The sequence below is a fragment of the Mauremys mutica genome, chromosome 1, assembly GCF_020497125.1.
Source record: "Mauremys mutica isolate MM-2020 ecotype Southern chromosome 1, ASM2049712v1, whole genome shotgun sequence".
NCBI lineage: Eukaryota > Metazoa > Chordata > Testudines > Geoemydidae > Mauremys > Mauremys mutica.
In genome coordinates, this window is record NC_059072.1 from 145,855,690 (window position 1) to 145,921,661 (window position 65,972).

General features: G+C 43.9%; 1 protein-coding gene across 1 annotated transcript; it reads right to left on the bottom strand.

Annotated features, from left to right (window-relative positions):
* Positions 1-26,079: 26,079 nt before the first annotated feature.
* Positions 26,080-38,794, bottom strand: LOC123348123 (natural killer cells antigen CD94-like). Its single transcript, XM_044985517.1, has 8 exons — positions 38,690-38,794; positions 32,877-32,972; positions 31,834-31,929; positions 31,315-31,407; positions 29,266-29,433; positions 28,132-28,283; positions 27,057-27,160; positions 26,080-26,439 (listed from the first exon to the last, which is right to left on the bottom strand). The coding sequence occupies exons 2-8, from the start codon at positions 32,968-32,970 to the stop codon at positions 26,322-26,324; spliced, it is 825 nt and encodes a 274-aa protein (XP_044841452.1). The 5' UTR covers positions 32,971-32,972; positions 38,690-38,794; the 3' UTR covers positions 26,080-26,321.
* Between the last annotated feature and the right edge of the window lie 27,178 nt (positions 38,795-65,972).

Genomic DNA, 65,972 nt, shown 5'->3' on the forward strand with positions numbered 1-65,972 from the left:
TCCCCAGTTCAGTAACTTTCAAAACAAATACTCAACTGAAGTCCAAGCACATACCCTCCTTGCTTTAGTTCTTGGATGGGACCTTTCATGTTTACTCTCCAAAGCCATAGATGTCAACAGAAGGATTCCCACTGATTTCAGTGGTCTTTGGTTTGGGGCCCAAACAGGATTCACCACCATCAACATCAGAATTCTTGGTTTCAGCATCTTCCACCCCACAATCAGCTTCCTATTTGGCAGTCAAGCATGGAAAGTGAGAAGATGGAGGCAACCTTTAGCTTGGCTGAATGGGTAGATTCTGGGATATATTGCCTATTAGTGACATTGCATCATCAGGAATCCAGCCTTCTCCGTATATAGCCCTTAGAATGGGAAAGACACAAGAAGAACTTTGGATGAAGCCTTTCACTGATGACATTTTTGGGTCTCTAGTGGTATGGATTGTGGTCTCTGCTACATCTCTCAGCTCTGAGAATGTGCAAGAAAATGCAAAACAGATGTTCACATCTGGAAAAGGGGCAGTGATAGGTGATGATGATGATGATTTAATAAGTGCTGACAGTGACAGAGCCCTGTACAAGACACAGACATAGACATAAAAATATACCTTGCCCTGAGGTGCTCACAAGCTAAACTCAAATGAGACATAGAACACACAGGAAGGCCCAGAGGAAGTCTTTATCTTGGAGATTTGGAGACTGTATCTGTGGGGGAAAACAGTGAACCAAATTCAGCCCTAATTTATACTGGTGCAAGTGAGTAGTATTTCCACCCATGTCAGTGATATTTAGCTCAGTCCTCCACAGAAGGTGTCATATGAGAGCTGACTAGCTCATTACACAATACACACTTCATAGTCATAGCTGCAAGAAAAGTAGCAGACACAAAAGCAATGGAACATGAAATTTTAGGCTCTTCTCACAATATTTTTCTGTTTTGCAAAATATCGAAACGTTTGTTTACTGGAAAAGAACCCTGAAAATGGCAGCTTGAACCTTGAAGTTAGTAGCTGTTTCCGTTGCAAGTAGCTTTAACAATGAAACGGAAGCTGCTAATCTCAACCCAATGCCTTGCAGAAAACCATCTGCTTTAAAAAACAGCAACCACAGCTTAGCTCAGCTACCTCGAGGTGTGAACTTCAACATTTAACTGCACTGTTTTAAGGCTAAAGATACTAAGAAATGAAATCTTCAAAATGAACATTTCAGTCATGTCCAGACACCTTTAAAACAACTAAATCTGTATTAAATCAAACCCAACAGGCAAAATCCATCCTTAGTGGAGGAGTCAAGAGAGGATTAGACCTATATATGGCTAATTCTGTCAACTCCCACCACTGAGAACAGCCTAGCTTCATCCAGTTTGGAACCCCCCACTTCAGGTAGTTGAAGGCTGCTATCAAATCCCCCTTACTCTTCTCTTCCGCAAACTAAGCCCAGTTCCCTCAGCCTCTTCTCATAAGTTATGTGCCCCAGCCCCCTGATCATTTTCATTGCCCTCCACTGGACTCTCTCCAATTTGTCCACATCCTTTCGGTAGTGGGGGGCCCAAAAGTGGACGCAATACTCCAGATGTGCCCTCACAAGTACTGAATAGAAGGAAATAATCACTTCCCTCGATCTGCTCGCAATGCTCCTACTAATGCAGCCCAATATGCAATTAGCCTTCTTGACAAGAAGGGCACACTGTTGACTCATATCCAGCTTCATGTCTACTGTAATCCCCAGATCCTTTTCTGCAGAACTGCCACTTAGCCAGTCAGTCTCCAGCCTGTAGCAGTGCATGGGATTCTTCCATCCTAAGAGCAGGACTCTGCACTTGTCCTTGTTAAACCTCATCAGATTTTTTTTGCCCAATCCTCCAATTTGTCTAGCTCACTGTGGACCCTATCCCTACCCTCCATCTTATCTACCTCTCCCCCCAGCTTAGTGTCATCCATGAATTTGCTGAGGATGCAATCCATCCCATCATCTAGATCATTAATAAAGATGTTGAACAAAACCGGCCCCAGGGCTGACCCCTGGGGTACTCCACTTGATACTGGCTGTCACCTAGACATCAAGCCATTGATCACTACCAGTTGAGCCCAATGATCTAGCCAGCTTTCTATCCACCTTATAATTCATTCATCCAATCCATACTTCTTTAACTTGCTGGCAAGAATACTGTGGGTGACCGTATCAAAAGCATTGCTAAAATCAAGGTATATCATGGGCTTTCCCCATATCCACAGAGCCAGTTATCTCATTATAGAAGGCAATCAGGTTGGTCAGCCATGACTTGCTCTTGATGAATCCATGTTGACTGTTCCTGTTCACCTTCCTCTCCTCCCAATGCTTCAAAATGGACTCCTTGAGGACCTGCTCCATAATTTTCTGGGTACAGAGGTGAGGCTGACCAGTCTGTAGTTCCCCAGATTCTCCTTCTTCCCTTTTTTAAAGATGGGCACTATATTTGCCTTTTTCCAGTTGTCCGGGACCTCCCCCAATTACCACAAGCTTTCAAAGATAATGGCCAATGGCTCTGCAATCACATTAGCCATCAGTCCCCGCTGCAGCCATGGCAGCTGACAGCTCCAGTCCCTGCTGCTGCAGCAGGGGCCAAAGCTGAAGAAGTGACGGATGTTCGTTAAAGAATAGGTGCATTACCACCCTTTGATGCAATGATGATTGATGATAAAAAGAGCTGGCTATGTGTCTCTCCATCACTGTATCTGGAGGAACACAGCAGATTCATTCCCAACTAAGTTCCTATGCCAATATTGTTATATATGGTTTATGTGTGAAGCCATAACTATTTACAACTCATATGACTAATAAGATAATATATTTTGGTGGGTCTTTCTTGCCCCATAATTGCTGTGACAGTTATCCCTTATAAGTGTCCCAGGTTTTTATATGCTTAGTTCTGAGACTATCTGGAGTTCTATGGACATAGAGGCACTCAGAATGATTAAATACAGTCTAACACATAGAATTCCTGAATAGGGTTACTTATTGGTCAAGAAACAGTGTTATGAGCTATAGAATTGAACATAACTCTTTGTTAATATCCTAAAGATTCTAAAGAATAGTTAATATATAAATGAATCAAACATATAGACAGTAAAGGACTAAAAGGGTCAATATTAACTAACAGGTACTACAGATCATAGAATCATAGAATCTCAGGGTTGGAAGGGACCTCAGGAGGTCATCTAGTCCAACCCCCTGCTCAAAGCACGACCAAACCCAACTAAATCATCCCAGCCAGGGCTTTGTCAAGCCTGACCTTAAAAACCTCTAAGGAAGGAGATTCCACCACCTCCCTAGATAACCCATTCCAGTTCTTCACCACGCTACTAGTGAAAAAGTTTTTCCTAATGTCCAACCTAAACCTCCCCCTCTGCAACTTGAGACCATTACTCCTTGTTCTGTCATCTTCTACCACTGAGAACAGTCTAGATCCATCCTCTTTGGAACCCCCTTTCAGGTAGTTGAAAGCAGCTATCAAATCCTCCCTCATTCTTCTCTTCTGCAGGCTAAACAATCTCAGTTCCCTCAGCCTCTCCTCATAAGTCATGTGCTCCAGCCCCCTAATCATTTTTGTTGCCCTCCGCTGGACTCTCTCCAATTTATCTACATCCTTCTTGTAGTGTGGGGCCCAAAACTGGACACAGTACTCCAAATGAGGCCTCACCATTGCTGAATAGAGGGGAATGATCACATCCCTCGATCTGCTGGAAATGCCCCTACTTATACAACCCAAAATGCCATTAGCCTTCTTGGCAACAAGGGCACACTGTTGACTCATATTCAGCTTTTCGTCCACTGTAACCCCTAGGTCCTTTTCTGCAGAACTGCTGCCCAGCCATTCGGTCCCCAGTCTGTAGCAGTGCATGGGATTCTTCCGTCCTAAGTGCAGGACTCTGCACTTGTCCTTGTTGAACCTCATCAGATTTCTTTTGGCCCAATCCTCTAATTTGTCTAGGTCCCTCTGTATCCTAGCCCTACCCTCCAGCGTATCAACCACTCCTCCCAGTTTAGTGTCATCTGCAAACTTGCTAAGGGTGCAGTCCACACCATCCTCCAGATCGTTAATGAAGATATTGAACAAAACCGGCCCCAGCACCGACTCTTGGGGCACTCCACTTGATACCGGCTGGATATTAGGTTTCTAGCCATCAGAAGAGTGAAATTCTAGAACAGCCTCCCAGTAGAAGCAATAGGAGCAAACAACTTGACAGAACAAGAAGCAATGGTCTCAAGTTGCAGTGTGGGAGGTCTAGGTTGGATATTAGGAAACACTGTTTCAGTAGGAGGGTGGTGAAGCACTGGAATGGGTTACCTAGGGAGGTGGTAGAATCTCCATCCTTAGAGGTTTTTAAGGCCTGGCTTGACAAAGCCTTGGCTGGGATGATTTAGTTGGTGTTGGTCCTGCTTTGAGCAGGGAATAGAACTAGATCACCTCCTGAGGTCTCTTCCAACCCTATGATTCTATGAACTTAACTGGTTTAAAATAGAGCTTGATTTATTTATGAACAGAATTATATGAATGTGGGGAAAGGGTGTTGTCTGTGGCAGGAGGCAACTGGATTTGATAACCCAAGAGGTCCCTTCCAGTCCTATGTTTATAATCATTTCACAGGGTTTCTTTCTATTAGAGCTGATAGACTATTTATTGATTTGTTAAAGGCTGCTACAGTGGCAAAAGTTTAAGAAAATATTCAGTCAAACACAGATTTAGAAACATAATAGTACAATTGGTTTTAAAAGTCCATTTCTGTTCCTGGTGATGTTATTAAAGATTGCCTCAGTGCTGGCAGTTACTGCCTCAGCTGTCACCAGCTGACAAGGGCTGCCACTCCTTCTGCTTACATCACATTTTGAAAACAGGGGCAGGGTGATACTTAGTAAAAAGGCCAGGAAATATTCTGGTGGTGGGAGGAGAAAGGGGAAATGAGAATGGAAGTGCTCACATTTCTGGCAACTACCTTCATCCTCAATAGAGTTAGTATTGCCTGTGGACACCATGCAAGTTACACTAGTTCAATTATAATCATTCATGACTAACACACATGCTAGAACTGAATTGCATAAAGCTGTTCAAAACAGTTCTTTTCTGAGCTACAAATAGGCCAAAAACTGCTTCTTCTGTTTTTTTGACCAAGTTGGACGTGGGTCTTCAATAGGGCTTAGAGGCTGGGGTTTTCGAAGAGCTGAGGGCTTGTCTAGACACAGAAGTCACACCAGAATAAGATTTGTCAGTACATTGCTACCAAAAAAATATTTTGGAGTGCATTCCTGCTGTGCAGCATCTGTGTTTGTGCCCACACAGAAGCATGTTAATATCCCTAAAACCCAGGTGTACTGTGGGTTTGTATCCCAGTGTCCTTTAAAACACTTGAACATTCACTGTATTATAGCAATTTTTTCAGTGAATTGTTGGATACCCACAATGCCTTCTGGAATACCTGCTGGTGTGGTAGAAATTGTGGATGCATGGAGTCAACTGCCCAAAATTCCTTCTGACCTATCCATGGTTCACCTCTTTTGTGCCTTTTCTGAACTGCACACTTTAAACATATTGGAGGCGAAAAGGAATGCTGCACTCCTGTCAACCAGGACGGAACATATAATCCTGTCCTACTGGACAGGACACAACAGGCAGGTAAACTCAACTGAGCACTTAAAGGCAGAGGGTGCGCTCCTGTTCCTTGAGCAACTGCATACAGTCAAGAAGTGGGTAGCTATCTCAATAGGGAAATTTGCAACCCTATTCTGATTACCCACTAACTGGTAGCAATTTGGCACTGGGGAGTTGGGCACTTTTAGACTCCTTTGACAATCCCACCCTGTATAAATAGAAGGCTTGCTGCCACTTTGACCATGAAGATAGGAGTTGAGTGATATCTTTGTGCATATTCAGTGAATTGGGTACTAGGGCCACAGATTTTTTAAAATAAAACCTGTATCTGAAAAGATCTTTTTTTCTATTTATCACCAAAATCAACTTGAAATATTAAGAGTTGGTTGTCTAATTCTAAGTAAAGTTGTGTGAAAATTTTGAGAATTCATTGTTATTTAACAATTCACAAAAGTTTCCAGTATACTTCCAGCTCTTAATTGTTTTTTGCAAACATTTAATAGTTGTTTGGTAAAATTGTACTATATCTTTAAAGAGCACACTTTAGCCATACCCTTAACACTTGTATAGTGCTGCCAACTGTGTTCTGGGCTGACAATTTAACTCTACTTGTTAATATGTTTAAGGAACTTAGTTTTATTTTCTGATAATACAAAAAAAAATCTAATATACAGAACAAAATTCCACCCTGGTATCATTTCTCTGGAGTCAGAAGTCACCAGTGAATTGAATCGGTTACCATTTTTTTACCAAAAATATTTCCAATAGAAAATGTAGTTTCGTCAAAATTGAAATTTTCTATTGAAAATATAAATTTTGACTTTTTTTTATTTTCCTGATCTGAAAATAGAAGTTGTTCATTTCAAATCATCATTTGCAAACTCAAAGAAATTTTGGGAAAAAGTCAATTTTTCCCATTGGAAAAATTAAAACAAGAAAATTATTATTTCAAATTATCTTCTCCATATGAAATTAAACATTTTAGTTTTAAATGTCAAGTCAAAATTAATTTTTTCATTTTGTTTTGACAAATTATTTGATTTTTGGAAAATAAACAATTTCATCGTAGTGGTTTTGGGGATTATTTTGGGTAGATACTTTTGTCTCTGCCTATCCCTTTGTCCCACTGAACAAAGGGTATGGGATAAGTAAGAAAGTGTGTGAAAGTGGTGGAAAACCCTATTTTTCATACTTTTGTACAGTTTTCAAAGTGGAAGAAGTTGAAAACTCTAAGAAATATTTACAAGTAAGTAAATAAAGTTGAAGAAATGAAAAGGGGGAAAATTTAAACCCAAAAATGGAAAACTGAATTGAAAGCATATATGATAAATTTAAACAAAATGAAAAGTTTTGTTACAAAATGTCATTTTGAAACAACTTGAAAGGAACCCTATTGCTTCAATTTAAAATAAAAATTCACACTGAAAACTTGACATTATTTCAGGCCAAAAATTTCAAATAGTGAGTTTCCCTGTTAAGTTTACTGTTGGAAAAAGTTTGGTTTTATGATCAGCTCTGTCAGTGCCCAATGAGGATCATTTTTTATTTACTATAAAGAACTGGTGAAGCTTCTTCCTTCTGAGGATCTCAATGTGCTTTATGAATGTCATTTGATTTAGCCTGTCACAGCAAACCTAGGAATTCAGTATTATTGTCTGTGTAACGGGACACTTGGAGGGCCGAGTAGCCCAGTGGTTGGAATGGTTTACTTCTAGCCCTCTGCTTGAGATGCCTCAGTCTTTAAGGCAGGAAGTAGAGTAGGGGGATCAGGGCTACCACTCCGCTGGGTTCCAGCCCAGGGCCCTGTGTGAGTCCATCTCTGAGTAGCGGACCTCCCAGCAGGCAGGGCCGGTGCAACCATTTAGGCGAACTAGGCAGTCACCTAGGGCGGCTAGGATTTGGGGGGTGGCATTTTATTCGGTAGCGACTGCGGCGGCTGGATCTTCGGCCGCCCCGGTTGCCACCGGCATTTAGGCGGAGGGAGCTGGGGCAGGGGAGCGTGGGGAGGGCCGCCTGCAGCAAGTAAGGACACGCAGGGGAACTCCCTATCCCAGCTCACCCCTCTCCGCCTCCACCCCAAGCACGCTGTCGCTGCTTCACTTCTCCCGCCTACCAGGCTTGCGGCACCTAAGCTGATTGGCGCTGCAAGCCTGGGAGGCAGGAGAAGTGAAGCGGCCATGGCGTGCTCGGGGTGGAGGCGGAGCAGGGGTGAGCTGGGGCGGGGGAGGTGCCTCAGGGCGGAGGATGGGGAGCTGCCACGGGGCGGGGTGCCTCAGGGCGGGGGGCTCGGGGACGGGGGAGGGCGCAAGGTGGAAGTTTCGCCTAGGGCGCGAAACATCCTTGCACTGGCCCTGCCAGCAGGGAATCTACATCCACTGCCCTGCGTTAATTCCTACCCTTGCCCTCTCAGTTGGGGTGTGGCCCCCACAACCCAAGTCACTCTGGTGGCTTGTCTCCAGTGGCCTGGACTTAGAGCAAGGATTCTCAGGATTCTCACAAGTTGGGTGGCAGAGGGGACGCAGGCCCTCCCACTCCACTGCGTCCGAGCCTGGGGCCCTAAGAGCGGCAGAAGACCTGCTGCTGTGTCAGTGGGGGTCCTGGCCACAACACACTGACGTTGGCTCTGGGTGTGCTCCAGCCAGACTAGGGTTATCTGCCCCCGGGCTACTTCCTGCCTCCCCCTCTAGAGGTTCCTGCGTCTGGATGGGGTCTTCCATGGAATCAAGCACCATGGGCTCCTCGGGGTACTCGGCAAGCGGCAGGCTTGGCAGCTCCTCTGGGTAGCTTGCCACAGGCAGGCTTAACAGCTTCTCCAGGGTCTGGTCGGTATCAGGCCTCGGTTGGTCTGGCCAGTCCTCGGTCAGTCGTGGACTGCCGGAGTCTCCCCACTGGGAGCTAGGCCACAAGCGTCTGGCTTCTCCGGTGGCCGGGGCTCTAGTGAGCTCTGGGGTTTGGCTTTTGTACTTCCTGTCCTGTGCCCTGACCTCTGGGGAGCGGGTGCAAGCTCCACTGGCTCCACCCACTTTGGTGATCAGAGGGGCTTGTTCCCCTCCGGGGCAGCTGGGAATCAGGCCTCCTCGCTACACCCCTCCCCATGGTGAACAGTAAAGGCATCGGGCTGTAGTGCCAGGTACCAATGCTGAATTCTCATATTATCCTTCATTCGAGCCAACCACTGGAGTGCAGCATGGTCGGTGATCAACGTGAATGGGAGTCCGAGGATATAGTAATGCAAGGCATCACAAGTCCACTTTACCACAAGGGCCTCCTTCTCCACCACTGCGTAGTTCTTTTCCCGGGAAACAACTTCTGGCTGGGTGTTCTTCCCCATCCACTTCTTGGGACAGGATGGCCCCATGTCCTACCTCCAAGGCATCCATCTGGAGGATGAACCCCCAATCAAAATCGGGGCTATATAGGACTGGTTCACGGCAAAGACTTTCTTTGAGCATCTGGCATTCCTGGGTCCAAACTACCTGCTGGGGGCTGTCCTTGGTCAAAAGCCCAGTCAGGGGGGCTGTGATTGCCACAAATTGGGGAATAAACCGGCAATAGTAGCCATCAAGTCCAGGGAACTGGCGCACCTGGCTCTTTGCTGCTGCTTCTAAAGTTTGACAGGGCCTTGGGAAACTTACAAAGGCTAAGTGAAAGACTGAAAATGACATTTCTCAAAATGAGGGCAAATCTGAGAAACAAAAAGAACTGGAGGAATTATACATGCTTATTGTTTTTTAAGTATTTGAAGCAAAATAAGTAATGGTTTGCAAAAAGGACCAGAAACTTGCTAGAAAATAGACTGAAGTTAAGGAAGAATTTTATAATTTATAATTTTTTTTTGACATTTTCAGCAGAAAATTTTGACTTTTTGTTCAAAAACTGAAAACCAAAATATGTGTGACTAGAAAGTGCAATAAAACGAAAGGTTTTTGGCCAAAACCCTCCATATTTTTGGTTTTTGGTTAAAAATTAATATTGTTCAGCTTTTTTGGTTTTCCTACAAAAAAAAACCACAAAAATTTTGAAAGAAAGCACACAGTTTTCTCAAAAATATTCATTTGATCAAAAACCAAATTTTCCATCATAAAAGGTTCAGTGGAAATATTTTGAACAGCTCTATTAAACATGAACATTATCAATAATAACAAAGGCCACACAGTAAATTATTTAGGTCAGGATCCATAAAGGAACTTATATGTTGCAACGCTGTACTTTCCAACACCTAACTTTTAGTCACCTGGAAAATTACTGTAACAAATTACTGTTGATATTCACCCCTTCTTGTCAACTGTTGGGAATAGGCCACATCCACCCTGATTGAATGGCCTCGTTAGCACTGAAATTCTACTTGGTAAGGCAACTCCCATCTTTTCATGTGCTGTATATATATACCTGCCTACTGTATTTTTCACTCCATGCATCTGATGAAGTGGGTTTTAGCCCACAAAAGCTTATGTCCAGATAAATTTGTTAGTCTCTAAGGTGCCACAAGGACGCCTCAATGGTTTCTTTGGAACAACAATGTGATCTACAAATCCCGAGTTAGATGCCTAGGTTCCTTATACAATGAACGGAGAGATATAGGTACCTTAGAAATGCAATCCACAAAAGCCAGCATGCCAGGCAGAGAGCTACCTAAGCTAACCAATGGGAGGTACCAAGGAGAGGGGTGTGTCATAAGCCACACCCCTTTCACAATGTTCAGCATCTAAGCCAGCATTTCTCAAATGCGGCCACCATGGCCACATGCAGCCACCACGGACTTTTCTTGTGGCCACAGCCTCCTGGGCTGTGATGGGGGGTGGGGCAAAGCAGCAGCCCCTCCCCTTTCCTTTTGTTTTTAGATGAATCCCCTTGGTGTTGGCTGCTGGGGCTGCAAGCAGGGATTGGGCCCTGCTCCCCCACCCCTCTGGAGACAGAGGGGCACAATGCTGGAGGAGCAGGCAGCTGGTGAGTTCCCCACTTTCCCAGGGGTGGTGGGGCTCAGATTTTGAGCTTCAGCCCTGGGGTGGTAGATTCCTGCCGCAGGGCTTCCAGCTCTGGCTACCCAGGAGCTGGCCCCGGGCTCTGGCTGTGCAGCTTTGGGCTCCATCCCTATTCCCCAGTCATGGGGCTTCAGGCTCTGGCCCCTCACTGTTTCCTCCAGCCCCCCTCCGACCCATCATCTCTGGCTCCTGCTGCCTACCCTGACCCCCCCATCCAGGTCTTAATTTGTCCCCAGGCTTACTGGGGCTGAGTAAGTCTGCTGTGAAAAGTGATATTTGTATGTTTGTTTACTGCTAGCTAGTAAGTCATCTGTGAAAAGTTGTGAAAAGTGAAATTAACAAACATACAAGTATCACTTTTCACAGCAGTCTTACTAGTTAGCAATAAATAAATTACTATGATTTGGCTGTGTATATTGTGTATATTTATTTGTTTTTCCTAAAACTAATTAAGCATTTTAGGGAAAAGTGTGAGAGTGACCACCAGCAAGAGTTGGTGGCTGCACTCACAGCCACACAAAAATTTGTCCTGAGAATCCTTGCTCTAAGTCCAGGACACTGGAGACAAGTAAACCCAAGCCTCCAAAGGCCAGGGAGAGGGGGAGTCTGCCACCCCTGCTTGAGGGCCTGAGCTCCTGACTGTTTGCTGACCCACCCTGACCCAGGGCCCTGGCCTGTTCCTGAAATGTTTACTCAGCCCCTGCCAGAAGGCTGGAGCTCCTGACTGTTTGCTGCCCAGCCAGGCTAATTCCCCAATTCACCAGACCTAAGTAGTGAGGCGGCTTGGTTCCCAGCCACCCCGGAGGGGGACAAGCCCCAGCCGAACCCCTCTACAGAAGGCTATCCTGAAGCTTAACAATCTTTATTAAAATCTCTTTGTTCCAAATTGTGAATTGCAGTTTTTTTCCTAAGAATGGTCCCCCGAATGTGTACAGATATTAACTCTAGTGCTATCACAGCTTTATGGTGATGAGTTATCCTCAGGATCATTGAATCTCATGGGATGCTGAGCACCTCATCTTGCCAGAGCAGAAATTCTCTCTTACATGGGTGGTGGTTATTAAAGGCCAGGACAGGATAAGCCTCCCCTGACCAAGGACCCATGCATGTTCCTCCTGGAGGCACCACCCTTCCGCCCCTAGTTTGACCCCTCAAGGAAATGAAGAGGCTGACTCTCTGATAGTCAAAAAAATGAGAAGTCCTTGTGGCACCTTGGAGACTAACAAATTTATTTGGGAATAAGCTTTCATGGGCTAAAACCCATTTCATCAGATGCATGGAGTGAAAAATACTGTAAGCAGACTATATATTATAGCACATGAAAAGATGGGAGTTGCCTTACCAAGTGGGGAGGTCAGTGCTAATGAGCCAATTCAATTCAGGAGGAAGTGGTCTATTCTCAACAGTTGACAAGAAGGGGGAATTACCCAGGGAGGGAAAATTACTTTTGTAGTGACTCATCCATTCCCCGTCTTTATTCAGGCCTAATTTGATGGTGTCCAGTTTGCAAATTAATTCCAGTTCTGCAGTTTCTCATTGGAGTCTGTTTCTGAAGTTTTATTGCTGAAGAATTTCACTTTTAAATCCATTATTAAGTGTGCAGGAAGTTTGAAGTGTTCTCCTACTGGTTTTTCAGAGTTACAATTCTTGATGTCTGATTTGTGTCCATTTATTCTTTTGCATAGAGACTGTCCGATTTGGCCAATGTACATGGCAGAGGGGCATTACTGGCACATAATGGCTTATATCACATTGGTAGATGTGCAGGTGAACGAGCCCCTGATGGTGTGACTGATGTGGATAGGTCCTATGATGGTGTCTCTTGAATAGATATGCGCACAGAGTTGGCAACGGGGTTTGTTGCAGGGATTGGTTCCTGGGTTAGTGTTCTAGTTGTGTAGTGTGTAGTTGCTGGTGAGTTTTTGCTTCAGGTTGGGGGGGGCTGTCTGTGAGTGAGGGCTGGCCTGTCTCCAAAGGTCTGTGAGAGTGAGGGATCATCCTTCAGGATAGGTTGTACATCCTTGATGATGCGCTGGAGAGGTTTTAGCTGGGGGCTGTAGGTGACAGCTAGTGGCTTTGTGTTACATTCTTCATTGGGCCTGTCCTGTAGTGGGTGACTTCTGGGTACACTTCTGGCTCTGTCAATCTGTTTCTTCACTTCAGCAGATGGGTATTGTAGTTTTAAAAATGTTTGATAGAGATTCTGTAGGTGTTTGTCTGTGTCTGAGGGATTGGAGCAATTGCAGTTGTATCTTAGAGCTTGGCTGTAGACAATGGATTGCGTGATGTGGTCTGGATGAAAGCTGGAGGCATGTAGGTAAGTAGAGTGGTCAGTAGGTTTCTATTTTAGGGTGGTGTTTATGTGACCATCGCTTATTTGCACTGTAGTGTCCAGGAAGTGGATCTCTTCTGTGGACTGGTCCAGGCTGAGGTTGATGGTGGGGTGGAAATTGTTGAAATCCTGGTGAAGTTCCTCAAGGGCTTCTTTTCCATGGGTTCAGATGATGAATATGTCATCAGAGTAGCACAAGTAGAGTAGGGGCCCTAGGGAACGAGAGCTGAGGAAGCGTTGTTCTGAGTCAGGCATAAAAATGTTGGCATACTGTGGGGCCATGCAGGTACCCATAGCAGTGCCGCTGACTTGAAGGTATAAATTGTCCCCAAATGTGAAATAGTTGTGGGTGAGGACAAAGTCACAAAGTTCAGCCACCAAGTTTGCCATGACATTATTGGGGATACTGTTCCTGGCAGCTTGTAGTCCATCTTTGTGTGGAATGTTGGTGTAGAGAGCTTCTACATCCATAGTGACTAGGATAGTGTTTTCTGGAAGATCACCAATAGATTGTAGTTTCCTCAGGAAATCAGTGGTGTCTCAAAGATAGCTGGGAGTGCTGGTAGCATACAGCCTGAGGAGAAAGTCCACATAGCCAGACAATCCTGCTGTCAGAGTGAAAATGCCTGAGATGATGGAGTGTCCAGGATTCCCAGGTTTTATGGATCTTGGGTAGCAGATAGAATACCCCTGGTCGGGGCTCTAGAGGTGTGTCTGTGTAGATTTATTCCTGTGCTTCTTCAGTGAGTTTCTTGAGCAGATGGTGTAGTTTCTTTAGTAACCCTCAGTGGGATCAGAGGGTAATGGCCTGTAGAATGTGGTGTTAGAGAGTTGCTGATAGTCCTACATTATAATTATACAGGAAAACTTATTCTAAGAGAAAAGGCAACCTGTTGCATACGCTTAACAGATGTTGCATTTCTCATAGAGTTTAAGGTCAGAAGGGACAATCATGATAATCTAGTCTGACCTCCTGAACATCCCAGGTCACAGAACCTAACCCATCCACTACTGTAATAGATCCCTAACCTCTGACTGACCTCGACAAATGGTTTAAAGACTTCAAGTTATAGAGAATCCAGTATATACATTAATTAAAAGCTACACGTTTAAACCATGCCCTATGCTGCATTGGAAGGGGAAAAAAATCCAATCTGACCGGGGGGGAATATCGTCCTGACCCCAAATATGTCAGTCAGAACCTCAGCTTGTGGGCAAGACCCACCGACCCACTTAGAGCTCTCCTCATCTGGTGTCACATCACTGGCCATTGGAGAGATTTACTTCTAGCAGCTGCAGGTAGGCTACATGCCACAATAGGCAGTGTCATCATACCATCCCCTCCATAAAATTATCAAGATCAGCCATGAAGCCAGTTAAGTTTTTCATCCCTACTGCTGCCCTTGGAAGGCTGTTCTAGCACTTCAGTCCTCTGATGGATAGAAACCTTTATCTAATGTAAAGCCTAAACTTGTTGATGGACAGTTTATAGCCATTTGTTCTTGTGTCCACATTGGCACTGAACTTAAATAACTCCTCTCCCTCCCTGGTATTTATCTCTCTGATGTATTTATAGAGTGCAATCATTTCTCACCTCAGATTTCTTTTTAGTTAGGCTAAAAAGGCCACGCTCTTTGAGTCGCCTCTTATAACAGACTTAAAAGTGGCAATTCTTCAACAAAAAAACTTCAGAAACAGTCTAATCTCATAAGGCATGTTTTCCATTCCTCACATAGTCCTATTAGCCCTTCCGTGTACCTGTTCCAATTTGAATTCATCTTTCTTAAACATGAGTGAGCAGAATTGCACACAGCATTCCAGATGAGGTCTCACCTGATCCATTTTAGGACTTCATTAGCCTTTTTCTTGGCCACTTCTCATTGGCAGCTCATAGTCATCCTGTGACCAACCAATACACACAGGTTTTTCTCCTCCTCTGTCATTTCCAACTGATAAGTCTCTGGCTTATAGCAAAAATTCTTGTTGTTAGTTCCTAAGTGCATGAGCTTGCACTTTGCAATATTAAATTTCACCCCATTTCTATTACTTCAGTTTACAAAGTCATCCAGATCTTCTTCTATGATGTTCCAATCCTCCTCTGAATTGGAAATACCTCCTTACTTTATGTCATCCACAAATTGTATTAGCACACTCGTACCTTTTGTGAAAAGATCACTAATAAAAATGTTAAATAAGATTGGTCCCAAGACCAATCCCAGAGGAACTCTACTAGTAACCTCCCTCCAGTCTGACCATTCAACTTTCAGCATGATCCATTGTAGTCTCCCATTTAACCAGTTCCCTATCCACCTTTCAATTCTCATATTAATCCCCTCCTGTCTAATTTAACTAATAATTTCCCATGTGGAACTGTATAAAATGCCTTACTGAAATTCAGGTAGATTAGATCTACTGCATTTCCTTTGTCTAAAAATAAGTTATCTTCTCAAAGAAGATCAGGTTGATCTGGCAAGATCTACCTTTTATAAAACAATGTATTTTATCTCAATTACCATTAATTTCTACATCTTCAACTACTTTCTCTTTCAAATTTTGTTCCAAGATCTTGCATATAATTGAGGTCAAACTAACAGGCCTATATTTTCCCAGATCACTTATTTTTCCTTTTCTGAAAAATAGGAACTATATTAGCAATTCTCCAGTCATAGGGTACAAGCCCCAAGTTCACAGATTCATTAAAAATCTTTGCTACTGGGCTTGCAATTTCATGTGCCAGTTCCTTTAATATTCTTGGATGGAGATTTTTCAGGCCCCTCAATTTAATCCCATTAAACTGTTAGTTTGACTTCCACTTGGATGTGGTAATTTCTACTTCCATATCCTCGTTCCCATTAGCTACCGTGCCACTATCCCTAAGCTCTCCATTAGCCTTATTAAGGGCCATACCTATGCTATCTTTGAGCTCCACCCTATCCTCAGTGCTTAGTGGTCCCACTTCTTTTCTTGTTTTCTTTTTATTTATATGGCTATTGAACATTTTATTGTTGGTTTTAATTCCCTTTACAAAGTCCTACTTTGCTTGGCTTTTGGCAATTCTCACTTTATCCCAACACTTTCTGACCTCCAAGAGATAGCTTTCCTTGCTGATCCCTCCCATCTTCCAATGTTGATAAGCAACTCTGGATGTGACTCAAAGTCAAATCGCCTTGACAGGGTTAAAACCCAGCCTGGAGGGTTGCAAGGAAACAGCCAATTAGGACAGTGGCTGCAGCCAATTAAGGCAGTGGCTGGACCAGCCAATCAGGGCCCTGGCAGCCCATATAAAAGGAAGCTGCAGGCCAAAGCAAACAGTCTGCTGCAGGAAGCCTAAGGGAGGGGACCGACTTCCTAGAGGGCTGCAGAACTAGCACTATGAAAAGGGCTGCTAGGACTTGCAGGCCCAAGGCCCTGGAAAGAGGGTGAAGGAGCCAGAGGCAGGAGCCAAAGGTGCTGGGGATGCATGGAAGTGGCCCAGGGAATTGAGACAGACTGGTGGAGAAAGAAAGGAGGGCCAGCAGCAAGCTGTTGTTTACAGAGTCCCTGGGCTGGGACCCAGAGTGGTGGGTGGGCCTGGGTCTCCACCTTCCCACTCACCGCTGAAGAAGTGGCCAGGATACGGACTGACAAGCCACTGCAAGGAGAGGCTAGACTGTTGCGGAAGGAGTCCCCTGTGACAAATCCAGAGGTCTGTGCCATGAAGCAGAGGCAGTGAGACTGGAACTGCAGTGGGTCTGCATGTGGAGACAAGCATGGGAGAGCCACCACCACTGGAGGGCACACCCGCTGACCAGAGCTAATTCCGTAAATGGCCAGCAGGAGGTGCCAGTGTGGTGAGTAACCCCGCAACACCCTGTATTCACATCCTACGCACTATTGTAAAAATCTTTGTACAACAGTATGCCTTGAAAAGTATCATTTGAAAACTCATAATTTGCTGATCCGTATCATCCTGCTAACATGTGTGTAGCAGCCCTGCATGTGAAGTTAAAAGATTCCACTTTATGGTGTTCTTAACACATGTTCCAAACTGAGGTTGGCAAACAGGTCTGTCTCAGACAAAGGAACGTTTGCTTTGCTTAATTGCTTTTAAGCAGTAAACAAAATCATGAAGAATGAAGGGAAACAAAGGAAGCTCAAACAAGTGAGAAAAAAGCAACAGAGAACATCCTTCAACATGACTCTTTGTATCCTGTGAACCAGCTGGAAATGTTTTCAAGAGGGGGACTGAAACTATCAAAAGGTGGGACAAACACCTCAAGGCGCCCCTCTCTTTCTGCCCATCAGTTCACTGAAACTGAAGGGATAAAGGAAGCAGCTGTTGGACTGAGGGAGGGATCCTGATCTCAGAAGTCTGGTAGGTAAGACTGCTGAAAGCATGTGGTGAGAAAACTTTGTTTGAATTTAACATATTTTGCTAAGTGGGGTACCAATAATGTTTTATCTTTATTTTTTCTTGTAACCCTTTCTGACTTTTTATGCCTCATTACTTGTACTCACTTAAAATCTTTCTTTATAGTTAATAAACTCATTTAATTGTTTTATCTAACTCAGTGTGTTTAAACTGAAGTGTCTTAGAAATTCAATTTGGGATGGCAAGTTAAGTGTATATTATTTCTATTAAATAAATAACTGACTTAATGTAACTTTTATTGTCCATGATAGGGCTGGGCAGAACAGGACATACATTTCTGGGGGTAAATTTAAGACAGAGGGTGTGTTGGGGGTCACCTTGCAGTATAACCAAGGCTGCTGAGAGCCAGAATGTAACCCAAGTGTATCTGGCAGGCTGCAGTTGCACACAGAGACTCAGGGTGTGGTTTGCATGCTGGAATGCTCCTTGTGAGAGGCACAAGTGGAACTCCTTCAGCAAGGCATTGTAAGGCACCCAAGATTGCAGGGGAAGGGTGACACAGCTGCTCATTAGTCTAGATTGTACCTTGGTATGTCACAATGGGATTGTCATATTGTTAATGACATGATCTGTAAGAGTAATAACATGCTTTTCATCCCTCTTCAGTGCAGAGATAGGGACTTATTTGTGGACTTTGTCTTCACTACTGTAGTAAAGAGAGAGCCTGGAGCACTAGGCCTGGTGTAAGACCTGAGGCCTGAACCATATCAGCAAAATCAGGTCATGCCATGAACCAAAGTCAGGTCATGTATTAAGCCAGATGCTTACAATTTTACATGACCTTGGCAAAGGTATTGCTAGTGTTGCCAAAACACAGGCACTCCTAAGAAGCAGCAGATATTGGGTATGTGGGTGAACAGACTCCAAAAGATTAGCGCAGGTACATCCAAATCTAACACAAAATAAGATGGTTTGACTGGAGTGATGATTAGGGATGTTTAGCCCAAGACACCTGCAGAAAAGGAGGTAACAAGCAGATGTCATGAAACACATAAGGGGATACCTAAGTTGTAATCTATAAATGTCAGGCTACTTCACTGTAACCCTTTGTGTGGCCTAGGGGACAGCAGAGATTCCAGCTGATGACTGAGCCATTCTTTGCAACGGAGAACTCGTGTGTTACTGTACCTGTAATTCCGGAGCCAGGGCGCTAGTACTGTGCCATGAGGATAAAAAACCTGGCCAAGTGCCTTTATCACTGAACCGTACCTGTGGTCATTCTTTATGAGTGTGCTGAATTAGCAAGCTCTGTTATTGTAACCCATATGCTTAATAGGGAGATATCTCTTTAGGAGATCTATTGGGGAGTGGGTAGGAGTGAGTTGTGTCTGGGTCATTGTTGCTAGGCAGATGCATAATTAACACTCCACAACCAGAAGTTTCTGGAATTGTATGGAGAAGAACAAACCACATTCAGCATTGTGTTAGCTAACCATCACTAAACCCTTACTATTAGCTCCATCATGAAAGCACAGTCTTTTAATCTGCAGTTTGTCCCATTGATTGAATTGAGACAAGTCATGGAGTGAGTTACTCCAACAAGAACAGAATCAGACCCATTGTGATTATTAGTGACAGCATCCAGGATTTTCCAACAAGATGATCTGACCTCCCCAAAAATGAAGATGAAAGCAAAATGTAGGACATTGTTGATCAATTCTTCATTGCTAGAATGTAAATCGTGTCTCCAGTCTCCTGCTGTCACTGTTTGAGTTTCCCATGTTTATTGTGTAATTAATGGGGGGGGGGGAACAAAAGCAAAAAAGTGTATTCACTATCCACTTAAGTAAACTAACTGACCTTAAGTAGTGCTTTATTCAGGAAATACAGACTTTTCAAAGGACATCGAACAGGAAATGTTCAGCTGTAGCTGATATTGAATCGGTGCAATTGTACTGAATTAGTGCATTATCAGTGGGTTTCTACAATTTTTTCTATTAGATGAGATTTTCTGGTATGCAAGTGACTGTTAAGTTGGCTTTCACAATGAAATAAAACTGCTCCAGTGAAACCACAGCAGCAGCTCACAGATGCAGACACCAACCTCAACATGTTAACTTCAAAATGCCAATGGGACCATTTAAAAGCTATAATTGTTAAGCCAGAGCAGTTAATATTAGACACTCATATGGAGTCCAGGCAGTCTTATTAAATAGACGATCTGGCCTTAAACGTTAAATTAAAAAAATAGATTTGCAACATCATATATTCAGATCATTAGAAATATTGTATATTAAATTTAACCACCTCACTAATCCTCACATTCCATAATTAGTGCACAGTTTTGCCAGGAGACTTTTCCCATTCCCATAAAATCTCTAGTAGGATGCTCAATCTGTTGAATGAAATCAAGTTTATACCCTTGATTTACACTACCACAGAGTACAGTGTAGTAAGCCCAAGATCAAAGCTTAAGTAATCAGAACCCTGGAATGTTTGGAGTAGCTGCTCTAATATCTCCAGACTTTCTGCTAACAGGGTGTTACACTGACCATAAGCAAGTACATTTAGGGCTTGATCTCAAGCTCACTGTAGCCCCTCCCTCCTTTGTGTAGGTTGTGCAAGGGTGTGCAGACTGGCACTATCCTGTAGACACCTTATGGAATTAAGATAACTTAATTCAGTAAAGTTTAAATCATATTGAATTAGGTTTAATACCATTTAGGTACATTGTATTAAAAATGTTTCTGTGTCCATGCTTTTGTGGAGTGGTATGGAACTGCACCAGGAGCACATGGGTGCTAATATAATTCTGCAGGTCATGAGCCCTTTGTAGCCACCTGGAGAGTTTCCCACATATTAGTTCAAACTGGATTCTCTGCAGACCAACCAGGGGCGGCTCTAGGAATTTGGCAGCCCCAAGCACGGCGACATGCCGCAGGGGGCGCGCTGCCGGTCGCCGGTCCCGCGGCTCCAGTGGAGCATCCGCAGGTATGACTGCAGAAGGTCCGCCGGAGCCGCCTGCCGGCAAAATGCCGCCCTGAGACCAACATACAAAGAAAGGATTTATGGACAAATAGCCTGGTTTTAAACAGGCTCAGGGACTTCTTCCTGATCCAGCAAAAAGACAGGATCCCTGATCCAAGAAGGGCCCAAGTCTTAAGGAAGTACTGGAAGGACTTGGCCTGCTGAGGCCGCAAAAGACTGGGTGCTGGTGATGAGATGAAGCTGTAATGAAATTGAAATGACAAGGAAGCCCCTTGGGTGGGGTTTTGAAGGACTGCTCCTGCCAGAGCCCATGTTGGGGTTAGGGTGATCTCTGGTAAGCTGCCCAGCAGGAGTGCGGATTCTTTTATTGTTTTAAGAGGTTTTTCTCTGTAGTGTTTTTACTTTAAGAATAAAATATGCTTTCATAGGAAATGCTAGTTCTGGTACCTTTATAACTGTGACAATTGCACTGTTATCAGTATCAGAAGAGAAAAGCAAGCAAGGTGTGTTTAGGCAGACTGGGAATAACACAGTGGAGCAGAGAACTGTTTGGCCTGGAAATATCCCCGTCAGGATTGAGAGAGAGAAGTGGGCCTCCACCCAAGGAGGGCGATAGCTAGACGTCGAGAAACCTTAGAGTTGGTGCCCTTTCTGAACCAGAGAAGGCAGATACAGATGCAGTTGCCCTGAACTGCAACAAAGCACTCCCCAAAATCATACTTCTGCTCAATTCAGTATATGCCTGCCCTTCTTTACCAGGACCCCAGCTCTAGGTCCACATACAGGTATGTAAGGGGGAGTTTCATAAGGTATTTCCTAATTATTTCTGGTTTGTGCAGAGTCTAAGTCCAAAAGTTGCAAACATGCTTAGCCAGTGTTCTCTATGTTCAGGAACTGATGATAAGTCCTGCATTTTCCAGGAACTGCAGGCTTTTCAAATGTCACTAAACAAGGAAATGTTTAATTGTAACTGATACTGAATTAATGCCAAATGAATTGATGTGTAGAGTTTTCTTCAATAGAAGGATTTGACATTAAGTCACTAGGTCTTCAGTAAGCTGGATAGTAAGTATTCATGTTGCAAAGAGTTTTCACAAGTGTAAAGATAGTTATGAAATTAAAAGAATTAAAGGTAGCTTACATTTGGTTAAAAAAATGTATTTGCTTTACAGTTTGTGGCTAGTGGGGAAAAAGCCCTAAGCAGCAAATAAAAGAAGGCCGTGAAAATAAAGTTAAGACCAGAATGTAGTATGGAAAGAATGTATGGTTCAAAAAAATAACTAATAAAATAAAGGGCTGTAATAACAAGAAAAAGAAAAACTGCCTTAAAAGAAACAAGTGCAAACCTTCCCAAGGTTACACTGGTAAGCAAAGAAGGGGAAGAGGAGAAAGGAAAGGAAGACATTGGTGGAGGAAAGTAGTCAGAATAAACTGCTTCAGACAGGGTTTATGTTAAGGGTAGCAAGTTAGCTGAAGGGTATAAAGAGAGCCATGAATCTGATGGTACTGTACCTTGTCAGACCATACCTGAGCATACTGAATCACGCCAGGATGACACGGAGTTCCTTTGGTCTGGCCTAGTTGTAAGAATACTGCTCAGACGTTTATGATGCTTTGATACTGTATTGGGTGCAGCGACAACTTATTTTTAGGCTCAGAGGGGTAGCCGTGTTAGTCTGGATCTGTAGAAAGCAACAAGGAGTTCTGTGGCACCTTATAGACTAACAGATGTATTGGAGCATAAGCCTTCATGGGTGAATACCCACTTCGTCAGACGCATGTAATGGAAGTTTCCAGAGGCAGGTATAAATATGCAGGCCAAAATCAGTCTGGAGATAATGAGGTTAGTTCAATCAGGGAGGATGAGGCCCTCTTCTAGCAGTTGAGGTGTGAACACCAAGGGAGGAGAAACTGCTTTTGTAGTTGGCTAGCCATTCACAGTCTTTGTTTAATCCTGAGCTGATGGTGTCAAATTTGCAAATGAACTGAAGTTCAGCAGTTTCTCTTTGAAGTCTGGTCCTGAAGTTTTTTTGCTGTAGGATGCGTACCTTTAAATCTGCTATTGTGTGGCTAGGAAGGTTGAAGATTTCTCCTACAGGTTTTTGTATATTGCCATTCCTAATATCTGACTTGTGTCCATTTATCCTTTTCTGTAGGGACTGTCCAGTTTGGCTGATGTACATAGCAGAGGGGCATTGCTGGCACATGATGGCATATATAATATTGGTGGATATGCAGGTGAATGAACCGGTGATGTTGTAGCTGATCTGGTTAGGTCCTGTGATGGTGTTGCTGGTGTAGATATATGGACAGAGTTGGCATAGAGGTTTCTTGCATGGATTGGTTCCTGAGTTAGAGTTGTATGGTGCTTCCTCAGCTCTCATCCACTCACGCCCCTTCTCTACCTATGCTACAGTGATGACATCTTCATCATCTGGACCCATGAGAAGGAGACTTTGGAAGAATTCTACCATGATTTCATGAACTTCCACCCCACCATCAACCTCAGCCTAAACCAATCTACATGGGAGGTCCACTTCCTAGACACCACAGTACAAATAAGTGACGGTCATGTTAACATCACCCTATACCGAAAACCCACTGACTGCTATGCCTACCTTCATGCCTCCAGCTTCCATCCCGGACACACCACACGATCCATTGTCTACAGCCAAGCACTGAGGTACAACCGCATTTGCTCCAACCCCTCAGACAGAGACCAACACCTACAAAATTTTCACCAAGCATTCTCTAAACTACGATACCTGCACGAGGAAATAAGGAAACAGATCAACAGAGCCAGTCGTATACCCAGAAGCCTCCTACTGCAAGACAAGCCCAAGAAAGAAACCAACAGAACTCCACTGGCCATCACCTACAGTCCCCAGCTAAAACCTCTCCAACACATCATCAGTGATCTACAACCCATCCTGAACAATTACCCCTTGCTTTCACAGACCTTGAGAGGCAGGCCAGTCCTTGCCCACAGACAACCCACCAACCTTAAGCATATTTTCACCAGCAACCACACACCACACCATAGCAACTCTAACTCAGGAACCAATCCATGCAAGAAACCTCGATGCCATCCTCCCTGACTGAACTAATTTCATTATCTCCAGACTGATTCTGGCCTGCATATGTATACCTGCCTCTGGAAATTTCCATTACATGCATCTGACAAAGTGGGTATTCACCCACAAAAGCTTATGCTCCAATACATCTGTTAGTCTATAAGGTGCCACAGGATTCTTTGTTATTTTTAGGCTGTTAGGCATGTTTAGAACAATTGTATAAAATATATGGTCTTTAGACTAAATATAGGAATTTAAGGTGAAATTAGTGTCTGGTGGTCTCACATATTAATTTCAAATATTAATAATAATTCCAAGAAGAGGGTAATAAATGTATTAAGTTCTTCAACCTTCCAAGCAGAAAAATTGCTCCTGTGAAACCACAACAGCAGCTCAGCTTCTTACAGATGCAGATGCCCACATCAATATGGTAAATTCAGCACTTTGCTGGGATCATTTAAATATTACAAACATTAAACCACAGCTTTTACAAAATAAGTCTATGCACTTTCACTAAATACCAGCTCTAAGCCTAATTCTCCCTGATCCTGGGTCTGGCAGAGGCTAACTTGGCCCTGTGCAACGAAGACCAACTTGGGCAAGATCTTCAGCTGGTATGATTTGGTGAAGTTTTGTTGACTTCAGTGGCTCTATATCAAGTTACACCCGCTAGGAATCCAGCCCTTCATCTCTTATTGTCATTTCATAGAATCATAGTATCATAGACTTTAAGGTTAGAAGAGACCATTATGATCATCTAGTCTGAGCTCCTGCACACTGCAGGCCACAGAATCTCACCCACCCACTTCTGTATTAAACCTATGTCTGAGACATTGAAGTCCTCAAATCATGGTTTAAAGACTTCATGGTGCAGAGACTCTTCAGTAAGTGACCCGTGCCCCACGCTGGAGAGAGAGGCATAAAAAAAACCCAGGGCCTCTGCCAATCTGCCCTGGAGGAAAATTCCTTCCCAACCTCAAATATGGCGATCAGCTAAACCCTGAGCATGTGGACAAGACTCACCAGCCAGCACCCAGGAAAGAATTCTCTGTAGTAACTCAGATCCCATCCCATCTAACATCCCATCACAAGCCATTGGGCATATTTACTGCTAATAGTCAAAGACAAATTAATTGCCAAAATTAGGCTACCCCATTATACCATCCCCTCCATAAACTTATCAAGCTTAGTCTTGAAGCCAGATATGTCTTTTGCCCCCACTGCTCCCCTTGGAAGGCTGTTCCAGAACTTCACTCCTCTAATGGTTAGAAACCTTCGTCTAATTTCAAGTCTAAACTTCCTGATGGCCAGTTTATATCTTTATTCTTGTTAAAATATTCTGAACAAATAGGATGTTGAAGGATACTGTGAACATTCCAGAGAATAGCTTCAAACACATTTAGACTGGGACTCTAAATGAGCGTTCGTTAAGTGCGCAAACAGGAGGGGAGGAGGGACACTTCTGTTTTCCCAACACTCACCACAAAGCCCCCAAAATCCCTGATACAAAGCTCACTGGATTCTGGAAGAAGGAAATAAAAATAGCTGACAAGAAAAATTTTCATCTTTTGTTAATTTCTTAGTTAGTTGACTATAGGATTGGCTACAAGCATTTTCTTTGGTGTGAGATCTAAGGTACAAACTGACCTGGAGTATGTGTTTGGTCCTTTGGTACTGGTAGTAACCTGAATATTGTTGTGGCTTTGATAAAGTAACCAATTATTACATAGTCCAGTTGCCTGGGTGGCAAGATAGTCCCGTTGGGCATTCCAGTCTATCTGTGACTCCACAGTAAGGCTGTTATAGTGCTTTAGGAGTTGATACTTGTTACTGGGTTTGTGAAATATAGAACACACAGCCAGTTTGGGATCTCTGCCCTGCTTCTTGACAATCTGCCCTATGGTCAGGGCTCTAGGTATTATGCCGCCCCAAGCATGGCAGTCAGGCTGCCTTCGGCGGCTTGCCTGTGGGGGGTCCCCGGTCCCGCGGATTTGGCGGCATGCCTGCGGGAGGTCCGCCGAAGCCGCGGGACCAGCGGACCCTCCGCAGGCATACTGCCGAAGGCAACCTTCTTGCCGCCCTCGCGGCGACCGGCAGAGCGCCCTCTGTGGTTTGCTGTCCCAGGCACGCACTTGGTGTGCTGGTGCCTGGAGCCACACCTGCCTACGGTTGACACTCACGGTGATGAGCCAGTCCAGACAGGGTGACAGTGCCAAATTTAAGCACTTCATTTGTTTATCTCAAGCTGTAGAGACTCGTGATGTTAGCACTGGAGGCTTCTAGTTTAATCCGTGGTCATAACCAAGATTGCAGTTGCTATAAAATGGAAGCTGATCTGGGATTCAAACTGCTGTGAGCCTGAGACACATGAGACCAGATTTCTCTGTTCAGTGTGAGTGACATATACCCCTGTGTGCCCAACCCACAGAGCATGTTACAGCTGCCAGCTGGAAGTTATTTCTCTGACTCAGGCTTTTAGCTCTAGACACCCACAGCTCAATCTCCAGTCACCAAGATGGTGATTCTCACTAGTATGAATACTTGTCTTCCTCTCCCATTCCTCTTTTGTCTCTGTATGAGCCTCATTGATTGTATTTTGTTTGAATTTACACTGTAAGCTCTTGGGGGCAAATGGTTGTTTTTTTTCTGTAAAACACCCAGTGCACAAATAACACTCCATATTTTTTACAAAGTATTTATTAATATTTGCACTAATGACATCTGAAATAAACTCTTATCAACCCAGATGGGAACGACAGTCATTCAGTATGGTGGGAGTGCTCTGGTTGGCTGGAGAAGATTCCAGTTTGGGGTCTCTGCCCTGCATCTTGACAGTCTGCTGTGTGTTTTATCACCTGAAACTGCAGCCCCTCAGTCTGAATGGTAACACAGCAAATTGAAGTGATTTCTCTTTGTCTTTGGAACATCCCAGGATACGTGTCTCAGATGCTGTGATCCTCAGGCTTCAGCTAAGCAGCTCTCTTCACACAAATACAGCGATATTGTTGTGTACAATTATAGGAGGAGGCTTCTCCTGCATTCAGAAGTACACAGGACTCTCCTGGCTCTTTCTTCTTTACTTGGAACCTGGGGTGGAAAGCTACATTTAACACTCAGACATGCCATTTTTTAAAATCACAAACAGTGTCATTATATTTGGCTGCCTAAATATTGGGGTTAACTTGTCTTACCCATTAATTTCACTTCTCAGAATAACATGTCCTGCAAACTGAGCTATGAAAAGCATTTCTTTGTGATTTGGAATTTTTTTTGGTGTGAGATTGTTAATTTAGCTGAGATGGCCTCTTGTTTTCTATTTACTGCAGTTGTTGTACAATTTAATGTTCAGGGGTAGGGGGGTATTCTCTTCTTTTTCTCATTAAGTGTAATGGTGGCATCAACCTTAGTCAATGTTTCAGCTTTGAAATATCCCATTTTAGAATATTTATGATTGTCTATATTCATTTGTAGCTCAGACAGAGTTACACCTACCACTGTTAATGTTATTCAATTGTTTTATTATGTTGATTCGTTTAGATTTAAAAAATCCAAATGGCACCACTCCTTCCTGTGAGAATTTGTAAAAGTAAAAAATACACAATAATTCTATATGTTCAGTAGCAATGCCAGAGTGCAAATTCTGTAAGAAATACACAAGGATGTAAAACACAAGTGAACAACTTCTAGATCTGCCAGAGACTTACAGGTCAGTGGAATAAGTTGTGCCATCCTCCCACAGCCAGCTTGTAGCAGCTCCCGTACCGAATAGTCCAATCCAGTGAAAACACGCCAGTCTGTTTATGAAATCCTGTTTGGGAACAAGACTAAATTATTTACATCAATCCCCATTGGTAGGTGTATGGATACCAGGGATGAGAATGAGGTTGATGTGTCCCAAACAGGACCAGTGTGTTGTAATGCCCATACATTAGCCAATCACACCCCATTTTCTCCAGAAAGTCAGCCATAGAATTTATGGATCTTTTTGCCCAATTTAATCTGCACCTGTCCCTCACGGGAAGAAACACAGCTACCGTCCTGGCTGAGAAGAACTGATAGGATACCCTGGAGAATAAGTCAACACAATTGTCCCATCAGCCAGGGGTATCACTAATGAGAAAGATGAGGAGTTCTCTTCCCAATCAGCACAGACACTAACCCAACAGCATTTCCAGCCTCTGTTAAAGAGAGAAAAAGCTTGATTTTATTCTCAGATGGGTTTCATTTCATTGACTTCAGTGGAGGAAGTCCTGATTCAAGATGGCGTGAGAACAGGGGCGGCTCTAGGCATTTTGCCGCCCCAAGCATGGCAGGAACGCCTGCAGGAGGTCCGCCGAAGCCGCAGGACAAGTGAACCTTCCGCAGGCAAGCCGCCGAAGGCAGCCTGCCTGCCGCCCTCGTGGCAACCGGCAGAGCGCCCCCAGTGGCTTGCCGTACCAAGCACAAGCTTGGCGTGCTGGTGCCTGGAGCCACCCCTGAATGAGAGGAGACTCAGTCTCTAGGAAAGGACTCTTTGCCTTCCTCATGCTATACACTCCCTTTAATCACTCCTGAAGTCAGTGATAAAATTTGCATTCTCTCCTTCTCTGGTGCCCAAAATTTGCCCAGTGTCTCTTGGGGACACAGCTCTGAATACAACACAAGCAGTTTAGAGGGTCATTTTACCCTGCCAGTGTTATTTTTCATTTTATACCCATATCCCACTTCACCACCAGATGGATATTGGGCAAGTATAGTTTGGAAAATACAGGAAAATAAGGCAAAGGGTAAATTCCCTACCAGTTCTTCCTTGTTCTCTATCCTCAGCAGTCTGGAGCCATGAGACGAGCAGTATTCTCGACTCTTCTGCCAGGTGCTCCTTTCATGTGTAAAATGGTAACACTTCCCTCTATGCTGTATCCAGCCCTCAGGGCAAGAGCTGCATTTATCTCCTCGAAAAAAAGAGCAATATAGACCCGGCATATTTCTCTATTGATGGGTGCGACACAGTTTGATACTGAATGTCACCGTGTACTAGCTAGTGTGTATATTTCTCACTGGGAATGTAGTGTTTGTCTTGCCAGCTAGGATGAAGCTGATGTTGGTGCCCGAAAAATAACCTGGCATATGGGATACTTGGGTCAAGGCTCTTTTCTGAATCAGGCAGAGCAGGGACTTAACCCTGATTCTCCCTCATCCCGCGTGAGACCCCTCAACACCAGGCTATTGGCTGCTCTGGGGTTTCTCTGTTTTTTTCATAGAAAACGTAGAAAGGTCTCGGTTTTATCCCAACATGAAATGGGAAAATTTTGAATTCTCAAAAGTGCTCATGGGACAGGAAACTTGTTTCCCATCCAGATCCATTCAGATCACAATGAACAAGAAAGGTAATGAGAGTAATTATGCAGGAGCTAGCAACAGTGAGATGCCTTTCTGAACAACTTGCTTCTGTTGCAGATGAGTCATCATCATCATGGCCTGGTTTTCAAAGTGATATCAACGATGATTTTGACTAGGATGAAAACCTGATATCCAAGCTAGCGCAGTGTCAATGCTGTGGGAGGGAAGTGCATGAGGGTCTCTATATGCAGCAGCCTATTTGTCTGTTGCATTTGTCAAAATCCCTCTGTTTATCAGTGTCTTTCCCTTGTACTGTTGAGAGATGTAAGTTGGGAAGGAGCCACCCAGGTTCCCCTACTTTGAAGCTAGTGAGCCAGGGATCATTGATTATGTCCACTGTTTAGGACACCATATTTTTGCTAAGATTTGTTTGTAGCTTTCCATGTAATTATTATTTAGATGAGGCCCTTGTACATTTTGTGCATAGGGGCAGAAGTACCTTTTGTTGTTAATAAGGACAAGGAGAGCTGGATTCTGATTAAGCAACAATATTACCATAAAGAATATAACAAAAGAGTGAGCTCTGATCGATACCTTCCCTATTCACAACATTTGAGAGTTCTATGTTATTGGCTTGGAGATCATCTCTTTGTTGCATGCAGTTTTTCAGGGTTTCCTGCAACTGGGTGAAGTTTTTCAGAATAGCCTGTTTCTCGATAAGTTCCTCATTCTGTCTTCTCACTTGAAGGGAAGCCTGGAGAACTTAAATCCACATCCCAAGAAATCAGTTAAAACAAAATTCAATACACTTATTATAAATTGTTTGCCTTTTGCATTATAAGGATGCTAACAGCGATTGTGACAGTTGTCATTATGGCTTACATACTGGGGCTTGAACTGGAGACCTTCTGAGCTAAAAAGCATGAACTGATACAATTTGAGTGCAAAGACCTAGTCTACCCTGGAAAGATAGGTCAACATATCTACAGTAGTCAGGAGTGTGAAAAAAACATTACCCCAAATCATGTAATTATACCAACTTAACCCCAGCACAGATACAGTTATGTAAATGGAAGAATGTGACGCTGCTACCACGTCTACACTTTGGGGTTATGCCAGCATAGCTATGACAATTTAGCTATGCTGGTACAGTATCCATAGCATAGACATACCCAAAGACAGAAAGGTCACTAGTCATGTGCTGTAACAAGTCATATGTGCCAAAGATGTTTGTCAAAATGTCTTTTTGTTTAAATTTCCTGGCTAGCTGTTCTCATAATTTACAGTGATGTAAGTGAGAACAGAATGACATTTCACATATGAACTGGCAAACTGAGCAAAACTGAAAAATCAGGAAACTATTCAGAAGCACAGAATATGGAGCCACGCAGTTCTGTAGCATGATTAAAGCTGAATGAATCATTATTTTTTTGGTTTGGAGCTAAAAAATCTGGAACAAAAATTGATTATTTTTTAACCAAAACTTATTTTTTTCACTTTTTCTTGCCAAAACAAAACAAACCAACCAAACAAAAAAATTAATTTCAGAGCTAAAGGCAGCCAAAATAAAATGAAAAAACTGAAACAAAACAAAAAATTTGGGGGTTGTGGTTCACTTCATTTTAAGGGTGTTTTTCAATCCAAAATATTTTTTTCAGTTCTTCCTTTAGTTTTGTTTTCAGGTATTTTTCATACTTTTCATTCTCAAACCACTGAAACAAACCATTTCACTTTTTTAAAAAAATATTTTTTTTTGCCCAAAACTATTTAACAAATTCTATCCAAATTCATGAATAGTTTCAGTACGTGGAAAAATGCTTTTTTTGGTTAATAAAATATTCACTGAAAAAAAATTCACCCAGTCCTAGTCATGATGCCATTTCTAACCACATTTAAACTGTAGTCAGTTTCAAATCAACTTTAGTCTTAAATCAGAAGGACTTTAGGACCACCCCTCTCCCTAGGATTCAGAGCTGGAGCTGCAGCACAAGACGTAGCTTCAAAGTGGTGTCTATATAGGTATTTGTAGAGCATTAGTGCAAGTCCTGCTAGCCTTAGGGTACGTCCACACTACCCACCGGATTGGCGGTTAGTGATCTATCAGGGATTGATTTATCATGTCTCATCTAGACGCGATAAATCGATCCCTGAACGCACTCCCCGTTGACTCCGGAACTCCACCAGGGTGAGAGGCGGAAGTGGAGTCGACGGGGGAGCCGTGGACATTGATCCCGCGCCGTGAGGACAGGAGGTAAGTCGATCTAAGATACATGGACTTCAGCTACGCTATTCTCGCATAGCTGAAGTTGCGTATCTTAGATCAATCCCCCTCTCCCCCAAGTGTAGACCAGGCCTGAGTCTGTTGACCTGGGCTAAAAGGCTTGCTCCTGCTTGTTCCAAAATGCTGTGTAGACACACCCTTAAAGGCATCTCAGCTTCTCACATATTTTACTGGTAAAATTCAAATCACAGCTCAGCAAGCTACAGGTTCTGAATACCAATTGTTTTTCACAAAGTAATGCAAACTATGACAGGGCCTCACACATGCATTTACACATATCACTCAAATACTTATTAGAATATCCCTTCTAAATGTTATAATGGTTCAGATAATGGTTTGTTGCCTTCTTGGCAAATACTTACACTTAGCACCCAAAACCCCTGCAGTTACTAGCAAAGCCAGGCAGAGGAGCCCCAGAATCACTGTAATGAGCCATGGTGAAGATGGAGGAGAGTCTAACAGAAATAAAAGAGAAAATGAAAGCAAAAATGACTAGATCTCTGGTATCAGGGCAGAACTCTCAGCCACACCAGTCTACCAAAGCCAGAACCCACCTGTATGGAGCTAAACCAATCCAATAATAATAGCTATTGAATATGTGCTCAATAAATCTTGTGTGAATTGAGAAGACATGGAGAAAACAGTCGCTCCTGGTGAAGTCCAGATCTGTCACATCCCAATTTCTGCCCAGGCATTGGCACAGTGTGGTCCTAAGTGAGCTCCCATTAACATGCCATTTCCTTCCACAGTAGACAAAATTCTAATTTTATTGTTCCTTAAACATGAGGCCATGGGCAGCAGCTACACCAGGAGGAGGATGTTTGACTATGAACACTTTGATAAAAGAAAGTAAGGAGCCAGAAGCTCATACTGCATAATACCTTTGCTCTCTGCACTTGTAGGTCTTTGTTGCCTCTGCTGCTTTGAAAGAGTGTGAAACTTCAGATCAGAGTAGGTTATTTCCTGCTCACTGGTTTCTGGATGGAAAGACAGCTCTATGAAATTGTCATCACAGTAGGTGAGAACATAACTTCATAACTGTTAAGGCTGGAAGACACCATTATGAGCATCAAGTCTGAGTTCCCGTGTAATGTAACACAGACCATGCTTTTTCCCCAAGAATAAATACAGTTTGCTTTCTGAAGGTTGGTTGGTAACTGGAATACACAGTTATAGCCCTTGTAAAAGAGTTAACTGCAGGTGCTGGTCCCCGATCAGACCTGCTAGGAAATCACAATGAGGTGCAGAGGTACTGAAGGCCTAACCCTCCAGAAGGCTAGATGTGAGTCTCTGCCTCAAGAGATGTGACATTTGGGAAGCCAAAATCTTCAGTGGGTGCCCTCAAGGAAGAGCTAGAGGAAGGTCAAAGATGTAGTTAAGCCTCGGAAACATGTCTATGCTTATCCTCAGGTCCAAGAGACCTTTCTCATGAGTGATGGCTCCAAAGCTTTGCTGACTGGCAGAAAGATTCCATGGTGAGGCTGCAGGCCATGGAAGTTCTGGAAAACCTGAATAGGGAACTCAAGATGGAAAATATTGGCTCACAGAGCAATCCACCCAGGTGCCTTCTCCTATAGACCAACTGGGGTCAGCTGACCTGTCACAGGCGAACTAGTCTCTTCCCTGATAAAGGGCCAGTACCACCCTGTGGCACAAGGGTTTATTACTTCATAATCAAATAATTGTGTTCCAGGGCTTTGTAGGCACAAAACCAACTCCTTCCCATACCTGGAGGGCTCCTTTATATCACACAGACTGACACAAAACTAACAAAATAGTTTTACTGGCATTTGAGAAAAAACTCTGACACAGATTCTTGATGTATAACATTAGGATTTGTAGGATAAAGTTCAAGAGGGAGAGTTGAGTGGGACTAAAAGCATAATGTTAGACATAGATTCAGGAGATTATAAATATACAGTACCTATGATCCTGGTGTGCTTTGGTCTTTGTTTTCTCTTCTGCTCTGCAGGAGTATGAAATCTGAGGTCCATATAGGTCACTGACTGCTCACTCATTTCTGGTGGGTTATGGGACAGAAATTCCAGAGATGGGGTTAGTGAACTGAGATGAACATTGGGATTTGTACTTCAGTGAAATGAGCTTTTAGTGCCAGTAAGAGCATCAACATGAACAGGAGCAACGTAACAGGACAGCTGCTCAGTGGCTCGGTATGAGGGCTCCTGCGTTGCTCTTGGACACTTAACTCCCACATAACAAAGGCCACAAGAAACATATTCTACCATTTATGGCTACCTAGGCCTCTCCATCTCATCCCAGTGGGTGATGATTTGGCCTCACATATACACACTTTTGGCACCTCCTGGCTGGTCTAGCAATGGTCTGTCTCTGGGCATGAAACCATCAGCCTTGGGACACTCCAACAACTACAAAATGATGCAGCGTGTCTCCTCAACAACACAGACTGCTGCAAGCACCTCACGCCTGTCCTCCACTCACGGTAATGGCTCCCTATAGAATGCCAGGTCAAATTAAAGATCTCAGTCCCTATCTTTATGGTGCTCAATGCCTGGCCCCACAATACCAAAGAGATTGCCTAAAGCTCCAGTATCAGGCCATGTGACCAACAACTCTGCTTCTTTGGCACAATGGAACTTTGTACCACCAGGACAAAACTTGTCTATACAGGAGATGGAGCTTTTTCAGGGCCAGTCTGGGATCATGGAGGAAACTTCCACAGGAACTAAGAACCACCTCAAATATCACCATCTTCTGCTACAAGTGCAAGGCGCACTTTGTCTTGGCTAACATAAACATATAACACAGAGCACATATAATTTATTTTAAAAGAAAACAACCCCACCCCCTCCAAACTACACTTTTCACACAATTTCCCCCAATGCAGGGAGAAGAAAAGTACAAACTGTGATAGATGTTAGTCACCTCCCTTAGCACAACTTTGAAAGGTACTCAGATATATGGTCATGAGGGTTGCATAAGAATAGAGCACTTTATCTCCTTCTGATCCTGGTAACTACCTGTATTTATAAAAAAAATGTAAATATTATAGACTGATGCAGGCCCTACCTAATTACCGATGCAATTTAGTTTCCATTAGAAGTTCAATTTTGGGGCTCTACATAAATCACCAAAAAGGCAACTTTGACTTAAAATTGATACGAGAAAGTTAAAAATTTCTGCAAAATTTGAAGTGATTTGAAACAAGTTGTTGGTCATATTTCTATCCTAAAAATATTGCTTTTCATTACAGTTCAAATATTCTTGTAGACAATTTCTTTTTGCCATGTAATTAAAAAAACATAAATAAATACAATTTAATTTACTAGACTCCCCTAGAGATCAAATAACTGCTGGCAATTGCTGCTAATTAAAAAAAAAACAATTGTTAGCCCATTTCTTTGCAAGGGAAGAGCTCACAGTGAAACCTGATTACTGAGGACCTTTGTCAATGAGGGAAAAGAAATTTTCCACTGAAAGTCACACAAAGGGAAATGCTAAATTCCCTAAAGTTTGCTGATAGAGCCAGCTGAAAATTTTCCATCATAACTTTTTTGTAATGGTAAATTGGGGGGTTGACCAAACATAAACATTTGAGGGAAGGATCTGCTTTTCTTTCTTTTTTTAGGAAGAAAACTCAAAATCCAATCCTCAAAATTTTCATCCATGCACAGAAGATTTTGGGCAAAAAACTGACAAAACACAAAACCACTAGTACAATTAAACATTTTCAGACAAAAACTAAAAATGTTTTGTTTTTTCCATTAATAGTCAAAACTTTCCATTGAAAAAATCCCACTTTCCAACCTAGTCTATTTGTGGGGATTTCTCCTCTTTTGCAGAACTCTGTAGAGGAATGTCCCCTCCCTATTCTCCACATAAGCTTCCTGTTCTAGCCCATTCTCCCCTTCCACTCATCATCATCACTTCAGCACTGGATCTCTGATACCTATAGGAAGGAAGACGTGCTCCTTACATGTCAGAAGGGATATGAACATGGGAAGGAAACCTGAAGAAAGCAGGAGGAACTGATGGGGAGAGAAATCAAAACAGCACTCTCCATTCCTGTGGTCCTAGTGAGATCTGAGATCTGTAGCAAAGGAGAACACCTAAGAAGCCTTCTGAAAATCACTGGATCCACTTTAAAGCTTCTGCATTTCCTGGGGTTCCTGAGTGTGATGTCTGTTTTATTTGAGGTTAGTTAATTCTAATGTTCTTGAAAGGCTATATACATACTGTGTCCCTGCAATTTTAACTTCACCTTAACAAAGTTCTTGTGTGAAACTGAATATACTTTGGTTACCTCCATGTTTACTCAAAGGATGTTGAAGAGCAAGCAACTAAAACACGTCTTTATTTTTATTGAAAAAGGTAAACTACATGTTTTAAACCCCATATTTTGCTGTATAAATCTTTGTGCATCTTCATGGAATGTTAAAGAAACTACTTATAGCCTGACTCATGTCAGAAGAAGCCGGGAAGAGATAGTTACAAGGAGATGGCAAGTACAGTCATGGTACTGTATATCAGAGGACAGCCTTCTAGCACTCTAGAAGTGCTGTGCCTTCTCCTTAAAATACTTTGTGTAAATTTGAGAGCCTCTAAATCCATGAATATATCCACTAATTAAAGGAAATTCAGATAAAATTCAACAAAAGAACTGACTGATGAGGAAAGATTAAGGGCTTGATGTAAGAATTGCAGAAAAACCCTAACTCCCATGGAACTCAATTAAAGTTGTGTGTTGTTTAACAGTCACTAAGGGGCCTATCATCATTGAGAAAAGAAAGAAAGTAAAATCACTAGAGATGGCATGGATGCTACTTAAACAATAATAGAGTCTCAGAGAATAAACGAAAAAAGAACCAGAAAGGCAAGGAATAAGCCAATATGGCTACATGGTAGGATTCAACAGGCAATTCAAGCCAAAGAGAGTTACTTCAAAATTTGGAAATCTGACTCTACTGAAGGCAATAAAGAGGATCATAAATTACAGCAGGGAATAAGTAAGAATAAAATTAGAAGACTCAAAATGCATTTGGAAGAGCAAATAGCTAAAGGTGTAAAAACAAACAAGAGATTATTTAAGTCTAGCAGAAGCAGAAAGCCTATAAAAGAATCTGTGGGCCTGCTGAATAATCAGCAGTTATAGGGAGTGATTAAGAATGAGAAATGATTTCTTTGCATCAGTCTTCACCACAGAAGATGGGGGGCGGGAAATTACTACCCTGACCTGCCATTTTCTGGTAACAGAGATTGAACTGTGGGAAGAAGAGGTGCTGGGGCCACCTAATTATTTATAAATCAGTAAGTCACCAGCCTTGATGGTACATCTCAGGAGTTCTGAAGGAACCCCAAGTATGAATTACCTGAGCAGCTGCTAACAACAATATGCTGTCTCATTAAAAACAGATAATTTGAGGGTAGCAAATGTTGTACCTATATTTGAAAAAGGCTTTAGGAGAGCTCCAGGAAAATATAGATCAGCAAGCCTTATATCTGTACCTGGTAAATTGGTTGTAAAGATATTTAAAACAATAACAAAACACCTGGAAGATCATGATATGATAGGGTCTAACCGGCACAGATTCTGCAAAGGATAATCATGTCTCATGAATCTTTTAGAATTCTTTATGAGAACCAGCTAGCATAATCTCTGTAGAATTTAAAAAGGCCTTTGAGAAGGTCCTACACAAGAGGCTAAGTCATCATGGGGTGAGAGGCACAGTGTAGTAATGGATCAAAAACTGGGTGCAAGGCAGAAAGCAGAGTAGAAGTAAAGGTCACTTTTCATCTCAGAAAAAGGTTAACACTGGGGGGCTCAAGGTTTCCTACAAGATCCCATGTTGTATAATGTGGCTTAAGTCAGTTAAAACCTGAAAAAATTAAAACTAGACTGGACAAAGCCTTGTAAGGTAGACTGCAGAGAACAGTTCTTCACTGAAGCGTGATAAGACATCCTAATTCTATGTCTTTCCATCTTCCTTTTCTATATGTCATTAAACAGTGCTCATTAAGAATAATTATTTACAGAGATCCTTTGCACTTGGTCCCTAAAAGGCATCGGTTGGAAGGTATGAAACAAAAAACTGCTTCCCTAGTTGTCCATTGCATATAAATTGCATAGAATTGTAGTGTTAGAAACCAGTCTTGTGAATTGCAGATCTCCTTCATTGCCTGCTGACTTCATAAGGATTTCAGAGCAGATTCAGCACCTCCCAGAATCCAGTCACTAGTATCCATAGTTCTGTAATCTTTTAGAATTTGATTTAAAGCATATTTAATGGCCATGCTAGAGTTCAGTGAATCATAGACTCATAGACATTTGAGGTATAAAAGACACCACAATCTAGCTGTAATTCATTTAGAGTAATATTTTAAAGAGTGTCTTTGTCATTGAAAGTCAATGAGAGTTAGGCTCCTAGATTCCTAAGTCACAATGAATATTTAACTTAGACTCCTGAAGTCACTTATGACCAGATTTTCAAAAGGTATGTAGGCACCTAAAGAAGTAGATAGGAACCTAATAGGATTTTGAAAAGCACCCAGGCACATAATTCTCATGGGAGTTAGGTACCTAGGTGCTTTTCAAAATCCTATTAGATGCCTATCTACTTGTATAGGTGCCTTTGGAAAAATGTTACCCCTAGTCTATTCCTTTGGCCAATATAAAATTGTCTCTATGGTATGAGAGATAGGATTAAAATAGCATTAATATAAAGAAAGAAAGAAATCATAAGGGCAAAAAAGCAGTTAGTTAAAAAGAAAGTAGGCAAGGGCAAATAGAGAGCAAAACCAGACAAAAAGTCAAGTCTTACAAACCCAATGAAAACACAGAGATAAATAGGGAAATCTTAGAAAGGAACCAATACTACAGAAGAGAGGAGTGCAGGAAAAGAAACATACCATTTGAACACTTCCCTCTTTCCCTCCCTTCTATTTAGACTATATGGGCTACTGGACAAGGAATTCTCTTTTTCTCTCTGGAATCTTTCCCGCACATCGATGATTTTATATAAATAATAAATAGCGACTAACTAGAGCTGGTTTAAACTTTTCAAATTTTGACAATTTTTTTTTCAAAATTAAAACAAATGAGGGTTTTTTTAATTTTTCATAGTTCCCCAACTCCCATTTTTCAATAACCTATAAAGTTTCAATTACATTCAAAATTTTGCAAAACAAAAACAAAACTTTCCACAAAAATATTTGTCTCCCTTTTGGGGACTAGATCTAGTACCTATATTTATAGGGCCTGATCCTACAATGTACAATGCATGGAAGAACTGCTGTGCTTGCATGGAGCTCCATTAAAATCATCTGGGCTGTGCCAGGGTGCGGAAGTCACCCATACATTATACATTGCAGTATCATAGCCACCGAGTCCAATTCTGCAACAGGCTGAGCACCCACAACTCCCATTGACTTCATCACCTCACAGTGCTTGATCATATTACCGCATGCTTTGTCCTATGTTGTTTGATATTGTTTAGCCTGAGTCCGTAAGAGGGGGGAAATGTCACCTCAGACATTAAATAAATACTAGACTATAATTGCAAGACTTCCCAATGCAGTTTGTATTAAATTTTATCCAAGGAAGAATAATGTAATGTACACACACACACACATATATATCTATAGATATCTTTCATTATAGCCACTGCTATTCATCTCCTGAATTACAGGACAGGTAAGGGAGATAATCTATAGCAATTACCTTAGTAAAAAGGAAAGACGCTGGAGAAAAACTGGTATTACCTCTCTTTGTGTTGGAAGGTTTACAAGCCAGGTTTTAAATCTTCTACTTGCCTTGTCTTTGCCCACAGGGAGAGAGATGGGCAGTGTGATATCACCATTCGAGTGTCCTGTTATAAGAGGGACAGCACCAGCCAAGAGAGGAATAATTATTTGTTCTGCAGTGTTCCGGCTGAAACCGCACAGGAAGCGCTCATGTAGCTGATTAGAGAGGCACGGCCCTTGTCCAAAAGCACTGAGAACAAAGAGACTTTCCTCTTCAGATGGCTGAACCAGCACTGACAACACCTGTTGTTTTAACTTCAAAAGCTACTTGGTGTTACTGAAATTAGAACCATAGAATATTAGGGTTGGAAGGGACCTCAGGAGGTCATCTAGTTCAATCCCCTGCTCAAAGCAGGACCAATCCCCAGCTCAGTAACTTTCAGAACAAATACTCAACTGAAGTCCAAGCATATACAATCCTTGCTTTAGTTCTTGGATGGGACCTTTCATATTTACTCTCCAAAGCCATAGATGTCAACAGAAGGATTCCCACTGATTTCAGTGGTCTTTGGTTTGGGGCCCAAACAGGACTCACCACCACCACCATCAGAATTCTTGGTTTCAGCATCTTCCACCCCACAATCAGCTTCCTATTTGGCAGTCAAGCATGGAAAGTGAGAAGATGGAGGCAACCTTTAGCTTGGTTGAATGGGTAGATTCTGGGATATATTGTCTATTACTGACATTGCATCAAGTCAGGAATCCAGCCTTCTCCATATATAGCCCTTAGAATGGGAAAGACACAAGAAGAACTTTGGATGAAGCCTTTCACTGATGACATTTTGGGTCTCTAGTGGTATGGATTGTGATCTCTGCTACATCTCTCAGCTCTGAGAATGTGCAAGAAAATGCAAAACAGATGTTCACATCTGGAAAAGGGGCAGTGATAGGTGATGATGATGATGATGATGATGATTTAATAAGTGCTGACAGTGACAGAGCCCTGTACAAGACACAGACATAGACACATACCTTGCCCTGAGGTGCTCACAAGCTAAACTCAAATGAGACATAGAACACACAGGAAGGCCCAGAGGAAGTCTTTATCTTGGAGATTTGGAGACTGTTTCTGCGGGGGAAAACAGTGAACCAAATTCTGCCCTCACTTATACTGGTGCAAGTGAGTAGTATTTCCACCCATGTCAGTGATATTTAGCTCAGTCCTCCACGGAAGGTGTCATATGAGAGCTGACTAGCTCATTACACAATACACACTTCATAGTCATAACTGCAAGAAAAGTAGCAGACACAAAAGCAATGGAACATGAAATTTTAGGCTCTTCTCACAATATTTTTCTGTTTTGCAAAAAATCGAAACATTTGTTTACTGGAAAAGAACCCTGAAAATGGCAGCTTGAACCTTGAAGTTAGTAGCTGTTTCCGTTGCAAGTAGCTTTAACAATGAAACGGAAGCTGCTAATCTCAACCCAATGCCTTGCAGAAAACCATCTGCTTTAAAAAACAGCAACCACAGCTTAGCTCAGCTACCTCGAGGTGTGAACTTCAACATTTAACTGCACTGTTTTAAGGCTAAAGATACTAAGAAATGAAATCTTCAAAATGGACATTTTGGTCATGTCCAGGCACCTTTAAAACAACTAAATCTGTATTAAATCAAACCCAATGGGCCAAATCTATCCTTAGTGGAGGAGTCAAGAGAGGATTAGACCTATATATGGCTAATTCTGTCAACTCCCACCACTGAGAACAGCCTAGCTTCATCCAGTTTGGAACCCCCCACTTCAGGTAGTTGAAGGCTGTTATCAAATCCCCCTTACTCTTCTCTTCTGCAAACTAAGCCCAGTTCCCTCAGCCTCTTGTCATAAGTCATGTGCCCCAGCCCCCTAATCATTTTCATTGCCCTCCACTGGACTCTCTCCAATTTGTCCACATCCTTTCTGTAGTGGGGGGCCCAAAACTGGACGCAATACTCCAGATGTGCCCTCACAAGTGCTCAATAGAAGGAAATAATCACTTCCCTCGATCTGCTCACAATGCTCCTACTAATGCAGCCCAAAATGCAATTAGCATTCTTGACAAGAAGGGCACACTATTGACTCATATCCAGCTTCTTGTCTATTGTAATCCCCAGATCCTTTTCTGCAGAACTGCCACTTAGCCAGTCAGTCTCCAGCCTGTAGCAGTGCATGGGATTCTTCCATCCTAAGTGCAGGACTCTGCACTTGTCCTTGTTGAACCTCATCAGATTTTTTTTTGCCCAATCCTCCAATTTGTCTAGGTCACTGTGGACCCTGTCCCTACTCTCCATCTTATCTACCTCTCCCCCCATCTTAGTGTCATCCATGAACTTGCTGAGGGTGCAATCCATCCCATCATCTAGATCATTAATAAAGATGTTGAACAAAACCGGCCCCAGGGCTGACCCCTGGGGCACTCCACTTGATACTGACTGTCAACTGGACATCAAGCCATTGATCACTACCAGTTGAGCCCAATGATCTAGCCAGCTTTCTATCCACTTTATAATTCATTCATCCAATCCATACTTCTTTAACTTGCTGGCAAGAATACTGTGGGTGACCATATCAAAAGCGTTGCTAAAATCAAGGTATATCATGTCCATCGCTTTCCCCATATTCACAGAGCCAGTTATCTCATTATAGAAGGCAATCAGGTTGGTCAGCCATGACTTGCTCTTGATGAATCCATGTTGACTGTTCCTGTTCACCTTCCTCTCCGCCCAGTGCTTCAAAATGGACTCCTTGAGGACCTGCTCTGTAATTTGCTGGGGACAGAGGTGAGGCTGACCAGTCTGTAGTTCCCCAGATTCTCCTTCTTCCCTTTTTTAAAGACGGGCACTATATTTGCCTTTTCCCAGTTGTCTGGGACCTCCCCCAATTACCACAAGCTTTCAAAGATAATGGCCAATGGCTCTGCAATCACATTAGCCATCAGTCCCCGCTGCAGCCATGGCAGCTGACAGCTCCAGTCCCTGCTGCAGCAGCAGGGGCCAAAGCTGAAGAAGTGACGGATGTTCGTTAAAGAATAAGTGCATTACCACCCTTTGATGCAATGATGATTGATGATGATAAGAGCTGGCTATGTGTCTCTCCATCACTTTGTATCTGGAGGAACACAGCAGATTCATTCCCCAACTAAGTTCCTATGCCAATATTGTTATATATGTGTGAAGCCATAACTATTTACAACTCATATGACTAATAAGATAATATATTTTGGTGGGTCTTTCTTGCCCCATAATTGCTGTGACAGTTATCCCTTATAAGTGTCCCAGGTTTGTATATGCTTAGTTCTGAGACTATCTGGAGTTCTATGGACATAGAGGCACTCAGAATGATTAAATACAGTCTAACACATAGAATTCCTGAACAGGGTTACTTATTGGTCAAGAAACAGTGTTCTGAGCTATAGAATTGAACATAACTCTTTGTTAGATTCTAAAGAATAGTTAATATATAAATGAATCAAACATATAGACAGTAAAGGACTAAAAGGGTCAATATTAACTAACAGGTACTACAGATAACTAACTACAAATAAATTTAGGCTGGAAATTAGGTTTCTAGCCATCAGAAGGGTGAAATTCTAGAACAGTCTCCCAGTAGAAGCAATAGGAGCAAACAACTTGACAGAACAAGAAGCAATGGTCTCAAGTTGCAGTGTGGGAGGTCTAGGTTGGATATTAGGAAACACTGTTTCAGTAGGAGGGTGGTGAAGCACTGGAATGGGTTACCTAGGGGGGTGGTAGAATCTCCATCCTTAGAGGTTTTTAAGGCCTGGCTTGACAAAGCCCTGGCTAGGATGATTTAGTTGGTGTTGGTCCTGCTTTGAGCAGGGAATTGAACTAGATCACCTCCTGAGGTCTCTTCCAACCCTATGATTCTATGAACTTAACTGGTTTTAAGATAGAGCTTGATTTATTTATGAACAGAATTATATGAATCTGGGGAAGGAGTGTTATCTGTGGCAGGAGGCAACTGGATTTGATAACCCAAGAGGTCCCTTCCAGTCCTATGTTTATAATCATTTCACAGGGTTTCTTTCTATTAGAGCTGATAGACTATTTATTGATTTGTTAAAGGCTGATACAGTGGCAAAAGCTTAAGAAAATATTCAGTCAAACACAGATTTAGAAACATAATAGTACAATTGGTTTTAAAAGTCCATTTCTGTTCCTGTGATGTTATTAAAGATTGCCTCAGTGCTGGCAGTTACTGCTTCAGCTGTCACCAGCTGACAAGGGCTGCCACTCCTTCTGCTTACATCACATTTTGAAAACAGGGGCAGGGTGATACTTAGTAAAAAGGCCAGGAAATCTTCTGGTGCTGGGAGGAGAAAGGGGAAATGAGAATGGAAGTGCTCACATTTCTGGCAACTACCTTCATCCTCAATAGAGTTAGTATTGCCTGTGGACACCATGCAAGTTACACTAGTTCAATTATAATCATTCATGACTAACACACATGCTAGAACTGAATTGCATAAAACTGTTCAAAACAGTTCTTTTCTGAGATACAAATAGGCCAAAAAGCTGCTTCTTCTGTTTTTTTTGACCAAGTTGGATGTGGGTCTTCAATAGGGCTTAGAGGCTGGGGTTTTGAAAGAGCTGAGGGCTTGTCTAGGCACAGAAGTCACACCAGTATAAGATTTGTCAGTACATTACTACCAAAAAAATATTTTGGAGTTCATTCCTGCTGTGCAGCATCTGTGTTTGTGCCCACACAGAAGCATATTAATGTCCCTAAAACACAGATGTACTGTGGGTTCGTATCCCAGTGTCCTTTAAAACACTTGAACATTCACTGTACTATAGCAATTTTTTCAGTGAATTGTTGGATACCCACAATGCCTTCTGGAATACCTGCTGGTGTGATAGGAAATTGTGGATACATGGAGTCAACTGCCCAAAATTCCTCCTGACCTATCCATGGTTCACCTCTTTCGTGCCTTTTCTGAAGATCTAGACTGTTCTCAGTGGTAGAAGATGACAGAACAAGGAGTAATGGTCTCAAGTTGCAGAGGGGGAGGTTTAGGTTGGACATTAGGAAAAACTTTTTCACTAGTAGGGTGGTGAAGCACTGGAATGGGTTACCTAGGGAGGTGGTAGAATCTCCTTCCTTAGAGGTTTTTAAGGTCAGGCTTGACAAAGCCCTGGCTGGGATGATTTAGTTGGGTTTGATCCTGCTTTGAGTAGGGGGTTGGACTAGATGACCTCCTGAGGTCACTTCCAAACCTGAGATTCTATGATTCTATGATTCTATGAACTGCACACTTTAAACATATTGGAGGCGAAAAGGAATGCTGCACTCCTGTCAACCAGGATGGAACGTATAATCCTGTCCTACTGGACAGGACACAACAGGCAGGTAAATTCAACAGAGGACTTAAAGACAGAGGGTGCGCTCCTGTTCCTTGAGCAACTGCATACAGTCAAGAAGTGGGTAGCTATCTCAATAGGGAAATTTGCAACCCTATTCTGATTACCCACTAACTGGTAGCAATTTGGCACTGGGGAGTTGGGCACTTTTAGACTCCTTTGACGATCCCACCCTGTATAAATAGAAGGCTTGATGCCACTCTGACCGTGAAGATAGGAGATGAGTGATATCTTTGTGCATGTTCAGTGAATTGGGTACTAGGACCACAGATTTTTTAAAATAAAACCTGTATCTGAAAAGACTTTTGTTTCTATTTATCACCAAAATCAACTTGAAATATTAAGAGTTGGTTGTCTAATTCTAAGTAAAGTTGTGTGAAAATTTTGAGAATTCATTGTTATTTTACAATTCACAGAAGTTTCCAGTATACTTCCAGCTCTTAATTGTTTTTTGCAAACATTTAATATTTGTTTGGTAAAATTGTACTATATCTTTAAGGAGCACACTTTAGCCATACCCTTAACACTGCCTACTGTGTTCTGGGCTGACAATTTAACTCTACTTGTTAATATGTTTAAGGAACTTAGTTTTATTTTCTGATAATACAAAAAAAATCTAATATAAGGAACAAAATTCCACCCTGGTGTCATTTCTCTGGAGTCAGAAGTCACCAGTGAATTGAATTGGTTAACATTTTTTTACCAAAAAATATTTCCAATAGAAAGTGTAGTTTCATCAAAATTGTAATTTTCTATGGGAAATATAAATTTTGACTTTTTTTTATTTTCCTGATCTGAAAATAGAAGTTGTTCATTTCAAATCATCATTTGTAAACTCAAAGAAATTTTGGGAAAAAGTCAATTTTTCCCATTGGAAAAATTAAAACAAGAAAATTATTATTTCAAATAATCTTCTCCATATGAAATTAAACATTTTGGTTTTAAATGTCAAGTCAAAATGAATTTTTTCATTTTGTTTTGACAAATTATTTGATTTTTGGAAAATAAACAATTTCATCTTAGTGGTTTTGGGGATTATTTTGGGTAGATACTTTTGTCTCTGCCTATCCCTTTGTCCCACTGGACACAGGGCATGGGATAAGTAAGAAAGTGTGTGAAAGTGGTAGAAAACCCTATTTTTCATACTTTTGTACAGTTTTCAAAGTGGAAGAAGTTGAAAACTCTAAGAAATATTTACAAGTAAGTAAATAAAGTTGAAGAAATGAAAAGGGGGAAAATTTAAACCCAAAAATGGAAAACTGAATTGAAAGCATATATGATAAATTTAAACAAAGTGAAAAGTTTTGTTACAAAATGTCATTTTGAAACAACTTGAAAGGAACCCTATTGCTTCAATTTAAAATAAAAATTCACACTGAAAACTTGACATTATTTCAGGCCAAAAATTTCAAATAGTGAGTTTCCCTGTTAAGTTTACTGTTGAAAAAAGTTTGGTTTTATGATCAGCTCTGTTAGTGCCCAATGAGGATAATTTTTTATTTACTATATAGAACTGGTGAAGCTTCTTCCTTCTGAGGATCTCAATGTGCTTTATGAATGTCATTTGATTTAGCCTGTCACAGCAAACCTAGGAATTCAGTATTATTGTCTGTGTAACGGGACACTTGGAGGGCCGAGTAGCCCAGTGGTTGGAATGGTTTACGTCTAGCCCCCTGCTTGAGATGCCTCATGTTGTGTATTTGGTTGTCATGGTTTTTGTTCCTATGGCAACTGAGTTAGATTATTAGGGGATAGCTCGGCCAGCTTCCGCCGGTTGAGTGAGCTCTGTGTCTGTAAATAAAATGGTAGTTTTGTTAGCTGTCTGCTCTCTGGCCTCAAGTGATTTCTTCCTAAACCGTCTGCCCCGAAGGATATGACAAGTGGCGACGATGGATGAGATTCCGGTGCTGCTCCAGTAACAGAAGGAAGTAGAAGTCAAGGTAAAGAACAAACAAACAAACAAAAAGCTGCTTGTTTGCACTGACTGTGAAAGTGAAACTAAAAATCATGGCTACTCTGACCAGGCCACTGGAACCTTTTGATGAGAATATAGAGCAGTGGCATGTGTATACTGAGCGTTTTGAGCTTTTTGTTATTGCAAATGACATTACAGAAACGAAGAAGGTGCCAATATTCTTAAGTGTTGTAGGGGCTAAAACCTACTCCCTGCTACGCAGCTTACTACACCCTGTTAAGCCTGAGACTAAGTCTTACAGTGACATTGTGGAAATCCTTGGGTCCCATTTTTCCCCAAAACCACTGATAATTGCTGAAAGATATAGGTTCCACAAAAGAGACCAAAAGGAAGATGAAACAGTTGTACAATTTGTAGCAATTTTAAAAAAGCTAGCAGAACACTGTGAATTTAAAGAGTTGTTAAATGATGCCCTGCATGACAGGTTAGTGTGTGGCCTCTACAGTGAAGCTATATGGAAGCGCCTACTGACAGAGGCTCAGCTTACATTACAGAAGGCTGTTGATATTGCTGTCTTCATGGAACTGGCTACAAGGAAGGCGCAATACATCGGTGCATCCCCTAGGGTGCAAAAAGTGTCACAAGAACTGACCCACAAAACGGTGCAGAGTCAAGAATGTTACTGCTGTGGTAAGCCAGGTCACCAGGCATCAGAATGCTGGTGTAAGGACCTGGTGTGTCGACACTGTGGCAAAAAGGGACACACTGACTGTGCCTGTAAACAGAAGAAAAAGAGGCCTGTGGTCTGGCTGACAAAAAGAGGAATCCTGCATACCCTAGAGCAGACCCAGGATGATCAAGGTGACACCTCATCGCAAGAGGAAGTGCCACTGCATGTTTTGTCTTTGGCAGTGGGCTTACATGAATACTGGGTAACCCCATTGTTGGATGGCAAACCTATACGCATAGAACTGGACACCGGTGCAGCCGTCTCGCTGGTCTCCGAGACTGTGTATAAAGAAAAGCTACAGCATCTTCCGCTTAAGGCAACAAAAACTGTTCTGAAGACGTATACAGGAGAAGCTGTGCCCATGTTGGGCACTATTGATGTTAAGGTGGAGCTCAATGGACAGGCTGCTAAATTGCCACTGTTTGTGGTGAGAGGTAACTACCCAGCCTTAATGGGTAGGTCTTGGCTTGGGAAGATTCAACTGAACTGGGCAGAAGTGCACTGGATGACTAAAGAAGAAACCAGTCTAACCCCTATACTAAGGAAACATACTGCTGTTTTTGGAGATGATTTGGGAAGTATGAAGGGACTCACTGTGACATTGAACATTAAACTTGACAGTCCACCAAAATATCTGAAAGCCCGAACTGTGCCATATGCCATCAGGCCAAAAGTTGAAGCAGACCTGGAGCGCCTGGTCACCAATGGAGTCCTAATACCAGTTACCCATAGCTTATGGGCCACTTCTATCATTCCAATAGTGACAAAAGATGGCTCTCTCCGGATTTGCGGTGATTTTAAAGTCACTGTCAACCCAGTGTTGTGTGCAGAGCAATACCCGCTTCCCCGCATCGATGACCTCTTCGCAGGCCTGGCTGGGGGACAAAAGTTCAGTAAGATTGATCTGAGTCAAGCATATTTACAGATGCACGTCGATGAAAAGTCCCAAGAGCTGTTGACTATTGTGACTCATAAGGGGCTTTATTGATACTGTCGCCTACCCTTCGGAATAACGTCTGCTCCCGCCCTGTTCCAGAGGGCTATGGACCAGATCTTGTGTGGCTTGTCAGGAGTTCAGTGCTATCTGGATGATATCCTGGTCACTGGAAGAAATAAAGAGGACCACTTAAAGAATTTAGAGGCTACCCTACAAAGACTGGAAGAGTATGGCCTACGAGTTCGTAAAGACAAGTGTGAATTCTTCAAGCCCTCTGTTGAATATTTGGGACACATCATTGATTCTGCAGGTCTTCATAACCCCTGCAAAAGTTAAAGCTATTGTGGAGGCTCCCCCACCTCGAAATGTAAGCCAGCTGCGCTCGTTTCTAGGACTACTGAACTATTATGGAAAGTTCATCTCACGGTTAGCCACACTGCTAAAACCACTTCATGAGCTCCTTGGGCAGAACAAGGCCTTGAAGTGGACTGAAGCCTGTGATGTTGCATTTAACAAAGCTAAGGATACAGTGCTAAATTCTGAAGTTCTAACGCACTTTGATCCATCCTTACCCCAACAATTGGCCTGCGATGCCTCCCCTTATGGAGTGGGAGCAGTCGTGTCACACATTATGCCTTCGGGAGAAGAGAGACCTATTGCTTTTTCTTCACGCACTCTAAGCAAAGCAGAAACTAACTACGCCCAAATCGAACGTGAGGCATTAGGAATTGTTTTTGGAATTCGGAAGTTTCATCAGTACCTGTTTGGGCGAAAGTTTACTCTTCTCACAGACCATCGACCTCTGACGTCAATTTTTGGACCCTACACAGGCATTCCCCAATTAGCTGCTAGTCGTATGCAACGTTGGGCATTGTTACTTTCAGCACACACATATGAAATCAAATATCGGAAATCCACTCTGCACGGCAATGCAGAGGGCCTCTCAAGGTTGCCTTTGCTGGTCAAACATCAAGATAGTGCCCAAAAGGAAATCTTCTACTTTGAACAGGTAGAGAATACACCCATCACTGCTACTCAGATAAAGAAGGCAACTCGCGTTGACCCAGTATTGTCCCAAGTTATGGACCTGGTGATGCATGGAAAATCTCGACAAACCTCTCCGGTCTCATCCGACCTTGTTACCTACATGTCCAGGAGGACGGAGTTATCGGTCCAATCTGGTTGTTTGTTGTGGGGGAGACGTGTCATTATTCCACCACCACTGGGATCACAGATGTTAGAACAGCTACATTCCGGTCACTGTGGAATAGTGCGCATGAAGGAAATTGCACGAAGCTATTTTTGGTGGCCTGGATTGGACAGTGCTATTGAAGAGAAGGCAAAAGCTTGTATGTCATGTCAGGGTGTGAGGAATGCACCCCAATGGGCACCCCTACACCCCTGGGACTGGCCTGAAAACCCGTGGCAACGTATTCACATTGACTTCGCTGGCCCCCTTGAAGGAAGCATGTTCTTGGTGGCAGTAGATGCCCATTCTAAATGGCCAGAAGTCTCTATAATGCAGTCCACTACTGCAGAGAGTACTATCCAAAAACTACAAGGACTCTTTAGTCATTTTGGTCTGCCAGAACAACTTGTGAGCTACAACAGACTGCAGTTCGTCTCTCAGGAGTTTAAAATTTTATGAATGCAAATGGGATACACCACATCACGTCAGCACCATATCCATCCACCAACGGATTAGCTGAAAGATTTGTGCAGACAATGAAACACGCTTTGAAATCAGCAAGGGGACAACACTCCATTCAAAAGCATCTGGATACCTTCTTACTTTCCTACAGAAACACACCTCATGCTACGACCCAGGCATCCCCAGCCTTTCTAATGATGGGACGACAGCTGTGCACTTGCTTTGATCTGCTGAAACCTTCTGAATCCCGACAAATTGTGCAACATCAGCAGCAATATCAAGTCATCAGAGCAAAAGACCGAACCTTTAGCCCAGGACAGCCAGTTTTGGCTCGAAATTATACTTCCAGAGCTAAATGGGTCCCGGCCACAATCATCACTCAAACAGGACCTGTTTCCTACACAGTCCGGACTGCAGAGAATCTTACCTGGCGGCGACATGTAGATCAGCTGTTGCCAGGTCATGCCAGTCAGTCCTCAGGACACATCTGCAGTTGCGTGGTCTGACTTCACCTCTTCTGGTGAGACACCGAATCACGAATCACCTGTTCCTGACTGTTCTCCTCCATTACTGCCGGTGGCTGAGATACCCCTTTGCCCAGCACGAGCGGATACCACCTCCTCACCTGTTCGTGCTGCGGACCCTGAGCCCATGGTACTTTTGGGTGCAACAACACCAGAAGTTCGCCGTAATCCACCTAGAGACAGAAGGCCTCCTCATCGGCTGGATCTTTAGCTAGGGCGAACCCACAGTTATGGGGCAAAATAATGCCCAGGGTTTAACCGGGAATGGAGGCAGTCTAACCCTCCTTCTCTAGTCTAGTGTGTGTTTTATTTAAGGGATGTTCTTATTAGGGGGGGAGGAATATGTGGTGTATTTGGTTGTCATGGTTTTTGTTCCTATGGCAACTGAGTTAGATTATTAGGGGATAGCTCGGCCAGCTTCGGCTGGTTGAGTGAGCTCTGTGTCTGTAAATAAAATGGTAATTTTGTTACCTGTCTGCTGTCTGGCCTTAAGTGATTTCTTCCTAAACCGGCTGCCCCCAAGGATATAACACCTCAGTCTTTAAGGCAGGAAGTAGAGTAGGGGGATCAGGGCTACCACTCTACTGGGTTCCAGCCCAGGGCCCTGTGTGAGTCCATCTCTGAGTAGAGGACCTCCCAGCAGGGAATCTACGTCCACTGCCCTGAGTTAATTCCTACCCTTGCCCTCTCAATTTGGGGTGTGGCCCCCACAACCCAAGTCACTCTGGTGGCTTGTCTCCAGAGCAAGGATTCTCAGGACAAATTTTTGTGTGGCTGTGAATGCAGCCACCAACTCTTCCTGGTGGCCACTCTCACACTTTTCCCTAAAATGCTTAATTAGTTTTAGGAAAAACAAATAAATATACACAATGTACACAGCCAAATCATAGTAATTTATTTATTGCTAACTAGTAAGACTGCTGTGAAAAGTGATACTTGTATGTTTGTTAATTTCACTTTTCACAACTTTTCACAGACGACTTACTAGCTAGCAGTAAACAAACATACAAATATCACTTTTCACAGCAGACTTACTCAGCCCCAGTAAGCCTGGGGACAAATTAAGACCTGGATGGGGGGTCAGGGTAGGCAGCAGGAGCCGGAGATGATGAGTCGGAGGGGGGCTGGAGGAAACAGTGAGGGGCCAGAGCCTGAAGCCCCATGACTGGGGAATAGGGATGGAGCCCAAAGCTGCACAGCCAGAGCCCGGGGCCATCTCCTGGGTAGCCAGAGCTGGAAGCCCTGCAGCAGGAATCTACCACCCCAGGGCTGAAGCTCAAAATCTGAGCCCCACCACCCCTGGGAAAGTGGGGAACTCACCAGCTGCCTGCTCCTCCAGCATTGTGCCCCTCTGTCTCCAGAGGGGTGGGGGAGCAGGGCCCACTCTCTGCTTGCAGCCCCAGCAGCCAACTCCAAGGGGATTCATCTAAAAACAACAGGGAAGGGGAGGGGCTGCTGCTTTGCCCCACCCCCCATCACAGCCCAGGAGGCTGTGGCCACAAGAAAAGTCCCTGGTGGCTGCATGTGGCCATGGTGGCCGCATTTGAGAAATGCTGGCTTAGGTGGTGAACATTGTGAGAGGGGTGTGGCTTATGACACACCCCTCTCCTTGGTACCTCCCATTGGTTAGCTTAGGTAGATCTCTGCCTGGCATGCTGGCTTTTGTGGATTGTATTTCTAAGGTACCTATATCTCTCCATTCATTGTATAAGGAACCTAGGCATCTAACTTGGGATTTGTAGATCACATTGTTGTTCCAAAAAAACCTTGTGGCACCTTAGAGACTAACACATTTATTTGGGCATAAGCTTTTGTGGGCTAAAACCCACTTCATCAGATGCATGGAGTGAAAAATACAGTAGGCAGGTATATATATACAGCACATGAAAAGATGGGAGTTGCCTTACCAAGTGGCGTTTCAGTGCTAACGAGGCCATTCAATCAGGGTGGATGTGGCCTATTCCCAACAGTTGACAAGAAGGGGTGAATATCAATAGTAATTTGTTACAGTAATTTTCCAGGTGCCTAAAAGTTAGGTGTTGGAAAGTGCAGCGTTGCAACATATAAGTTCCTTTATGGATCCTGACCTAAATAATTTACTGTGTGGCCTTTGTTATTAATGATAATGTTCATGTTTAATAGAGCTGTTCAAAATATTTCCACTGAACCTTTTACGATGGAAAATTTGTTTTTTGATAACATGAATATTTTTGAGAAAACTGTGTGCTTTCTTTCAAAATTTTTGTGGTTTTTTTTTTGTAGGAAAACCAAAGAAGCTGAACAATATTAATTTTTAACCAAAAACCAAAAATATGGAGGGTTTTGGCCAAAAACCTTTCGTTTTATTGCACTTTCTAGTCACACATATTTTGGTTTTCAGTTTTTGAACAAAAAGTCAAAATTTTCTGCTGAAAATGTCAAAAAAATGTATACATTATAAAATTCTTCCTTAACTTCAGTCTATTTTCCAGCAATTTTCTGGGTCTTTTTGCAAACCATTACTTATTTTGCTTCAAATACTTAAAAAACAACAAGCATGTATAATTCCTCTACTTCTTTTTGTTTCTCAAATTTGCCCTCATTTTGAGAAATGTCATTTTCAGTCTGTCACTTAGCCTTTGTAAGTTTCCAAGGACCTGTCAAATTTTAGAAGTAGCAGCAAAGAGCCAGGTGCACCAGTTCCTGGGACTTGCCAGCTACTATCGCTGGTTTATTCCCCCGATTTGTGGCAATCACAGCCCCCTTGACCGGGCTTTTGACCAAGGATAGCCCCCGGCAGATAGTTTGGACCCAGGAATGCCAGATGTTCAAAGAAAGTCTTTGCCGTGAACCAGTCCTATATAGCCCCGATTTTGATTGGGGGTTCATCCTCCAGATGGATGCCTTGGAGGTAGGACATGGGGCCATCCTGTCCCAAGAAGTGGATGGGGAAGAACACCCAGCCAGAAGTTGTTTCCCGGGACAAGAACTATGCACTGGTGGAGAAGGAGGCCCTTGCGGTAAAGTGGGCTTGTGATGCCTTGCATTACTATATCCTCGGAGTCCCATTCACGTTGATCACCGACCATGCTGCACTCCAGTGGTTAGCTTGAATGAAGGATAATATGAGAATTCAGCGTTGGTACCTGGCGCTACAGCCCTATGCCTTTACTGTTCACCATGGGGGGGGGGCATGTAGCGAGGTGGCTTGATTCCCATCTGCCCCGGAGGGGAACGAGCCCCTCCGATCGTCAAAGTGGGTGGAGCCAGTGGAGCTTGCACCCGCCCCCCAGAGGTCAGGGCACAGGACAGGAAACACAAAAGCCAAACCCCAGAGCTCACTAGAGCCCCGGCCACCGGAGAAGCCAGACGCCTGTGACCTAGCTCCCAGTGGGGAGACCCCGGCAGTCCACAACCAACCCGAGGTCTGGCCAGACCAGCCGAGGCCTGATGCCGACCAGATCCTGGAGAAGCTGTTAAGCCTGCCTGTGGCAAGCTACCCAGAGGAGCTGCCAAGCCTACCGCTCGCCGAGTACCCCAAGGAGCCCATGGTGCTTGATTCCATGGAGGACCCCATCCAGACGCAGGTACCTCTAGAGGGGGAGGCAGGAAGTAGCCCGGGGGCAGCCAACCCTAGTCTGGCTGGAGCACACCCAGAGCCAACGTCAGTGTGTTGTGGCCAGGACCCCCACTGACACAGCAGCAGGTCTTCTGCCGCTGCTAGGGCCCCAAGCTGGGACGCAGTGGAGTGGGAGGGCCTGCATCCCCTCTGCCACCCAACTTGTGGGTGGCCTTTGGAGGCTTGGGTTTACTATCAGCTCTCATCCCTGCTTGAGGTCCTGAGCTCCTGACTGTTTGCTGACCCACCCTGACCCAGGGCCCCGGCCTGTTCCTGAACTGTTTACTCAGCTCCTGCCGGAGGGCCGGAGCTCCTGACTGTTTGCTGCCCAGCCTGGCTAATTCCCCAATTCACCAGACCTAAGTAGTGAGGCGGCTTGATTCCCAGCCACCCCGGAGGGGGACAAGCCCCAGCCGAACCCCTCTACAGAAGGATATCCTGAAGCTTAACAATCTTTATTAAAATCTCTTTGTTCCAAATTGTGAATTGTTTTTTTTTCCTAAGAATGGTCCCCCAAATGTGTTCAGATATTAACTCTAGTGCTATCACAGCTTTATGGTGATGAGTTATCCTCAGGATCATTGAATCTCATGGGATGCTGAGCACCTCATCTTGCCAGAGCAGAAATTCTCTCTTACATGGGTGGTGGTTATTAAATGCCAGGACAGGATAAGCCTCCCCTGACCAAGGACCCACGCATGTTTCTCCTGGAGGCCCCATCCTTCCACCCCTAGAACAGGCCTGCTTATTAAAGGTGAAAGTGCTTAATTTGACCCCTCAAGGAAATGAAGAGGCTGACTCTCTGATAGTCAAAACAATGAGAAGTCCTTGTGGCACCTTAGAGACTAACAAATTTATTTGGGAATAAGCTTTCATGGGCTAAAACCCATTTCCTCAGATGCATGGAGTGAAAAATACTGTAAGCAGACTATATATTATAGCACATGAAAAGATGGGAGTTGCCTTACCAAGTGGGGAGGTCAGTGCTAATGAGCCAATTCAATTCAGGAAGAAGTGGTCTATTCTCAACAGTTGACAAGAAGGGGGGATTACCCAGGGAGGGAAAATAACTTTTGTAGTGACTCATCCACTCCCAGTCTTTATTCAGGCCTAATTTGATGGTGTCCAGTTTGCAAAATAATTCCAGTTCTGCAGTTTCTCATTGGAGTCTGTTTTTGATGTTTTATTGCTGAAGAATTGCCACTTTTAAATCCGTTATTAAGTGTGCAGGAAGTTTGAAGTGTTCTCCTACTGGTTTTTCAGTGTTACAATTCTTGATGTCTGATAAGTGTCCATTTATTCTTTTGCATAGAGACTGTCCGATTTGGCCAATGTACATGGCAGAGGGGCATTACTGGCACATAATGGCTTATGTCACATTGGTAGATGTGCAGGTGAACAAGCCCCTGGTGGTGTGACTGATGTGGATAGGTCCTATGATGGTGTCTCTTGAATAGATATGCGCACAGAGTTGGCAACGGGGTTTGTTGCAGGGATTGGTTCCTGGGTTAGTGTTTTAGTTGTGTAGTGTGTAGTTGCTGGTGAGTTTTTGCTTCAGGTTGCGGAGGGCTGTCTGTGAGCTAGGACTGGCCTGTCTCCCAAGGTCTGTGAGAGTGAAGGATCATCCTTCAGGATAGGTTGTACATCCTTGATGATGCGCCGGAGAAGTTTTAGCTGGGGGCTGTAGGTGACAGCTAGTGGCTTTGTGTTACATTCTTCGTTGGGCCTGTCCTGTAGTGGGTGCCTTCTGGGTATCCTTCTGGCTCTGTCAATCTGTTCCTTCACTTCAGCAGATGGGTATTGTAGTTTTAAAAATGCTTGATAGAGATTCTGTAGGTGTTTGTCTGTGTCTGAGGGATTGGAGCAATTGCAGTTGTATCTTAGAGCTTGGCTGTAGACAATGGATTGTGTGATGTGGCCTGGATGAAAGCTGGAGGCATGTAGGTAAGTAGAGCGGTCAGTAGGTTTCTGTTTTAGGGTGGTGTTTATGTGACCATCGCTTATTTGCACTGTAGTGTCCAGGAAGTGGATCTCTTCTGTGGACTGGTCCAGGCTGAGGTTGATGGTGGGGTGGAAATTGTTGAAATCCTGGTGGAGTTCCTCAAGGGCTTCTTTTCCATGGGTCCAGATGATGAATATGTCATCAATGTAGCACAAGTAGAGTAGGGGCCCTAGGGAACGAGAGCTGAGGAAGCGTTGTTCTGAGTCAGGCATAAAAATGTTGGCATACTGTGGGGCCATGCAGGTACCCATAGCAGTGCCGCTGACTTGAAGGTATAAATTGTCCCAAAATGTGAAATAGTTGTGGGTGAGGACAAAGTCATAAAGTTCATCCACCAGGTTTGCCATGGCATTATTGGCGATACTGTTCCTGACGGCTTGTAGTCCATCTTTGTGTGGAATGTTGGTGTAGAGAGCTTCTACATCCATAGTGACTAGGATAGTGTTTTCTGGAAGATCACCTATAGATTGTAGTTTCCTCAGGAAATCAGTGGTGTCTCAAAGATAGCTGGGAGTGCTGGTAGCATACAGCCTGAGGAGAAAGTCCACATAGCCAGACAATCCTGCTGTCAGAGTGAAAATGCCTGAGATGATGGAGTGTCCAGGATTCCCAGGTTTTATGGATCTTGGGTAGCAGATAGAATACCCCTGGTCGGGGCTCTAGAGGTGTGTCTGTGTAGATTTATTCCTGTGGTTCTTCAGTGAGTTTCTTGAGCAGATGGTGTAGTTTCTTTAGTAACCCTCAGTGGGATCAGAGGGTAATGGCCTGTAGAATGTGGTGTTAGAGAGTTGCTGATAGTCCTACATTATAATTATACAGGAAAACTTATTCTAAGAGAAAAGGCAACCTGTTACATACGCTTAACAGATGTTGCATTTCTCATAGACTTTAAGGTCAGAAGGGACAATCATGATAATCTAGTCTGGCCTCCTGAACATCGCAGGTCACAGAACCTAACCCATCCACTCCTGTAATAGACCCCTAACCTCTGACTGACCTCGAAAAACGGTTTAAAGACTTCAAGTTATAGAGAATCCAGTATATACATTAATTAAAAGTTGCACGTTTAAACCATGCCCTATGCTGCATTGGAAGGGGAAAAAAATCCAATCTGACCTGGGGGGGGAATACCTTCCTGACCCCAAATATGTCACTCAGAACCTCAGCTTGTGGGCAAGACCAGAGGGACCTAGACAAATTAGAGGACTGGGCCAAAAGAAATCTGAGGAGGTTCAACAAGGACAAGTGCAGAGTCCTGCACTTAGGACGGAAGAATCCCATGCACTGCTACAGACTAGGGACCGAATGGCTGGGCAGCAGTTCTGCAGAAAAGGACCTAGGGGTTACGGTGGACGAAAAGCTGAATATGAGTCAGCAGTGTGCCCTTGTTGCCAAGAAGGCTAATGGCATTTTGCGTTGTATAAGTAGGGGCATTTCCAGCAGATCGAGGGATGTGATCATTCCCCTCTATTCAGCACTGGTGAGGCCTCATTTGGAGTACTGTGTCCAGTTTTGGGCCCCACACTACAAGAAGGATGTGGATAAATTGGAGAGAGTCCAGCGGAGGGCAACAAAAATGATTAGGAGGCTGGAGCACATGACTTATGAGGAGAGGCTGAGGGAACTGAGATTGTTTAGCCTGCAGAAGAGAAGAATGAGGGGGGATTTGATAACTGCTTTCAACTACCTGAAAGGGGGTTCCAAAGAGGATGGATCTAGACTGTTCTCAGTGGTACCTGATGACAGAACAAGGAGTAATGGTCTCAAGTTGCAGAGGGGGAGGTTTAGGTTGGACATTAGGAAAAACTTTTTCACTAGTAGGGTGGTGAAGAACTGGAATGGGTTACCTAGGGAGGTGGTGGAATCTCCTTTCTTAGAGGTTTTTAAGGTCAGGCTTGACAAAGCCCTGGCTGGGATGATTTAGGTGGGTTTGGTCCTGCTTTGAGCAGGGGGTTGGACTGGATGACCTCCTGAGGTCCCTTCCAACCCTTAGATTCTATGATTCTATGACCTACTCAGAGCTCTCCTCATCAGGTGTCACATCACTGGCCATTGGAGAGATTTACTTCTAGCAGCTGCAGGTAGGCTACATGCCACAATAGGCAGTGTCATCATACCATCCCCTCCATAAAATTATCATGATCAGCCATGAAGCCAGTTAAGTTTTTCATCCCTACTGCTGCCCTTGGAAGGCTGTTCCAGAACTTCACTCCTCTGATGGGTAGAAACCTTTACCTAATGTAAAGCCTAAACTTGTGGATGGACAGTTTATAGCCATTTGTTCTTGTGTCCTCATTGGCGCTGAACTTAAATAACTCCTCTCCCTCCCTGGTATTTATCTCTCTGATGTATTTATAGAGTGCAATCATTTCTCCCCTCAGACTTTGGAGGCCAGGGTGGCGGAACTGGAGGAGCTAAGAGAGGCAGAGAGGTGTGTTGATGAGGCTTTCCGGGACACTGTAGAATTGTCCCACCTCCACTCAGACAGCCCCTGCGCTGTTGAGGAGGAAAAAAGGCCCAGGGAAGCAGAGCAGTCAATGGGAGCAGAGGGAAACCTTCCCTTAGTTGGGACCCTCCTTCCAGATGGTGCTGGGGTTGCCTCTCCGGGGGAAGGAACTCCAGTTTCTAGGAAAAGGCAGGTGTTAGTAATGGGAGATTCAATTATTAGAAACGTAGATAGCTGGGTTTGTGATGACCGGGAGAACCGCATGGTGACTTGCCTGCCTGGTGCGAAGGTTGCAGATCTCTCGATACATCTAGACAGACTTATGTGTAGTGCTGGGGAGGAGCCGGTGGTCGTGGTACATGTAGGTACCAATGACATAGGGAAGGGTAGGAGAGATGTCCTGGAAGCCAAATTTAGGCTGCTAGGGAAGAGACTGAAATCCAGGACCTCTATGGTGGCATTCTCAGAAATGCTTCCAGTTCCACGCGCAGGGCCAGGTAGGCAGGCAGAGCTTCAGAGTCTCAACGCATGGATGAGACGATGGTGTAGAGAGGAGGGGTTCACGTTCATTAGGAACTGGGGCAACTTCTGGGATGGGAGGAGCCTATACAGGAGAGATGGGCTCCACCTAAATCAAAGTGGAACCAGACTGCTGGCACTAAACATTAAAAAGGTTGTAGAGCAGTTTTTAAACTAGGAGATGGGGGAAAGCAGACTGCAGCAGAGGAGCATGTGGATCGGACACAGACTTCTCTTAGGGTAGAGTCTGATGATGGAGAATCTCCAGGTTATAGTCAGGAGCAGAGGACGGAAGAGGATAATGTAAGGGCCTGATCAGATGATAAACAGTCACATAAAAAAGAATCTGGAACATCAGAAAAGGGCAGACAAATAAAAAGGGACAAGTTTTTAAAGTGCTTGTACACAAATGCTAGAAGTTTAAAAAGTGCCTTGTGATAAAGGAGAATATTGACATAATAGGCATCACAGAAACATGGTGGACTGTGAGCAATCAATGGGACACAATCATTCCAGGGTACAAAATATATCGGAAGGACAGAACCGGTCATGCAGGGGGAGGAATGGCACTATATGTGAAAGAAAATGTAGATTCAAATGAAGTAAAAATCTTAAGCGAATCCACATGTTCCATAGAATCTCTATGGATAGAAATTTCATGCTCTAATAAAAATATAACATTAGGGATCTATTATCGACCACCTGACCAGGACAGTAATAGTGATGATGAAATGCTAAGGGAAATTAGAGAGGCTATCAAAATTAAGAACCCAATAATAGTGGGGGATTTCAATTATCCCCATATTGACTGGGAACATTTCACTTCAGGACGAAATGCAGAGATAAAATTTCTCGATACTTTAAATGACTGCTTCATGGAGCAGCTGGTACGGGAACCCACAAGGGGAGAGGCAACTCTAGATTTAATCCTGAGTGGAGCGCAGGAGCTGGTCCAAGAGATAACTATAGCAGGACCGCTTGGAAATAGTGACCATAATACAATAGCATTCAACATCCCTGTGGTGGGAAGAACACCTCAACAGCCCAACACTGTGGCATTTAATTTCAAAAGGGGGAACTATACAAAAATGAGGGGGTTAGTTAAACAAAAGTTAAAAGGAAATCCCTGCAAGCTGCATGGGCGCTTTTTAAAGACACCATAATAGAGGCCCAACTTCAATGTATATCCCAAATTAAGAAACACAGTAAAAGAACTAAAAAAGAGCCACCATGGCTTAACAACCATGTAAAAGAAGCAGTGAGAGATAAAAAGACTTCCTTTAAAAAGTGGAAGTCAAATCCTAGTGAGGCAAATAGAAAGGAGCACAAACACTGCCAACTTAAGTGCAAGGGTGTAATAAGAAAAGCCAAAGAGGAGTTTGAAGAACGGCTAGCCAAAAACTCCAAAGGTAATAACAAAATGTTTTTTAAGTACATCAGAAGCAGAAAGCCTGCTAAACAACCAGTGGGGCACCTTGACGATCGAAATACAAAAGGAGCGCTTAAAGACGATAAAGTCATGCGGAAAAACTAAATGGATTCTTTGCTTCAGTCTTCACGGCTGAGGATGTTAGGGAGATTCCCAAACCTGAGCTGGCTTTTGTAGGTGACAAATCTGAGGAACTGTCACAGATTGAAGTGTCACTAGAGGAGGTTTTTAGAATTAATTGATAAACTCAACATTAACAAGTAACCGGGACCAGATGGCATTCACCCAAGAGTTCTGAAAGAACTCAAATGTGAAGTTGAGGAACTATTAACTAAGGGTACGTCTACACTACAAGACTATTTCGAATCTACTTAACTCGAATTTGTGGAATCGACCTTATGAAGTCGAATTTGTGTATCCACACTAAGTACACTAATTCGACTGTCTGAGTCCACAGTAACGGGGCCAGCGTCGACTTTGGAAGCGGTGCACTGTGGGAAGCTATCCCACAGTTCCCGCACTCCCCGCTGCCCATTTGAATTCTGGGATTTCCCCCCAATGCATGCTGGGGGGAAAAATGTGTCGAGGGTGGTTTTGGGTAACTGTCATCATTGAACCGTCAATCACGCCCTCCCTCCCTCCCTCCCTGAAAGCGCCTGCGGGCAATCTGTTCGTGCACTTTTCTGCTCAGTGACAGTGCGGGCGCCACAGCACTTTGAGCACGGATCCTGCTGCAGTTATGGCCGTTGTCAACTCCTCGCACCTTATCGTCCACCTCTTCCACAGTCAGCTGCTGAGAAATCGGGCTACTTTTCAATGGTGCTGCGAGCACTGGTGGACCATGGGGGACGTTTTACCAACATCAACGTCGGGTGGCCAGGCAAAGTTCATGACGTGCGTGTTTTCAGGAACTCTGGTCTGTTTAGACGCCTGCAGGAAGGTAGTTTCTTCCCGGACCACAAAATAAGTCTTGGGGATGTGCAGATGCCTATAGTGATCGTCGGGGACCCAGCCTACCCGCTAATGCCCTGGCTCGTGAAGCTCTGTGCAGGCGCCTTGCACAGCGACAAGGAACTCTTCAAGTACCAGCGAGCAGTGAGCAGCGTGACCTGTGACTGTTCAGTTTCTTTACAGAGAAGCTGAACCTGCCCCTGTTTCTTTACCAAGTTACTGTTGACTAGCATCTGCAGTTACATACCCCGCCCACCCCGCTTCCCCAACTTCCAACACACGTTTAAAAATAAAATACATGTTCCACTGTAACTTTACAAAGGTTTCTTTATTGATGACTTTTTGTTACAGGGTTGAAACTGGGACACGGACTGTGCTGGGTAGGGTGTGCAGTGATGTAAAGACCGCCTGTAAACTCGAGGAATGACAGGCTCCTGCTCCCAGAGCGGTCTGCAGTGCCGGACTGGATGTTTCAACGGAGCCTGCCATCCCTCTTTTTTGGGACTCTGTGTGCGGGGGCTATGTGGCCTTTTGGCGGGGGAGGACGGATATAGATTCCTCTGCTGCGTGGCTCTGTGGTCCAGGACAGGGACCGTTGCATGAGATCTGTAACCTCCCTCCCCCGCTACAAAGTCACGTACCCCCCCCCCCACCCACACAGAACCTGCAAACCACCTCCCATACCGACCAGGGTGCGTACTGACTGCAGTGTGTGTGTGACCTGCTGCTGATCCTGCCCCCATGTCTGTACCCTGGTAAAGGTGATTGTCCTGTCAAATTACCAAACCCCTTCCCCCCCTTCAAACACAGTCTCCTCTAAAAGAACATGACGGAAACAGTAATTAACAGAAAAGTATTTTTTATTATCAACTAGACAGTTAGGGGATGAAACTGGGATGGGGGCTTGGGTGAGGCAGGAAGGAAAGGACTTCTCAAAATTTAGGCTATGAGAGCTTTTCGGTACTTGAGCACTCTGCTGGGGTGCAGTGACAGTTTACACGGCCTCTGGCGCCCCTCCTTCTGGTTATTTTGGGTGAGGCGGGTATGGGACTTTGTGGCGGGGGAGGGCGGTTGCAGATACACTACAGGGGGGCTCTGTCCTCCTGCCTGAGGTCCTGCAGAACATGCACAAGGCGCAGGAGCATGTCCGTTTGCTCCCTCATTAGTCCAAGCAGCGTTTGAGTCGACTGCTTGTCTTCCTCACGCCACCTCTCCTCCCGTTCGCTGTGTGAGCGCTGGTACAGAGAGAGGGTCTCCCTCCACTGGCTCTGCTGGTCCGCCTCGTCTCGGGAGCACCCCATAAGTTCAGCGAACATCTCGTCCCCTGTCTTTTTCTTTCGCCGCCTAATCTTTGCCAGCCTCTGTGAGGGGGATGCTGTGGCAGGTCTGGAGACAGTCGAAGCTGTGTGATGGGAAAAAGGGAGTGAATTCCTTGCAAAGATAAATTTTTGCAAACAATGAACACAGTCTAGTCTGTCTCTGTGAATTCTGGGTTGAGATCCCAGTGCCTGATGGGGCAAAAACCATTTTCGCGGGTGGTTCTGGGTAAATGTCATCAGTCATCCCTTCCTCCGGGAAAGCTACAGCAGACAATCATTTCAAGCCCGTTTTGCCTGGATTGCCCTGGCAGACGCCACAGCGTGGAAACCATGGAGCCTATTTTGCCTTTTGTGCCTGTCACCGTATGTGTACTAGATGCCGCTGACAGAGGCGGTCCAGCAACGCTACACAGCAGCATGCTTTTGCTTTTGCATGATAGCAGAGATGGTTACCAGCCATACTGTACCATCTACCATACCATAAATTGGTAATAAGATGGGCATGGTTACCAGTCCTTTTGCACTGCACCATTTGCTGCTGTCATAAGTGCCTCTGGCTGCTCTTAGCCAGGGGCGCAAAAGCCAAAATTGGGAATGACTCCCTGAGTCAATCCCTCCTTTTTGGTATGTAAAAATAGAATCAGTCCTGCCTAGAATATGGGCAAGTGTGCTAGAGAACCACTGTATCAGAGAACCAGAGAGCACAGCTGCTCTGTGTCAGATCCTGCATAGATTATGAGCTGAATGCTATTCACAGGGGGTGCTCCTGCAACAACCCCACCTGTTCATTCCATTCTTCCCCAGCCTTCCTGGGCTACCATAGCATTGTCCCCCCACTTGTGTGATGAAGTAATAAAGAATGCAGGAATAAGACACAGTGCCTTGTTAGTGAGAAATGAGTGGAAGGCAGCCTCCAGTTGCTATGATAGTCCAGATAGGACATTAAGGAGTGTGGAGGAGAGGAGCCCAGCATCCTGCTGCTAGTCCAGGGGCAATTGAATCTTTTCTTTACACATGAAGGGTGGGGGCTGATGAAGCTCAGCCCCCTGTTGCTATGATGAGGACGGTTACCAGCCATACTGCACCATCTACCAGGAAAAATTAGGGCCAGGCGCCCTTGATCGACCTCACTGATGCTAGTATGCATGGTTACCAGTCCTTTTGCACTGCCCCATGTGCCAATAGGCTGATGATGACGATGGATATCAGTCATATTATACCATCAGCCACCCATGGCGGGGGGGGAGTGAGGATGTCGGTGTTCAGTGCTGCAGCATCGCATCTATCTTCAGCATTCAGTAAAGATACGGTGACATGTAAAAGAGTCAACAGAGGATTGTTTTCCCTTTCACTTCTGGGGGTGGGGGGGTGCGTAAATTGCCGAGCTATGCCCTGACCCACCGCGGACACTGTGTTTGACCCTAGAAGCCTTTGGAGCTCAGCCAAGAATGCAAATGCTTTTCAGAGACAGCAGGAACTGTGGGATACCTTGCGTCCTCAGTCCCCCCTCCCTCCATGAGCGTCCATTTGATTCTTTGGCTTTCCGTTACGCTCGTCACGCAGCAGCGTGCTGAGTCTGTGCTATGCCGTCTGTCTGGAGTTTTTTGAAAAATACTTTGGACCAGGCGTAACATTACAGTAATTCCCCTAATTAGATGCAGGACTCTCCGAGCGAGATCACCCTGAGGACGGTCACTGAAGGAGATAGAGAGCGCATGCTGCGTGAAAGCCAGCACAAACCAGGGCCCTATGCAGCCGTGCTCGGGGAGGCAATGCTCCCTGAGTACCTCATGAAAGCCTCACGCGGAAAAGTGTGCTGCCACGGAGCACCCAATAAGGCAGCTCTCCCCAGGAACCTCCTGTGGAGGCTTTTCGATTACCTCCAGGAGAGCTTCGTGGAGATCTCCCAGGAGGATTTCTGTTCTATCCCCATATATAGAGAGACCTCCTTTTCACATACTTCAGATTCCTGTTATATTAAGAATAAAAGTTTACATGGTTAAAGCACTTACCGAGTGATCCTTCCCCTGATTCAGGGTCCGGGTTAATGGCCGGGGACAGTTGGTAGGGGATCTCCGTGACGGTGATGAAGAGATCCTGGCTGTCGGGGAAACCAGCGTTGTAAGCGCTGTCGCCTGCCTCGTCCTCCACAAACACTTCCTCATCTTCCCCGTCCGCGAACATCGCCGAGGAACTGGCCGTTGACACTGTCCCATCGTCAGAGTCCATGGTCACTGGTGGGGCAGTGGTGGCAGGCTCCGTAGCGTCCGTTTGCCGCTTTGATTTTTTGGTAGCCTTGTCTGGGGTCCTTGATTTTCACACGGCGCTGCGTGGCATCCCGGCTGTATCCTCTGTCTCTCATGGCTTTGGAGACCTTCTCGTAGGTCTTTGCATTCCGTTTTTTGGAGCACAGCTCCGAAAGCACAGACTCCTCGCCCCACACACCGATCAGATCCAAGAGTTCCCGGTCAGTCTATGCTGGGTCCCTCTTTCTATTCAGAGATTACATGAACTCCTCTGCTGGAGAGCTCTGCATCGCTGCCGGTGCTGCTGAGCTCGCCCCGATGTCCAACCACGAAATGAGATTTTAACTGTCCAGACAGGAAAAGGAATTCAAATTTTCCCGGGACTTTTCCTGTGTGGCTGGTCAGAGCATCCAAGCTCGGACTGCTGTCCAGAGCGTCAACAGAGTGGTGCACTGTGGGATAGCTCCCGGAGCTAGTAAGTTCGATTTGCATCCACACCTAGCCTAATTCGACATAGCCATGTCGAATTTAGCGCTACTCCCCTCGTTGGGGTGGAGTACCGAATTCGAACTAAAGAGCCCTCTAGGTCGAATTAAATTGCTTCCTGGTGTGGACGGGTGCACGGTTAATTCGAATTAACGCTGCTAAATTCGAATTAAAGTCCTAGTGTAGACCAGGCCTAAGGTATGTAACCTGTCCTTTAAATCGGCTTCGGTACCCAATGACTGGAAGTTAGCTAATGTAACGCCAATATTTAAAAAGGGCTCTAGAGGTGATCCCGGCAATTACAGACCGGTAAGTCTAACGTTGGTACCGGGCAAATTAGTCGAAACAATAGTTAAGAATGAAATTGTCTGACACATAGAAAAACATAAACTGTTGAGCAATAGTCAACATGGTTTCTGTAAAGGGAAATCGTGTCTTACTAATCTATTAGAGTTCTTTGAAGGGGTCAACAAACATGTGGACAAGGAGGATCCAGTGGACATAGTGTACTTAGATTTCCAGAAAGCCTTTGACAAGGTCCCTCACCAAAGGCTCTTACGTAAATTAAGCTGTCATGGGATAAAAGGAAAGGTCCTTTCATGGATTGAGAACTGGTTAAAAGACAGGGAACAAAGGGTAGGAATAAATGGTAAATTCTCAGAATGGAAAGGGGTAACGAGTGGTGTTCCCCAAGGGTCAGTCCTAGGACCAATCCTATTCAATTTATTCATAAATGATCTGGAGAAAGTGGTAAACAGTGAGGTAGCCAAGTTTGCAGATGATACTAAACTACTCAAGATAGTTAAGACCAAAGCAGATTGTGAAGAACTTCAAAAAGATATCACAAAACTAAGTGATTGGGCAACAAATTGGCAAATAAAATTTAATGTGGATAAATGTAAAGTAATGCGCATTGGAAAAAATAACCCCAACTATACATACAATATGATGGGGACTAATTTAGCTACAACGAGTCAGGAAAAAGATCTTGGAGTCATCGTGGATAGTTCTCTGAAGATGTCCACGCAGTGTGCAGAGGCGGTCAAAAAAGCAAACAGGATATTAGGAATCATTAAAAAAGGGATAGAGAATAAGTCTGAGAATATAGTATTGCCCATATATAAATCCA

Bases quoted from the DNA above. Each gene is read 5' to 3' on its own strand.
- LOC123348123 (XM_044985517.1), bottom strand. From the start codon at position 32,970: ATGAGTGAGCAGTCAGTGACCTATATGGACCTCAGATTTCATACTCCT. The intron at 31,408-31,833 runs GTATTATGCAGT...TATTTCTGTTAG, and splicing joins TACAAGTGCAGAGAGCAAAG to ACTCTCCTCCATCTTCACCA. The intron at 27,161-28,131 runs GTAGGGAATTTA...GTTCCCAAACAG, and splicing joins TAGAGAACAAGGAAGAACTG to GATTTCATAAACAGACTGGC.